Source organism: Triticum urartu, chromosome 1A (genome assembly GCF_056163025.1).
Source record: "Triticum urartu cultivar PI428250 chromosome 1A, HENAU_Tu73, whole genome shotgun sequence".
NCBI classification, from domain to species: Eukaryota; Viridiplantae; Streptophyta; class Magnoliopsida; order Poales; family Poaceae; genus Triticum; species Triticum urartu.
Genome location: NC_141873.1, coordinates 593,289,470 through 593,361,558, shown reverse-complemented (window position 1 = coordinate 593,361,558; position 72,089 = coordinate 593,289,470). Strand labels below are relative to the sequence as shown.

The following is a 72,089-nucleotide window of genomic DNA, read 5'->3' as shown; positions in this document are numbered from 1 at the left end:
GCACTAAGGCAAGCCACATCAACATTTTCATGGTGCCATTTCAATATTTATGATTTTCTTACTTGGATGAAATGATTAATCCATGCATTTTAAATAACTATTATGTGATTTATATTCTGTGAAGTGTTTATTAGTTATTATGGTTGATTTGCAAAATGTTGAAACTAGCTTAGTTGGTAAATCATAGCTAAGATCTGTTTGTGGTGATGATGGAAATAATTTTGTTATGCATGTTAGTAATTACTTAAAGTTATTTTCTTACATAAATAAGATGGTAAAAATTTGCTAGAAAATATTCTGTTAAGTACTTGTTTAGTCATTTTATTTGACTTACAGAATGTTTGAGCCTAACTTGGTTGGTAAAGAAATTTGGAATTGTTTGTGGTATAATCTTTGCTATGCATGTCAGAAATTAACCGGAGTTACATTCTTGCATGAGAAATGATAAAAATTCCTACAAAATATTTTGGTTAAAATGTGATTTATCCTGACCAGCAAAATAAACTAAGTTGTTGAGGTTTATGCTTAGTGTGAACATGCTTGACATCAGTCAGTTTCGTAATATGTGGTGCATGTGTAGTTTTGCATTTCATGGCATGCTATGACACCGGTCATTTTCATTTTAAGTTGAACCTGAATATAACTCAACTTGAATATATCGTTGAATGGGTCATGGTGCCGCTGAATCGAGATTTTCCCAGTGCAACCACATTTGCCTTTGTGGGAAGGCCTTGATTCGTTCCATTGACATTGCCTCTGGTCGGTGCCTCCAACTAGGGAAGGTTACGTCGTGCTTACCCTGGCCCGGTAAGCATGCATAACCTTGTGTGCCCGTTGTTGAGATTATGGTACCGGGTCCCCAAGTGGGTCCGTTTTGGCCACGACGGCGGTCATTGTGTCTTTGGTAGAAACGAGGCCACCCAGGACTAGCCCGTTGGGGAATTGGGTCGGAGTGGCTGGGAGAGTGTCATGGCAATGGAAGGGTTTCATCGGAATGCCGTTGGTCCCCTCGAATGGGAGTGCGAGGACATGGGTTCCGTGGTGTGGGTACAGTGTGCTACCTCTGCAGAGTGTATAATCTATCGATAGCCGAGTCTACGGTCACGCACACCTCGTAGTAGGTCCCACCATGAGTCAACTTTAAATAAAATCTGCACACTAAGTTATGAACTTTGCATTGTTGAGGATGGAAGAAGGGCCATCGAGATGTTCAGGACTAGATATTTGTCATGGTTGTGATCGCCGTAAGGATCATGAATTACTCTTGGCAAGACCACAATGGTGGTTTGTTGGTGATCCCAGAATGATCACGGTTGGTAATTTCGTCCCAAGGGACGTTCGAGCATGGTCACAGCATGTTGGACATATAGTGTTGCATTATTATTAATTGGTTAATTAACAGGATATGGTTTGCCATTATGATTATGCTTGTTGTCAGCTTGCAAGTACATTCAATGTACTGACCTAGCGTGTCATGCCAGATTTCAGGAAAGTCTCGTTGGAAAGGAGCACTGCTCGAGTCTAGATCGTGTCCACATCAGTGTCCCTGTGCTATGGAGTTTCCGCTACGACATTGTTCCGCTGCCACGTAGTTGTTGTGATCGAGGCCCCTTTATGTTTACTAAATAATGTACATATTGTTCAGCCGCACCGGGGGTGCTGCTTGGCCTCGACATCTGTTGTAATATAAACTCTGATCCGCTAGCATCAATAAAATGGTTGCTTTCTATACCAAGATGTTGTGTGTTGCCAGAAGACATGGTCTCTGGGCTGGCAATGCATGGTAAACCGGTCGCTCTGAGCCGGGGTGCCAGAACACTTGGTATAAGAGCCGTGCTGACTGTAGGCCATGCTAGACTACGACGTGTTAACTGGACGTTAGATACGAGTTTAAGTTGAGTGCCGGTAGCAATTGTAGCTGGTTGTTGCATTGCATGCATTTGGTTCATTTATTTCTTTATGCTAACCTGCTAATGGTTATGAGTGTAGATGGCTCCGGTGCCGTATCCGTGCCACTTGCAGCTGATGCCGTACACATCACCGCACCTCCTTTGCAATGTGTGGCGTCGGTTGTACCCTCTTGGAGACGACCCAGTCTATCGTGTGTACCGGGAGCATCTAGCTGATTCAGTGTATGAGTATCACGCAGTGGTCACTCTGCGCACTAGTTCCGATTCCAGCTCTTACACTCGTACTTCTCGGAGCGGTTATGCCTCCACCACTTCTCAGGCTCTCTAGTTTGCTGCATTGGAGGTCCTTGTCGAGCTTCGCTACAACGAGGTCCGAATGCAGAACCACCAAGGTTTCTATTACTACCCTTCTCTACATGACAATGGCCGTGTCCGTTTCCCTATCATTGATCCGAAGTTTGATAGTGTTGCTAGCCACCTTGCTTGTTATGTCAATGCTAGGTATGTTATGATCCACGAGCTGGCCCGAGAGCTGACTCGTGCCCGTACTGCTTTAGCCGCTGCTTTAGTCACTACTAGATCTGCCACTACTCCATTTTCTTTGGGATTCACCCCTTATATTCCAGTCAGTTCTTGTTCCCCTATTTCACCGGTTACTCCTCCGAGTAGCACGGCTCTCAGTGCTCTTGACGAGTGGGCTTCACTTCTCACTACCCCTGTAGCCCAGATGCTTCATCCTACCCCTGTCCCTGAGGGAGAGCCCTCGAGGCAGCGTCGTCGTGTTACCTTTAACCCAGAGGTTGTCACAGCCCTAGAGTTTGCTTGTAACTTGTGGCATTGCATCCATGCATCATGTTTAAATTTCATGAAATTTGAAATCACTAGTAGAAAAAGGGTCAAACGTGAAGCACATTAGTGCCGGTTTAATTTTGGCCCGGTACTAATGGTACCATTACTGCCGGTTCGAACGGATTTGCATTAATGCCGGTTCGTGTTGAACCTTTAGTACCGGTTCGTGCCACGAACCGATACTAAAGGGGTGGTGGCAGGCTGGCGTCAGGCCGGGGCCCCATGAGCCTCTTTAGTCCTGGTTTGTGGCACAAACCGGTACTAAAGGGCCAACCTTTAGTACCGGTTCGTGCGACGAACCGGCACTAAAGGGGTCTAAGCTATAGTCCCGGTTGGAGACACAAACCGGGACTATAGGGCAATTTTCAAACTTGAAAAAATCATAACTAAATCATAATAATTCAGAAAAATACATATAATATATCAAAATTTGTAGAACAAAGAGGTTGATCCGCTGAACCAACCAGTTTTCCGTTTCGACAATTTTTTAAAATCACAAAATTCCGAAGGGAAAATGGAGTTTTTGGGCATTTTAGACGTTTTTTAGACGTTTTTAGCGTTTAGTGCTAGGGTTTAGATTTCAGAGTTTAGCGTTAGGTTTTATGGTTTAAACCCTTAGTTTTTACTGTTTAGCATAGAGTTTCCGACGTTTTAAGTCCCGGGTTTAAGGTTTAGGACAATTTTTGAAATGACAAAATTGTAAAAGGAAAAAAAGATATGCTCTAATTTATGTTTTTTTGAATGTTGGTTAAATCTTGTCAAACCGGTCAAACAACTGATTCAAGAAATATAGAGTGTTACTAAATAATTACGCAATACTATTTGTGTTACTAAATAAGTATCTCAGTTTTTTTGAATTTTGGCCAAATCTGGTCAAACTGTGGTCAAACTATGGCCAAACTACTTATTCAAGAAATATTAGTGTTACTACATAATTATTGTTTTTTAGAACAATAGTTTCAAACTCAAATGATGAAATGTGTGACTTCATGCTCAAGCTAAACTACTGAGGGTTAATAGGATTGACAGCTTACATTTGTCAGGAAAACAACAAGTGCAGACTTGGAATGTAGGGGGAATAGAACTCCGAAGTTAAGCGTGCTCAGGCTGGGGGAGTGAGAGGATGGGTGACCGGCCGGGAAGTCAGGCGATTTGGAATGAGTGATCCACACTCGAGCAGTTAAGAGAGGTGATTAGAGACTAAATTATCAAATAATTCAGGAAAATTGAAAATAAAAAAAATCAATTTTTTTTTCCAAATTCTCAAAAAAAACCTTTAGTACCGGTTGGTAACACCAACCGGTACTAAAGGTCCCCCATACCAGGGCGCGAGCTCACGCAACGTGGTGGCACTTTAGCGCCGGTTCATGCCGAACCGGTACTAAAGGGGGGGGGCCTTTAGTGACCACCCTTTAGTGCCGGTTATGGAACCGGCACTAAAGGCCCTTACGAACCGGTGCTAAAGCTCCGTTTTCTACTAGTGAATGGGGATTGCCTAAACCCACAGCATCAAAGGAATTCACTAGGTTCACCTAAAATATTTTCAGTAAATCCAGATTTCTTTCAAAAATGCTCATCATTTATGGAAAATGCTGTAAACAGTACCAGAGGTGATGCACATTTTTCCATGACACATTTGGGTTCTGAATTAAATCATAGATTTTTCCATGACCCCCCTTTCCTTCTCTTCTCTCCCTCTCCTTCCTTCCCCCTTCCTCCTCCTAGTTGGACTAGGAAAGGGGGAGTCCTACTCCTACTAGGAGGAGGACTCCTCCCCTCCCTGGCACGCCTCCAAGGGCCGGCCGGCCTCCCCCCTTGCTCCTTTATATACGAGGCAAGGGGCACCCTAGAACACACAAGTTGATCATTGATCCCTTAGCCGTGTGCGGTGCCCTCTCCACCATAATCCACCTCGGTCATATCGTCATAGTGCTTAGGCGAAGCCCTGCGCCGGTAGCTTCATCATCACCGTCATCACGCCGTCGTGCTTACGAAACTCTCCCTCGACACTTAGCTAGATCAGGAGTTCGTGGGACATCACCGAGCCGAACGTGTGCAGATCGCGGAGGTGCCATACTTCCGGTACTAGGATCGGTCGGATCGTGAAGACGTACGACTACATCAACCGCGTTGTCATAATGCTTCTGCTTATGGTCTACGTGGGTACGTGTACAACACTCTTCCCCTCTCATTGCTATGCATCACCATGATAGATCTTGCGTGTGCGTAGGATTGTTTTTTGAAATTACTACGTTCCCCAACATGTACAACCCTAGGCCCCTCTGGTGTCTATATAAACTGGAGGGTCTAGTCCGTAGAGGCTATCAGAAGTCATATAAGCTAGAAATCTAGGGTTTAGCCATTACGATTTCGAGGTAGATCGACTCTTGTAACCCCTATACTCATTAAATACAGTCAAGCAGGGCATAGGGTTTTACCTCCATTAAGAGGGCCCCAACCTAGGTAAACGTTGTGTCTCCTGTATCCCTTGTTACCTTCGATCCTCAGACGCACAGTTCGGGACCCCCTACACGAGATCGGCCGGTTTTGACACCGACACTCCTGTCATGTGGTTAGTAGCTCCAGTATCAATTATCCATGACTTTGACTAGGCTTGGTGTGATTCCATACCTTGGGTGATGGCATTAAAGATAGAATCAACTTTGGAGGAACTTAGGGATGAAGATGAGCCTTCGGAGAGTTTGAGCTTGGATTTGAAATCCTCCAGAGCTTGCATGTCTACCACAGGTAGTTCGCCTGCAGATGCATTGTAATTAGCTTGTCTTTTGTTTGAACCCCGAGCTCCCCCTAGCTGAGATCTCCCTTTATCCCACCAAGGTGGATAACCATGCAACTCAAAACACTGTGTCCTTTTCTCTTGCAATGGTCACAAAGCAATTTGCTTTTATCCACCTTACCAAAAGAATTTGTAGCATGGCAAGGTTCTATGGATAATGCAGCACGAGCATCTGCATGCTCCTGACCATCCTCCTTCGGTTGTGCCAAACGAGTCTCCTCCTCAATCATGCTAGAAATAATATCATCAAGACTAGGCCATTCAGGCATTGCAAATATCAATTGACAACGGAGGTTTAGTTCATGGTCTAGGCCATCAAGAAATAGCTTGCTCACAAATGACTCAAACCACACATGATGAATTGCCAAGTCATCCTTGTGAACAGGTTCAAAAGGGTGATGATAATGTATGTCTCTGTATAATTTTTTTACTTCACCTGCATACTCTGTTATAGATCTTGAGCGCTGCTTCAAATTAGTTAACTCATGCATGATATGGGTGGCTTGCATTTTATTTGGTTCCCTACAAATTATTTCTTCAAAGATGACCAGACCTCACAAACAGTGCCCATGCCTTCCACTTGTTCTCTAATTTTGGTTCCATACTTCCCAACATCCATACTAGTACTCTATCATTGATTTGTTTCCTGCATGCACTGCCTTTCTCCAAACTTTCTTCATTGCCAACAAGTAAATAATCGTAGTCATTGGTGCTCAAAATCAATTTGGCATGGCGTGCCCAACTGATGTAGTCACCAGGTCCTGATAGTCAGACTGAATTTGGCTCAAGTGTATTCTTAACTGGCTCAGGAGCAGCCTTTGATTGCTGCTGGTGCTCAAGCAGTTTGCTAAATATTTCATACATCTTATTAACACTAGAATCCCCTATTTTTTCTTTACTTGGATCATCCATGGTTCAGTGAGCAAGAATATATTCCAACACTAGTACTTGGTTCTTCTTCTCAAACACATGCAACACACAGAGGAACCAACTAGTACAGGTCAACAATGTGCCAAAGAGAGGATCCAACCAGTTTTCCGTTTTGACAATTTTTTAAAAGCACAAAATTCCAAAGGGAAAATGGAGTTTTTGGGCGTTTTAGACGTTTTTTAGACGTTTTTAGCGTTTAGTGCTAGGGTTTAGATTTCAGAGTTTAGGGTTAGGTTTTATGGTTTAAACCCTTAGTTTTTACTGTTTAGCATAGAGTTTCCGACGTTTTAAGTACCGGGTTTAGGGTTTAGGACAATTTTTGAAATGACAAAATTGTAAAAGGAAAAAAGATATGCTCTAATTTATGTTTTTTTTGAATTTTGGTTAAATCTTGTCAAACCGGTCAAACAACTGATTCAAGAAATATAGAGTGTTACTAAAATATTACGCAATACTATTAGTGTTACTAAATAAGTATCTCAGTTTTTTTGAATTTTGGCCAAATCTGGTCAAACTGTGGTCAAACTATGGTCAAACTACTTATTCAAGAAATATTAGTGTTACTACATAATTACTGTTTTTTAGAATAATAGTTTCAAACTCAAACGATGAAATGTGTCACTTCATGCTCAAGCTAAACTACTGAGGGTTAATAGGATTGACAGCTTACATTTGTCAGGAAAACAACAAGTGCACACTTGGAATGTAGGGGGAATAGAACTCCGAAGTTAAGCGTGCTCAGGCTAGGGGAGTGAGAGGATGGGTGACCGGCCGGGAAGTCAGGCGATTTGGAATGAGTGATCCACACTTGAGCAGTTATGAGAGGTGATTAGAGACTATATTATCAAATAATTCAGGAAAATTAAAAATAAAAAAAATCAAAAAAAAGTTTCCAAAATTTTCAAAAAAAAAATTCAAAAAAAAACCTTTAGTACCGGTTGGTAACACCAACCGGTACTAAAGGTCCCCCATACCAGGGCGCGAGCTCACGCCACGTGGTGGCACTTTAGCGCCGGTTCATGCCGAACCGGTACTAAAGGGGGGGGGGCTTTAGTGACCACCCTTTAGTGCCGGTTATGGAACCGGCACTAAAGGCCCTTACGAACCGGCGCTAAAGCTTCGTTTTCTACTAGTGAATGGGGATTGCCTAAACCCATAGCATCAAAGGAATTCACTAGGTTCACCTAAAATATTTTGAGTAAATCCAAATTGCTTTCAAAAATGCTCATCATTTATGGAAAATGCTGTAAACAGTACCAGAGGCGATGCACATTTTTCCATGACACATTTGGGTTCTGAAATAAATCATATATTTTTCCATGACCCCCCTTTCCTTCTCTTCTCTCCCTCTCCTTCCTTCCCCCTTCCTCCTCCTAGTTGGACTAGGAAAGGGGGAGTCCTACTCCTACTAGGAGGAGGACTCCTCCCCTCCTTGGCACGCCTCCAAGGGCCGGCCGGCGTCCCCCCTTGCTCCTTTATATACGAGGGCAGGGGCACCCTAGAACACACAAGTTGATCATTGATCTCTTAGCCATGTGCGATGCCCTCTCCACCATAATCCACCTCGGTCATATCGTCATAGTGCTTAGGCGAAGCCCTGCGCGGGTAGCTTCATCATCACCGTCATCACGCCGTCGTGCTTACGAAACTCTCCCTCGACACTTAGCTAGATCAGGAGTTCGTGGGACATCACCGAGCCGAACGTGTGCAGATCGTGGAGGTGCCGTACTTCCGGTACTAGGATCATCGGATCATGAAGACGTACGACTACATCAACCGCGTTGTCATAATGCTTCTGCTTATGGTCTACGTGGGTACGTGTACAACACTCTTCCCCTCTCATTGCTATGCATCACCATGATAGATCTTGCGTGTGCGTAGGATTGTTTTTTGAAATTACCACGTTCCCCAACATGTACAACCCAAGGCCCCTCTGGGGTCAATATAAACTGGAGGGTCTAGTCCGTAGAGGCTATCAGAATTCATATAGGCTAGACATCTAGGGTTCAGCCATTACGATCTCAAGGTAGATCGACTCTTGTAACCCCTATATTCATTAAATAGAATCAAGCAGGACGTACGGTTTTACCTCCATTAAGAGGGCCCGAACCTGGGTAAACGTTGTGTCTCGTGTATCCCTTGTTACCTTCGATCCTCAGACGCACAGATCGGGACCCCTACACGAGATCGGCCGGTTTTGACACCGACAGTCCTGTCATGTGGTTAGTAGCTCCAGTATCAATTATCCATGATTTTGACTAGGCTTGGTGTGATTCCATACCTTGGGTGATGGCATTAAAGATAGAATCAACTTTGGAGGAACCTTGGGATGAAGATGAGCCTTCGAAGAGTTTGAGCTTAGATTTCAAATCCTCAAGAGCTTGCATGTCTACCACAGGTAGTTCCCCTGCAGATGCATTGTAATTAGCTTGTCTTTTGTTTGAACCCCGAGCTCCCCCTAGCTGAGATCTCCCTTTATCCCACCAAGGTGGATAACCATGCAACTCAAAACACTCACCCTTGGTGTGTCCTTTTCTCTTGCAATGGTCAGAAAGCAATTTGCTTTTATCCACCTTACCAAAAGAATTTGTAGCATGACAAAGTTGTATGGATAATGCACCACGAGCATCTGCATGCTCCTGACCATCCTCCTTCGGTTGTGCCAAACGAGTCTCCTCCTCAATCATACTAGAAATAATATCATCAAGACTAGGCCACTCAGGCATTGCAAATATCAATTGACGACAGAGGTTTAGTTCATGGTCTAGGCCATCAAGAAATAGCTTGCTCACAAATGACTCAAACCACACATGACGAATTGCCAAGTCATCCTTGTGAACAGGTTCAAAAGGGTGATGATAATGTAAGTCTCTGTATAATTTTTATACTTCACCTGCATACTCTGTTATAGATCTTGAGCGCTGCTTCAAATTAGTTAACTCATGCATGATATGGGTGGCTTGCATTTTATTTGTTTCCGTACAAATTGCTTCTTCAAAGATGACCAGACCTCACAAACAGTGCCCATGCCTTCCACTTGTTCTCTAATTTTGGTTCCATACTTCCAAACATCCATACTAGTACTTTATCATTGATTTGTTTCCTGCATGCACCGCCTTTCTCCAAACTTTCTTCATTGCCAACAAGTAAATAATCATAGTCATTGGTGCTCAAAATCAATTTGGCATGGCGTGCCCAACTGATGTAGTCACCAGGTCCTGATAGTCGGACTGAATTTGGATCAAGTGTATTCTTAACTGGCTCAGGAGCAGCCTTTGATTGCTGCTGGTGCTCAATCAGTTTGCTAAATATTTCATACATCTTATTAACACTAGAATCCCCTGTTTTTTTCTTTACTTGGATCTCCCATGGTTCAGTGAGCAACAATATATTCCAACACTAGTACTTGGTTCTTCTTCTCAAACACATGCAACACACAGAGGAACCAACTAGTACAGGTCAACAATGTGCCAAAGAGAGGAACCAACCAGTTTTGCGTTTCGACAATTTTTTAAAAGCACAAAATTCCAAAGGGAAAATGGAGTTTTTGGGTGTTTTAGACGTTTTTAGACGTTTTTAGCGTTTAGTGCTACGGTTAGATTTCAGGGTTTAGGGTTAGTTTTTATGGTTTAAACCCTTAGTTTTTACTGTTTAGCATAGAGTTTCCGACGTTTTAAGTCCCGGGTTTAGGGTTTAGGACAATTTTTGAAATGATAAAATTGTAAAAGGAAAAAAAGATATGCTCTAATTTATGTTTTCTTGAATTTTGGTTAAATATTGTCAAACCGGTCAAACAACTGATTGAAGAAATATAGAGTGTTTCTAAATAATTACGCAATACTATTAGTGTTACTAAATAAGTATCTTAGTTTTTTTTGAATTTTGGCCAAATCTGGTCAAACTGTGGTCAAACTATGGTCAAACTACTTATTCAAGAAATATTAGTGTTACTACATAATTACTGTTTTTTAGAATAATAGTTTCAAACTCAAACGATGAAATGTGTGACTTCATGCTCAAGCTAAACTACTGAGGGTTAATAGGATTGACAGCTTACATTTGTAAGGAAAACAACAAGTGCAGACTTGGAATGTAGGGGGAATAGAACTCCGAAGTTAAGCGTGCTCAGGCTGGGGGAGTGAGAGGATGGGTGACCGGCCGGGAAGTCAGGCGATTTGGAATGAGTGATCCACACTCGAGCAGTTAAGAGAGGTGATTAGAGACTAAATTATCAAATAATTCAGGAAAATTGAAAATAAAAAAAATCAATTTTTTTTTCCAAATTCTCAAAAAAAACCTTTAGTACCGGTTGGTAACACCAACCGGTACTAAAGGTCCCCCATACCAGGGCGCGAGCTCACGCAACGTGGTGGCACTTTAGCGCCGGTTCATGCCGAACCGGTACTAAAGGGGGGGGGGCCTTTAGTGACCACCCTTTAGTGCCGGTTATGGAACCGGCACTAAAGGCCCTTACGAACCGGTGCTAAAGCTCCGTTTTCTACTAGTGAATGGGGATTGCCTAAACCCACAGCATCAAAGGAATTCACTAGGTTCACCTAAAATATTTTCAGTAAATCCAGATTTCTTTCAAAAATGCTCATCATTTATGGAAAATGCTGTAAACAGTACCAGAGGCGATGCACATTTTTCCATGACACATTTGCGTTCTGAAATAAACCATACATTTTTCCATGACCCCCCTTTACTTCTCTTCTCTCCCTCTCCTTCCTTCCCCCTTCCTCCTCCTAGTTGGACTAGGAAAGGGGGAGTCCTACTCCTACTAGGAGGAGGACTCCTCCCCTCCTTGGCACGCCTCCAAGGGCCGGCCGGCGTCCCCCCTTGCTCCTTTATATACGAGGGCAGGGGCACCCTAGAACACACAAGTTGATCATTGATCTCTTAGCCATGTGCGGTGCCCTCTCCACCATAATCCACCTCGGTCATATCGTCATAGTGCTTAGGCGAAGCCCTGCGCCGGTAGCTTCATCATCACCGTCATCACGCCGTCGTGCTTACAAAACTCTCCCTCGACACTTAGCTAGATCAGGAGTTCGTGGGACATCACCGAGCCGAACGTGTGCAGATCACGGAGGTGCCGTACTTCCGGTACTAGGATCGGTCGGATCGTGAAGACGTACGACTACATCAACCGCGTTGTCATAATGCTTCTGCTTATGGTCTACGTGGGTACGTGTACAACACTCTTCCCCTCTCATTGCTATGCATCACCATGATAGATCTTGCGTGTGCGTAGGATTGTTTTTTGAAATTACTACGTTCCGCAACATGTACAACCCTAGGCCCCTCTGGTGTCTATATAAACTGGAGGGTCTAGTCCGTAGAGGCTATCAGAATTCATATAGGCTAGACATCTAGGGTTCAGCCATTACGATCTCAATGTAGATCGACTCTTGTAACCCCTATACTCATTAAATACAATCAAGCAGGATGTAGGGTTTTACCTCCATTAAGAGGGCCCGAACCTGGGTAAACGTTGTGTCTCGTGTATCCCTTGTTAGCTTCGATCCTCAGACGCACAGTTCGGGACCCCCTACACGAGATCGGACGGTTTTGACACCGACACTCCTATCATGTGGTTAGTAGCTCCAGTATCAATTATCCATGATTTTGACTAGGCTTGGTGTGATTCCATACCTTGGGTGATGGCATTAAAGATAGAATCAACTTTGGAGGAACCTTGGGATGAAGATGAGCCTTCGAAGAGTTTGAGCATGGATTTGAAATCCTCAAGAGCTTGCATGTCCACCACAGGTTGTTCCTCTGCAGATGCATTGTATTTAGCTTGTCTTTTGTTTGAACCCCGAGCTCCCCCTAGCTGAGATCTCCCTTTATCCCACCAAGGTGGATAACCATGCAACTCAAAACACTCACCCTTGGTGTGTCCTTTTCTCTTGCAATGGTCACAAAGCAATTTGCTTTTATCCACCTTACCAAAAGAATTTGTAGCATGACAAGGTTGTATGGATAATGCACCACGAGCATTAGCATGCTCCTGACCATCCTCCTTCGGTTGTGCCAAACGAGTCTCCTCCTCAATCATGCTAGAAATAATATCATCAAGACTAGGCCACTCAGGCATTGGAAATATCAATTGATGGCAGAGGTTTAGTTCATGGTCTAGGCCATCAAGAAATAGCTTTCTCACAAATGACTCAAACCACACATGACCGAATGGCCAAGTCATCCTTGTGAACAGGTTCAAAAGGGTGATGATAATGTAAGTCTCTGTATAATTTTTTTCCTTCACCTGCATACTCTGTTATAGATCTTGAGCGCTGCCTCAAATTAGTTAACTCACGCATGATATGGGTGGCTTGCATTTTATTTGTTTCCCTACAAATTGCTTCTTCAAAGATGACCAAACGTCACAAACAGTGCCCATGCCTTCCACTTGTTCTCTAATTTTGGTTCCATACTTACCAACATCCATACTAGTACTTTATCATTGATTTGTTTCCTGCATGCACCGCCTTTCTCCAAACTTTCTTCATTGCCAACAAGTAAATAATCATAGTCACTGGTGCTCAAAATCAATTTGGCATGGCATGCCCAACTGATGTAGTCACCAGGTCTTGATAGTCGGACTGAATTTGGCTCAAGTGTATTCTTAACTGGCTCAGGAGCAGCCTTTGATTGCTGCTGGTGCTCAAGCAGTTTGCTAAATATTTCATACATCTTATTAACACTAGAATCCCCTGTTTTTTCTTTACTTGGATCTCCCATGGTTAAGTGAGCAAGAATATATTCCAACACTAGTACTTGGTTCATCTTCTCAAACACATGCAACACACAGAGGAACCAACTAGTACAGGTCAACAATGTGCCAAAGAGAGGAACCAACCAGTTTTCCGATTCGACAATTTTTTAAAAGCACAAAATTCCAAAGGGAAAATGGAGTTTTTGGGCGTTTTAGACGTTTTTAGCGTTTAGTGCTACGGTTTACATTTCAGGGTTTAGGGTTAGGTTTTATGGTTTAAACCCTTACTTTTTACTGTTTAGCATAGAGTTTCCGACGTTTTAAGTCCCGGGTTTAGGGTTTAGGACAATTTTTGAAATGACAAAATTGTAAAAGGAAAAAAAGATATGCTCTAATTTATGTTTTTTTGAATTTTGGTTAAATCTTGTCAAACCGGTCAAACAACTGATTCAAAAAATATAGAGTGTTACTAAATAATTACACAATACTATTAGTGTTACTAAATAAGTATCTCAGTTTTTTTGAATTTTGGCCAAATCTGATCAAACTGGGGTGAAACTATGGTCAAACTACTTATTCAAGAAATATTAGTGTTACTACATAATTACTGTTTTTTAGAATAATAGTTTCAAACTCAAATGATGAAATGTGTGACTTCATGCTCAAGCTAAACTACTAAGGGTTAATAGGATTGACAGCTTACATTTGTCAGGAAAACAACAAGTGCAGACTTGGAATGTAGGGGGAATAGAACTCCGAAGTTAAGCGTGCTCAGGCTGCGGGAGTGAGAGGATGGGTGACCAGCCAGGAAGTCAGGCGATTTGGAATGAGTGATCCACACTTGAGCAGTTAAGAGAGGTGATTAGAGACTAAATTATCAAATAATTCAGGAAAATTGAAAATCGAAAAAAAATCAAAAAAATCCAAATTTTCAAAAAAAAAACCTTTAGTACCGGTTGGTAACACCAACCTGTACTAAAGGTCCCCCATACCAGGGCGCGAGCTCACGCCACGTGGTGGCACTTTAGCGCCGGTTCGTGCCGAACTGGTACTAAAGGGGGGGGGCTTTAGTGACCACCCTTTAGTGTCGGTTATGGAACCGGCACTAAAGGCCCTTACGAACCGGCGCTAAAGCTCCATTTTCTACTAGTGAATGGGGATTGCCTAAACCCATAGCATCAAAGGAATTCACTAGGTTCACCTAAAATATTTTCAGTAAATCCAAATTGCTTTCAAAAATGCTCATCATTTATGGAAAATGCTGCAAACAGTACCAGAGGTGATGCACATTTTTCCATGACACATTTGGGTTCTGAATTAAATCATACATTTTTGCATGACCCCCCTTTCCTTCTCTTCTCTCCCTATCCTTCCTTCCCCCTTCCTCCTCCTAGTTGGACTAGGAAAGGGGGAGTCCTACTCCTACTAGGAGGAGGACTCCTCCCCTCCTTGGCACGCCTCCAAGGGCCGGCCGGCCTCCCCCCTTGCTCCTTTATATACGAGGGCAGGGGCACCCTAGAACTACAAGTTGATCATTGATCCCTTAGCCGTGTGCGGTGCCCTCTCCACCATAATCCACCTCGGTCATATCGTCATACAGCTTAGGCGAAGCCCTGCGCCGGTAGCTTCATCATCACCGTCATCATGCCGTCGTGCTTACGAAACTCTCGCTCGACACTTAGCTAGATCAGGAGTTCGTGGGACATCACCGAGCCGAACGTGTGCAGATCACGGAGGTGCCGTACTTCCGGTACTAGGATCGGTCGGATCGTGAAGACGTACGACTACATCAACCGCGTTGTCATAATGCTTCTGCTTATGGTCTACGTGGGTACGTGTACAACACTCTTCCCCTCTCATTGCTATGCATCACCATGATAGATCTTGCGTGTGCGTAGGATTGTTTTTTGAAATTACTATGTTCCGCAACATGTACAACCCTAGGCCCCTCTGGTGTCTATATAAACTGGAGGGTCTAGTCCGTAGAGGCTATCAGAATTCATATAGGCTAAACATCTAGGGTTCAGCCATTACGATCTCAATGTAGATCGACTCTTGTAACCCCTATACTCATTAAATACAATCAAGCAGGACGTAGGGTTTTAACTCCATTAAGAGGGCCCGAACCTGGGTAAACGTTGTGTCTCGTGTATCCCTTGTTACCTTCGATCCTCAGACGCACAGTTCAGGACCCCCTACACGAGATCGGACGGTTTTGACACCGACACTCCTATCATGTGGTTAGTAGCTCCAGTATCAATTATCCATGATTTTGACTAGGCTTGGTGTGATTCCATACCTTGGGTGATGGCATTAAAGATAGAATCAACTTTGGAGGAACCTTGGGATGAAGATGAGCCTTCGAAGAGTTTGAGCTTGGATTTGAAATCCTCAAGAGCTTGCATGTCCACCACAGGTTGTTCCTCTGCAGATGCATTGTAATTAGCTTGTCTTTTGTTTGAACCCCGAGCTCCCCCTAGCTGAGATCTCCCTTTATCCCACCAAGGTGGATAACCATGCAACTCAAAACACTCACCCTTGGTGTGTCCTTTTCTCTTGCAATGGTCACAAAGCAATTTGCTTTTATCCACCTTACCAAAAGAATTTGTAGCATGACAAGGTTGTATGGATAATGCACCACGAGCATCAGCATGCTCCTGACCATCCTCCTTCGGTTGTGCCAAACGAGTCTCCTCCTCAATCATGCTAGAAATAATATCATCAAGACTAGGCCACTCAGGCATTGGAAATATCAATTGACGACAGAGGTTTAGTTCATGGTCTAGGCCATCAAGAAATAGCTTTCTCACAAATGACTCAAACCACACATGACGAATGGCCAAGTCATCCTTGTGAATAGGTTCAAAAGGGTGATGATAATGTAAGTCTCTGTATAATTTTTTTCCTTCACCTGCATACTCTGTTATAGATCTTGAGCGCTGCTTCAAATTAGTTAACTCACGCATGATATGGGTGGCTTGCATTTTATTTGTTTCCCTACAAATTGCTTCTTCAAAGATGACCAAACGTCACAAACAGTGCCCATGCCTTCCACTTGTTCTCTAATTTTGGTTCCATACTTCCCAACATCCATACTAGTACTTTATCATTGATTTGTTTCCTGCATGCACCGCCTTTCTCCAAACTTTCTTCATTGCCAACAAGTAAATAATCATAGTCACTGGTGCTCAAAATCAATTTGGCATGGCGTGCCCAACTGATGTAGTCACCAGGTCTTGATAGTCGGACTGAATTTGGCTCAAGTGTATTCTTAACTGGCTCAGGAGCAGCCTTTGATTGCTGCTGGTGCTCAAGCAGTTTGCTAAATATTTCATACATCTTATTAACACTAGAATCCCCTGTTTTTTCTTTACTTGGATCTCCCATGGTTCAGTGAGCAACAATATATTCCAACACTAGTACTTGGTTCTTCTTCTCAAACACATGCAACACACAGAGGAACCAACTAGTACAGGTCAACAATGTGCCAAAGAGAGGAACCAACCGGTTTTCCGTTTCGACAATTTTTTAAAAGCACAAAATTCCAAAGGGAAAATGGAGTTTTTGGGTGTTTTAGACGTTTTTAGACGTTTTTAGCGTTTAGTGCTACGGTTTAGATTTCAGGGTTTAGGGTTAGGTTTTATGGTTTAAACCCTTAGTTTTTACTGTTTAGCATAGAGTTTCCGACATTTTAAGTCCCAGGTTTAGGGTTTAGGACAACTTTTGAAATGATAAAATTGTAAAAGGAAAAAAAGATATGCTCTAATTTATGTTTTTTTGAATTTTGGTTAAATCTTGTCAAACCGGTCAAACAACTGATTCAAGAAATATAGAGTGTTACTAAATAATTACGCAATACTATTAGTGTTACTAAATAAGTATCTCAGTTTTTTTGAATTTTGGCCAAATCTGATCAAACTGTGGTCAAACTATGGTCAAACTACTTATTCAAGAAATATTAGTGTTACTACATAATTATTGTTTTTTATAATAATAGTTTCAAACTCAAACGACGAAACGTGTGACTTCATGCTCAAGCTAAACTACTGAGGGTTAATACGATTGATAGCTTACATTTGTCAGGAAAACAACAAGTGCAGACTTGGAATGTAGGGGGAATAGAACTCCGAAGTTAAGCGTGCTCAGGCTGCGGGAGTGAGAGGATGGGTGACCGGCCAGGAAGTCAGGCGATTTGGAACGAGTGATCCACACTTGAGCACTTAAGAGAGGTGATTAGAGACTAAATTATCAAAAAATTCAGGAAAATTAAAAATCGAAAAAAGAATCACAAAAAATTCCAAATTTTCAAAAAAAAACCTTTAGTACCGGTTGGTAACACCAACCGGTACTAAAGGTCCCCCATACCAGGGCGCGAGCTCATGCCACATGGTGGCACTTTAGCGCCGGTTCGTGCCGAACCGGTCCTAAAGGGGGGGGGGCTTTAGTGACCACCCTTTAGTGCCGGTTATGGAACCGGCACTAAAGGCCCTTATGAACCGGCGCTAAAGCTTCGTTTTCTACTAGTGAATGGGGATTGCCTAAACCCATAGCATCAAATGAATTCACTAGGTTCACCTAAAATATTTTCAGTAAATCCAAATTGCTTTCAAAAATGCTCATCATTTATGGAAAATGCTGTAAACAGTACCAGAGGTGATGCACATTTTTCCATGACACATTTGGGTTCTGAATTAAATCATACATTTTTCCATGACCCCCCTTTCCTTCTCTTCTCTCCCTCTCCTTCCTTCCCCCTTCCTCCTCCTAGTTGGACTAGGAAAGGGGGAGTCCTACTCCTACTAGGAGGAGGACTCCTCCCCTCCTTGGCACGCCTCCAAGGGCCGGCCGGCCTCCCCCCTTTATATACGAGGGCAGGGGCACCATAGAACATACAAGTTGATCATTGATCATTTAGCCGTGTGCGGTGCCCTCTCCACCATAATCCACCTCGGTCATATCATCATACAGCTTAGGCGAAGCCCTGCGCCGGTAGCTTCATCATCACCGTCACCACGCCGTCGTGCTTACGAAACGCTCCCTCGACACTTAGCTAGATCAGGAGTTCGTGGGACATCACCGAGCCGAACGTGTGCAGATCGCGGAGGTGCCGTACTTACGGTACTAGGATCGGTCGGATCGTGAAGACGTACGACTACATCAACCGCGTTGTCATAATGCTTCTGCTTATGGTCTATGTGGGTACGTGTACAACACTCTTCCCCTCTCATTGCTATGCATCACCATGATAGATCTTGCGTGTGCGTAGGATTGTTTTTTGAAATTACTACGTTCCCCAACATGTACAACCCTAGGCCCCTCTGGTGTCTATATAAACTGGAGGGTCTAGTCCGTAGAGGCTATCAGAATTCATATAGGCTAGACATCTAGGGTTTAGCCATTACGATCTCGAGGTAGATCGACTCTTGTAACCCCTATACTCGTTAAATACAATCAAGCAGGACGTAGGGTTTTACCTCCATTAAGAGGGCTCGAACCTGGGTAAACGTTGTGTCTCCTGTATCCCTTGTTACCTTCGATCCTCAGACGCACAGTTCTGGACCCCCTACACGAGATCGGCTGGTTTTGACACCCACACTCCTGTCATGTGGGTAGTAGCTCCAGTATCAATTATCCATGATTTTGACTATGCTTGGTGTGATTCCATACCTTGGGTGATGGCATTAAAGATAGAATCAACTTTGGAGGAACCTTCGGATGAAGATGAGCCTTCGAAGAGTTTGAGCTTGGATTTGAAATCCTCAAGAGCTTGCATGTCTACCACAGGTAGTTCCCCTACAGATGCATTGTAATTAGCTTGTCTTTTGTTTGAACCCCGAGCTCCTCCTAGCTGAGATCTCCCTTTATCCCACCAAGGTGGATAACCATGCAACTCAAAACACTCACCCTTGGTGTGTCCTTTTCTCTTGCAATGGTCAGAAAGCAATTTGCTTTTATCCACCTTACCAAAAGAATTTGTAGCATGACAAGGTTGTATGGATAATGCAGCACGAGCATCTGCATGCTCCTGACCATCCTCCTTCGGTTGTGCCAAACGAGTCTCCTCCTCAATCATGCTAGAAATAATATCTTCAAGACTAGGCCACTCAGGCATTGCAAATATCAATTGACGACAGAGGTTTAGTTCATGGTCTAGGCCATCAAGAAATAGCTTGCTCACAAATGACTCAAACCACACATGACGAATTGCCAAGTCATCCTTGTGAACAGGTTCAAAAGGGCGATGATAATGTAAGTCTCTGTATAATTTTTTTACTTCACCTGCATACTCTGTCATAGATCTTGAGCGCTGCTTCAAATTAGTTAACTCATGCATGATATGGGTGGCTTGCATTTTATTTGTTTCCCTACAAATTGCTTCTTCAAAGATGACCAGACCTCACAAACAGTGCCCATGCCTTCCACTTGTTCTCTAATTTTGGTTCCATACTTCCCAACATCCATACTATTACTTTATCATTGATTTGTTTCCTGCATGCACCGCCTTTCTCCAAACTTTCTTCATTGCCAACAAGTAAATAATCATAGTCATTGGTGCTCAAAATCAATTTGGCATGGCGTGCCCAACTGATGTAGTCACCAGGTCCTGATAGTCGGACTGAATTTGGATCAAGTGTATTCTTAACTGGCTCAGGAGCAGCCTTTGATTGCTGCTGGTGCTCAAGCAGTTTGCTAAATATTTCATACATCTTATTAACACTAGAATCCCCTGTTTTTTTCTTTACTTGGATCTCCCATGGTTAAGTGAGCAAGAATATATTCCAACACTAGTACTTGGTTCTTCTTCTCAAACACATGCAACACACAGAGGAACCAACTAGTACAGGTCAACAATGTGCCAAAGAGAGGAACCAACCAGTTTTCCGTTTCGACAATTTTTTAAAAGCACAAAATTCCAAAGGGAAAATGGAGTTTTTGGGCGTTTTAGACGTTTTTAGCGTTTAGTGCTACGGTTTACATTTTAGGGTTTAGGGTTAGGTTTTATGGTTTAAACCCTTAGTTTTTACTGTTTAGAATAGAGTTTCCGACGTTTTAAGTCCCAGGTTTAGGGTTTAGGACAATTTTTGAAATGACAAAATTGTAAAAGGAAAAAAAGATATGCGCTAATTTATGCTTTTTTGAATTTTAGTTAAATCTTGTCAAACCGGTCAAACAACTGATTCAAGAAATATAGAGTGTTACTAAATAATTACGCAATACTATTAGTGTTACTAAATAAGTATCTTAGTTTTTTTGAATTTTGGCCAAATCTGATCAAACGGTGGTCAAACTATGGTCAAACTACTTATTCAAGAAATATTAGTGTTACTACATAATTATTGTTTTTTAGAATAATAGTTTCAAACTCAAACGATAAAATGTGTGACCTCATGCTCAAGCTAAACTACTAAGGGTTAATAGGATTGACAGCTTACATTTGTCAGGAAAACAACAAGTGCAGACTTGGAATGTAGGGGGAATAGAACTCCGAAGTTAAGCGTGCTCGGGCTGGGGGAGTGAGAGGATGGGTGACCGGCCGGGAAGTCAGGCGATTTGGAATGAGTGATCCACACTTGAGCAGTTAAGAGAGGTTATTAGAGACTAAATTATCAAATAATTCAGGAAAAATAAAAATCGAAAAAAAATCAAATTTTTTTTTCCAAATTTTCAAAAAAAAACCTTTAGTACCGGTTGGTAACACCAACCGGTACTAAAGGTCCCCCATACCAGGGCGCGAGCTCACGCCACGTGGTGGCACTTTAGCGCCGGTTCGTGCCGAACCGGTACTAAAGGGGGGGCTTCAGTGACCATCCTTTAGTGCCGGTTATGGAACCGGCACTAAAGGCCCTTACGAACCGGCGCTAAAGCTCCGTTTTCTACTAGTGAATGGGGATTGCCTAAACCCATAGCATCAAATGAATTCACTAGGTTCACCTAAAATATTTTCAGTAAATCCAAATTGCTTTCAAAAATGCTCATCATTTATGGAAAATGCTGTAAACAGTACGAGAGGTGATGCACATTTTTCCATGACACATTTGGGTTCTGAATTAAATCATACATTTTTCCATGACCCCCCTTTCCTTCTCTTCTCTCCCTCTCCTTCCTTCCCCCTTCCTCCTCCTAGTTGGACTAGGAAAGGGGGAGTCCTACTCCTACTAGGAGGAGGACTCCTCCCCTCCTTGGCACGCCTCCAAGGGCCGGCCGGCCTCCCCCCTTGCTCCTTTATATACGAGGGCAGGGGCACCCTAGAACATACAAGTTGATCATTGATCCCTTAGCCGTGTGTGGTGCCCTCTCCACCATAATCCACCTCGGTCATATCGTCATAGTGCTTAGGCGAAGCCCTGCGCCGGTAGCTTCATCATCACCGTCATCACGCCGTCGTGCTTACGAAACTCTCCCTCGACACTTAGCTAGATCAGGAGTTCGTGGGACATCACCGAGCCGAACATGTGTAGATCGCGGAGGTGCCATACTTCCGGTACTAGGATCGGTCAGATCATGAAGACGTACGACTACATGAACCGCGTTGTCATAATGCTTCTGCTTATGGTCTATGTGGGTACGTGTACAACACTCTTCCCCTCTCATTGCTATGCATCACCATGATAGATCTTGCGTGTGCGTAGGATTGTTTTTTGAAATTACTACGTTCCCCAACATGTACAACACTAGGCCCCTCTGGTGTCTATATAAACTGGAGGGTCTAGTCCGTAGAGGCTATCAGAATTCATATAGGCTAGACATCTAGGGTTTAGCCATTACGATCTCGAGGTAGATCGACTCTTGTAACCCCTATACTCATTAAATACAATCAAGCAGGACGTAGGGTTTTACCTCCATTAAGAGGGCCCGAACCTGGGTAAACGTTGTGTCTCCTGTATTCCTTGTTACCTTCGATCCTCAGACGCACAGTTCGGGACCCCCTACACGAGATCGGCCGGTTTTGACACTGACACTCCTGTCATGTGGTTAGTAGCTCCAGTATCAATTATCCATGATTTTGACTATGCTTGGTGTGATTCCATACCTTGGGTGATGGCATTAAAGATAGAATCAACTTTGGAGGAACCTTGGGATGAAGAACAGCCTTCGGAGAGTTTGAGCTTGGATTTGAAATCCTCAAGAGCATGCATGTCTACCACAGGTAGTTCCCCTGCAAATGCATTGTAATTAGCTTGTCTTTTGTTTGAACCCTGAGCTCCCCCTAGCTGAGATCTCCCTTTATCCCACCAAGGTGGATAACCATGCAACTCAAAACACTCACCCTTGGTGTGTCCTTTTCTCTTGCAATGGTCAGAAAGCAATTTGCTTTTATCCACCTTACCAAAATAATTTGTAGCATGACAAGGTTTTATGGATAATGCAGCACGAGCATCTGCATGCTCCTGACCATCCTCCTTCGGTTGTGCCAAACGAGTCTCCTCCTCAATCATGCTAGAAATAATATCATCAAGACTAGGCCAGTTAGGCATTGCAAATATCAATTGACGACAGAGGTTTAGTTCATGGTCTAGGCCATCAAGAAATAGCTTGCTCACAAATGACTCAAACCACACATGACGAATTGCCAAGTCATCCTTGTGAACAGGTTCAAAAGGGTGATGATAATGTAGGTCTCTGTATAATTTTTTTACTTCACCTGCATACTCTATTATAGATCTTGAGCGCTGCTTCAAATTACTTAACTCATGCATGATATGGGTGGCTTGCATTTTATTTGTTTCACTACAAATTGCATCTTCAAAGATGACAAGACCTCACAAACAGTGCCCATGCCTTCCACTTGTTCTCTAATTTTTGTTCCATACTTCCCAACATCCATACTAGTACTTTATCATTGATTTGTTTCCTGCATGCACCGCCTTTCTCCAAACTTTCTTCATTGCCAACAAGTAAATAATCATAGTCATTGGTGCTCAAAATCAATTTGGCATGGCGTGCCCAACTGATGTAGTCACCAGGTCCTGATAGTCGGACTGAATTTGGCTCAAGTGTATTCTTAACTGGCTCAGGAGCAGCCTTTGATTACTGCTGGTGCTCAAGCAGTTTGCTAAATATTTCATACATCTTATTAACACTAGAATCCCCTGTTTTTTCTTTACTTGGATCTCCCATGGTTCAGTGAGCAAGAATATATTCCAACACTAGTACTTGGTTCTTCTTCTCAAACACATGCAACACACAGAGGAACCAACTAGTACAGGTCAACAATGTGCCAAAGAGAGGAACCATCCAGTTTTCCGTTTCGACAATTTTTTAAAAGAACAAAATTCCAAAGGGAAACTGGAGTTTTTGGGCATTTTAGACGTTTTTTAGACATTTTTAGTGTTTAGTGCTAGGGTTTAGATTTCAGGGTTTAGGGTTAGGTTTTATGGTTTAAACCCTTAGTTTTTACTGTTTAGCATAGAGTTTCCGACGTTTTAAGTCCCGGGTTTAGGGTTTAGGACAATTTTTGAAATGACAAAATTGTAAAAGGAAAAAAAGAGATGCTCTAATTTATGTTTTTTTGAATTTTGGTTAAATCTTGTCAAACCGGTCAAACAACAGATTCAAGAAATATAGAGTGTTACTAAATAATTACGCAATACTATTAGTGTTACTAAATAAGTATCTCAGTTTTTTTGAATTTTGGCCAAATCTGGTCAAATTGTGGTCAAACTATGGTCAAACTACTTATTCAAGAAATATTAGTGTTACTACATAATTACTGTTTTTTAGAATAATAGTTTCAAACTCAAACGATGAAATGTGTGACTTCATGCTCAAGCTAAACAACTGAGGGTTAATAGGATTGACAGCTTACATTTGTCAGGAAAACAACAAGTGCAGACTTGGAATGTAGGGGGAATAGAACTCCGAAGTTAAGCGTGCTCAGACTAGGGGAGTGAGAGGATGGGTGACCGGCCGAGAAGTCAGGCGATTTGGAATGAGTGATCCACACTTGAGCAGCTAAGAGAGGTGATTAGAGACTAAATTATCAAATAATTCAGGAAAATTAAAGATCGAAAAAAAATCAAATTTTTTTTTACAAAATTTTCAAAAAAAAATTCAAAAAAAAACTTTAGTACCGGTTGGTAACACCAACCGGTACTAAAGGTCCCCCATACCAGGGCGCGAGCTCACGCCACGTGGTGGCACTTTAGCGCCGGTTCGTGCCGAACCGGTACTAAAGGGGGGGGGCCTTTAGTGACCACCCTTTAGTGCCGGTTATGGAACCGGCACTAAAGGCCCTTACGAACCGGCGCTAAAGCTCCGTTTTCTACTAGTGAATGGGGATTGCCTAAACCCATAGCATCAAAGGAATTCACTAGGTTCACCAAAAATATTTTCAGTAAATCCAAATTGCTTTCAAAAATGCTCATCATTTATGGAAAATGCTGTAAACAGTACCAGAGGTGATGCACATTTTTCCATGACACATTTGGGTTCTGAATTAAATCATACATTTTTCCATGACCCCCCTTTCCTTTTCTGCTCTCCCTCTCCTTCCTTCCCCCATCCTCCTCCTAGTTGGACTAGGAAAGGGGGAGTCCTACTCCTACTAGGAGGAGGACTCCTCCCCTCCTTGGCACGCCTCCAAGGGCCGGCCGGCCTCCCCCTTGCTCCTTTATATACGAGGGCAGGGGCACCCTAGAACACACAAGTTGATCATTGATCCCTTAGCCGTGTGCGGTGCCCTCTCCACCATAATCCACCTCGGTCATATCGTCATAGTGCTTAGGCGAAGCCCTGCGCCGGTAGCTTCATCATCACCGTCATCACGCCGTCGTGCTTACGAAACTCTCGCTCGACACTTAGCTAGATCAGGAGTTCATGGGAGATCACCGAGCCGAACGTGTGCAGATCGCGGAGGTGCCATACTTCCGGTACTAGGATCGGTCGGATCATGAAGACGTACGACTACATCAACCGCATTGTAATAATGCTTCTGCTTATGGTCTACGTGGGTACGTGTACAACACTCTTCCCCTCTCATTGATATGCATCACCATGATAGATCCTGCGTGTGCGTTGGATTGTTTTTTTGAAATTACTACGTTCCCCAACATGTACAACCCTAGGAACCTCTGGTGTCTATATAAACTGGAGGGTCTAGTCCGTAGAGGCTATCAGAATTCATATATGCTAGACATCTAGGGTTTAGCCATTACGATCTCGAGGTAGATCGACTATTGTAACCCCTATACTCATTAAATACAATCAAGCAGGACGTAGGGTTTTACCTCCATTAAGAGGGCCCGAACCTGGGTAAACGTTGTGTCTCCTGTATCCCTTGTTACCTTCGATCCTCAGACGCACAGTTCGGGACCCCTGACACGAGATCGGCCGGTTTTGACACCGACACTCCTGTCATGTGGTTAGTAGCTCCAGTATCAATTATCCATGATTTTGACTAGGCTTGGTGTGATTCCATACCTTGGGTGATGGCATTAAAGATAGAATCAACTTTGGAGGAACCTTGGGATGAAGATGAGCCTTCGGAGAGTTTGAGCTTGGATTTGAAATCCTCAAGAGCTTGCATGTCTACCACAGGTAGTTCCCCTATAGATGCATTGTAATTAGCTTGTCTTTTGTTTTAACCCCGAGCTCCCCCTAGCTGAGATCTCCCTTTATCCCACCAAGGTGGATAACCATGCAACTCAAAACACTCACCCTTGGTGTGTCCTTTTCTCTTGCAATGGTCACAAAGCAATTTGCTTTTATCCACCTTACCAAAAGAATTTGTAGCATGACAAGGTTGTATGGATAATGCAGCACGAGCATCTGCATGCTCCTGACCATCCTCCTTCGGTTGTGCCAAATGAGTCTCCTCCTCAATCATGCTAGAAATAATATCATCAAGACTAGGCCACTCAGGCATTGCAAATATCAATTGATGACAGAGGTTTAGTTCATGGTCTAGGCCATCAAGAAATAGCTTGCTCACAAATGACTCAAACCACACATGACGAATTGCCAAGTCATCCTTGTGAACAGGTTCAAAAGGGTGATGATAATGTAAGTCTCTGTATAATTTTTTTACTTCACCTGCATACTCTGTTATAGATCTTGAGCGCTCCTTCAAATTAGTTAACTCATGCATGATATGGGTGGCTCGCATTTTCTTTGTTTCCCTACAAATTGTTTCTTCAAAGATGACCAGACCTCACAAACAGTGCCCATGCCTTCCACTTGTTCTCTAATTTTGGTTCCATACTTCCCAACATCCATACTTGTACTTTATCATTGATTTGTTTCCTGCATGCACCGCCTTTCTCCAAACTTTCTTCATTGCCAACAAGTAAATAATCATAGTCATTGGTGCTCAAAATCAATTTGGCATGGTGTGCCCAACTGATGTAGTCACCAGGTCCTGATAGTCGGACTGAATTTGGCTCAAGTGTATTCTTAACTGGCTCAGGAGCAGCCTTTGATTGCTGCTGGTGCTCAAGCAGTTTGCTAAATATTTCATACATCTTATTAACACTAGAATCCCCTGTTTTTTCTTCACTTGGATCTCCCATGGTTCAGTGAGCAAGAATATATTCCAACACTAGTACTTGGTTCTTCTTCTCAAACACATGCAACACACAGAGGAACCAACTAGTACAGGTCGACAATGTGCCAAAGAGAGGAACCATCCAGTTTTCCGTCTCGACAATTTTTTAAAAGCAAAAATTCCAAAGGGAAACTTGAGTTTTTGGGCGTTTTAGACGTTTTTTAGACATTTTTAGCGTTTAGTGCTAGGGTTTAGATTTCTGGGTTTAGGGTTAGGTTTTATGGTTTAAACCATAGTTTTTACTGTTTAGCATAGAGTTTCCGACGTTTTAAGTCCCGGGTTTAGGATTTAGGACAATTTTTGAAATGAGAAAATTGTAAAAGGAAAAAAAGAGATGCTCTAATTTATTTATTTTTGAATTTTGGTTAAATCTTGTCAAACCGGTCAAACAACAGATTCAAGAAATATAGAGTGTTACTAAATAATTACGCAATACTATTAGTGTTACTAAATAAGTATCTCAGTTTTTTTGAATTTTGGCCAAATCTGGTCAAATTGTGGTCAAACTATGGTCAAACTACTTATTCAAGAAATATTACTGTTACTACATAATTACTGTTTTTTTAGAATAATAGTTTCAAACTCAAACGATGAAATGTGTGACTTCATGCTCAAGCTAAACTACTGAGGGTTAATAGGATTGACAACTTACATTTGTCAGGAAAACAACAAGTGCAGGCTTGGAATGTAGGGGGAATAGAACTCCGAAGTTAAGCGTGTTCAGGCTGGGGGAGTGAGAGGATGGGTGACCGGCCGGGAAGTCAGGCGATTTGGAATGAGTGATCCACACTTGAGGAGTTAAGAGAGGTGATTAGAGACTAAATTATCAAATAATTCAGGAAAACTAAAAATCGAAAAAATATCAATTTTTTTTTACAAAATTCAAAAAAAAAACTTTAGTACCGGTTGGTAACACCAACCGGTACTAAAGGTCCCCCATACCAGGGCGCGAGCTCACGCCACGTGGTGGCACTTTAGCGCCGGTTCGTGCCGAACCGGTACTAAAGGGGGGGCCTTTAGTGACCACCCTTTAGTGCCGGTTATGGAACCGGCACTAAAGGCCCTTACGAACCGGCGGTAAAGCTCCGTTTTCTACTACTGAATGGGGATTGCCTAAACCCATAGCATCAAAGGAATTCACTAGGTTCACCTAAAATATTTTCAGTAAATCCAAATTGCTTTCAAAAATGCTCATCATTTATGGAAAATGCTGTAAACAGTACCAGAGGTGATGCACATTTTTTCATGTCACATTTGGGTTCTGAATTAAATCATACATTTTTCCATGACCCCCCTTTCCTTCTCTTCTCTCCCTCTCCTTCCTTCCCCCATCCTCCTCCTAGTTGGACTAGGAAAGGGGGAGTCCTACTCCTACTAGGAGGAGGACTCCTCCCCTCTTTGGCACGCCTCCAAGGGCCAGCCGGCCTCCCCCTTGCTCCTTTATATACGAGGGCAGGGGCACCCTAGAACACACAAGTTGATCATTGATCCCTTAGCCGTGTGCGGTGCCCTCTCCACCATAATCCACCTCGGTCATATCGTCATAGTGCTTAGGCGAAGCCCTGCGCCGGTAGCTTCATCATCACCGTCATCACGCCATCGTGCTTACGAAACTCTCCCTCGACACTTAGCTAGATCAGGAGTTCATGGGAGATCACCGAGCCAAACGTGTGCAGATCGCGGAGGTGCCGTACTTCCGGTACTAGGATCGGTCGGATCGTGAAGACGTACGACTACATCAACCGCGTTGTCATAATGCTTCTGCTTATGGTCTACGTGGGTACGTGTACAACACTCTTCCCCTCTCATTGCTATGCATCACCATGATAGATCTTGTGTGTGTGTAGGATTGTTTTTTAAAATTACTACGTCCCCCAACATGTACAACCCTAGGCCCCTCTGGTGTCTATATAAACTGGAGGGTCTAGTCCGTAGAGGCTATCAGAATTCATATAGGCTAGACATCTAGGGTTTAGCCATTACGATCTCGAGGTAGATCGACTCTTGTAACCCCTATACTCATTAAATACAATCAAGGAGGACGTAGGGTTTTACCTCCATTAAGAGGGCCCGAACCTGGGTAAACATTGTGTCTCCTGTATCCCTTGTTACCTTCGATCCTCAGACGCATAGTTCGGGACCCCCTACATGAGATCGGCCGGTTTTGACACCCACACTCCTGTCATGTGGGTAGTAGCTCCAGTATCAATTATCCATGATTTTGACTAGGCTTGGTGTGATTCCATACCTTGGGTGATGGCATTAAAGACAGAATCAAATTTGGAGGAACCTTGGGATGAAGATGAGCCTTCGGAGAGTTTGAGCTTGGATTTGAAATCCTCAAGAGCTTGCATGTCTACCACAGGTAGTTCCCCTGCAGATGCATTGTAATTAGCTTGTCTTTTGTTTTTACCCCGAGCTCCCCCTAGCTGAGATCTCCCTTTATCCCACCAAGGTGGATAACCATGCAACTCAAAACACTCACCCTTGGTGTGTCCTTTTCTCTTGCAATGGTCACAAAGCAATTTGCTTTTATCCACCTTACCAAAAGAATTTTTAGCATGACAAGGTTGTATGGATGATGCACCACGAGCTGCATGCTCCTGACCATCCTCCTTCGGTTGTGCCAAATGAGTCTCCTCCTCAATCATGCTAGAAATAATATCATCAAGACTAGGCCACTCAGGCATTGCAAATATCAATTGACGACAGAGGTTTAGTTCATGGTCTAGGCCATCAAGAAATAGCTTGCTCACAAATGACTCAAACCACACATGACGAATTGCCAAGTCATCCTTGTGAACAGGTTCAAAAGGGTGATGATAATGTAAGTCTCTGTATAATTTTTTTACTTCACCTGCATACTCTGTTATAGATCTTGAGCGCTGCTTCAAATTATTTAACTCATGCATGATATGGGTGGCTTGCATTTTATTTGTTTCCCTACAAATTGCTTCTTCAAAGATGACAAGACCTCACAAACAGTGCCCATGCCTTCCACTTGTTCTCTAATTTTGGTTCCATACTTCCCAACATCCATACTAGTACTTTATCATTGATTTGTTTCCTGCATGCACCGCCTTTCTCCAAACTTTCTTCATTGCCAACAAGTAAATAATCATAGTCATTGGTGCTCAAAATCAATTTGGCATGGCGTGCCCAACTGATGTAGTCACCAGGTCCTGATAGTCGGACTGAATTTGGCTCAAGTGTATTCTTAACTGGCTCAGGAGCAGCCTTTGATTGCTGCTGGTGCTCAAGCAGTTTGCTAAATATTTCATACATCTTATTAACACTAGAATCCCCTGTTTTTTCTTTACTTGGATCTCCCATGGTTCAGTGAGCAAGAATATATTCCAAAACTAGTACTTGGTTCTTCTTCTCAAACACATGCAACACACAGAGGAACCAACTAGTACAGGTCAACAACGTGCCAAAGAGAGGAACCAACCAGTTTTCCGTTTTGACAATTTTTTAAAAGCACAAAATTCCAAAGGGAAAATGGAGTTTTTGGGCGTTTTAGACGTTTTTAGACGTTTTTAGCATTTAGTGCTAGGGTTTAGAATTCAGGGTTTAGGGTTAGGTTTTATGGTTTAAACCCTTAGTTTTTACTGTTTAGCATAGAGTTTCCGACGTTTTATGTCCCGGGTTTAGGGTTTAGGACAATTTTTGAAATGACAAAATTGTAAAAGGAAAAAAAAGAGATGCTCTAATTTATGTTTTTTTTGAATTTTGGTTGAATCTTGTCAAACCGGTCAAACAACTGATTCAAGAAATATAGAGTGTTACTAAATAATTACGCAATACTATTACTGTTACTAAATAAGTATCTCAGTTTTTTTGAATTTTGGCCAAATATGGTCAAACTGTGGTCAAACTATGGTCAAACTACTTATTCAAGAAATATTAGTGTTACTAAATAATTACTGTTTTTTAGAATAATAGTTTCAAACTCAAACGATGAAATGTGTGACTTCATGCTCAAGCTAAACTATTGAGGGTTAATAAGATTGACAGCTTACATTTGTCAGGAAAACAACAAGTGCAGACTTGGAATGTAGGCGGAATAGAACTCCGAAGTTAAGCGTGCTCAGGCTGGGGGAGTGAGAGGATGGGTGACCGGCCGGGAAGTAAGGCGATTGGGAATGAGTGATCCACACTTGAGCAGTTAAGAGAGGTGATTAGAGAATAAATTATCAAATAATTCAGGAAAATTAAAAATCGAAAAAAAAATCAAAAAAAATTTCCAAAATTTTCAAATTTTTTTTTCAAAAAAAGAACCTTTAGTACGGGTTGGTATCCACACTTGAGTAGTTAAGAGAGGTGATTAGAGAATAAATTATCAAATAATTCAGGAAAATTAAAAAACGAAAAAAAAATCAAAAAAAATTTCCAAAATTTTCAAATTTTTTTTTCAAAAAAAGAACCTTTAGTACCGATTGGTAACACCAACTGGTACTAAAGGTCCCCCATACCAGGGCGCGAGCTCACGCCACGTGGTGGCACTATAGCGCCGGTTCTTGCCGAACCGGTACTAAAGGGGGGGGGCCTTTAGTGACCAGAACCGACACTAAAGGCCCTTACGAACCGGCGCTAAAGCTCCGTTTTCTACTAGTGAATGGGGATTGCCTAAACCCATAGCATCAAAGGAATTCACTAGGTTCACCTAAAATATTTTCAGTAAATCCAAATTGCTTTCAAAAATGCTCATCATTTATGGAAAATGCTGTAAACAGTACCAGAGGTGATGCACATTTTTCCATGACACATTTGGGTTCTGAATTAAATCATACATTTTTCCATGACCCCCCTTTCCTTCTCTTCTCTCCCTCTCCTTCCTTCCCCCTTCCTCCTCCTAGTTGGACTAGGAAAGGGGGAGTCCTACTCCTACTAGGAGGAGGACTCCTCCCCTCCTTGGCACGCCTCCAAGGGCCGGTCGGCCTCCCCCCTTGCTCCTTTATATACGAGGGCAGGGGCACCCTAGAACACACAAGTTGATCATTGATCCCTTAGCCGTGTGTGGTGCCCTCTCCACCATAATCCACCTCGGTCATATCGTCATAGTGCTTAGGCGAAGCCCTGCGCCGGTAGCTTCATCATCACCGTCATCACGCCGTCGTTCTTACGAAACTCTCCCTCGACACTTAGCTAGATCAGGAGTTCGTGGGACATCACCGAGCCGAACGTGTGCAGATCGCGGAGGTGCCGTACTTCCGGTACTAGGATCGGTCGGATTGTGAAGACGTACGAGTACATCAACCGCGTTGTCATAATGCTTCTGCTTATGGTCTACGTGGGTACGTGTACAACACTCTTCCCCTCTCATTGCTATGCATCACCATGATAGATCTTGCGTGTGCGTAGGATTGTTTTTTGAAATTACCACGTTCCCCAACATGTACAACCCTAGGCCCCTCTGGTGTCTATATAAACTGGAGGGTCTAGTCCGTAGAGGCTATCAGAATTCGGATTGTTTTTTGAAATTACCACGTTCCCCAACATGTACAACCCTAGGCCCCTCTGGTGTCTATATAAACTGGAGGGTCTAGTCCGTAGAGGCTATCAGAATTCATATAGGCTAGACATCTAGGGTTTAGCCATTACGATCTCGAGGTAGATCGACTCTTGTAACCCCTATACTCATTAAATACAATCAAGCAGGACGTAGGGTTTTACCTCCATTAAGAGGGCCCGAACCTTGGTAAACGCTGTGTCTCCTGTATCCCTTGTTACCTTCGATCCTCAGACGCACAGTTCGGGACCCCCTACACGAGATCGGCCGGTTTTGACACCGACACTCCTGTCATGTGGGTAGTAGCTCCAGTATCAATTATCCATGATTTTGTCTAGGCTTGGTGTGATTCCATACCTTGGGTGATGGCATTAAAGATAGAATCAACTTTGGAGGAACCTTGGGATGAAGATGAGACTTCGGAGAGTTTGAGCTTGGATTTGAAATCCTCAATAGCTTGCATGTCTACCACAGGTAGTTCCCCTGCAGATGCATTGTAATTAGCTTGTCTTTTGTTTTAACCCCGAGCTCCCCTAGCTGAGATCTCCCTTTATCCCACCAAGGTGGATAACCATGCAACTCAAAACACTCACCCTTGGTGTGTCCTTTTCTCTTGCAATGGTCACAAAGCAATTTGCTTTTATCCACCTTACCAAAAGAATTTGTAGCATGACAAGATTGTATGGATAATGCAGTACGAGCATCTGCATGCTCCTGACCATCCTCCTTCGGTTGTGCCAAACGAGTCTCCTCCTCAATCATGCTAGAAATAATATCATCAAGACTAGGCCACTCAGGCATTGCAAATATCAATGGACGACAGAGGTTTAGTTCATGGTCTAGGCCATCAAGAAATAGCTTGCTCACAAATGACTCAAACCACACATGACGAATTGCCAAGTCATCATTGTGAACAGGTTCAAAAGTGTGATGATAATGTAAGTCTCTATATAATTTTTTTACTTCACCTGCATACTCTGTTATAGATCTTGAGCGCTGCTTCAAATTAGTTAACTCATGCATGATATGGGTGGCCTGAATTTTATTTGTTTCCCTACAAATTGCTTCTTCAAAGATGACCAGACCTCACAAACAGTGCCCATGCCTTCCACTTGTTCTCTAATTTTGGTTCCATACTTCCCAACATCCATACTAGTACTTTATCATTGATTTGTTTCCTGCATGCACCGCCTTTCTTCAAACTTTCTTCATTGCCAACAAGTAAATAATCATAGTCATTGGTGCTCAAAATCAATTTGGCATGGCGTGCCCAACTGATGTAGTCACCAGGTCCTGATAGTCGGACTGAATTTGGCTCAAGTGTATTCTTAACTGGCTCGGGAGCAGCCTTTGATTGCTGCTGGTGCTCAAGCAGTTTGCTAAATATTTCATACATCTTATTAACACTAGAATCCCCTGTTTTTTCTTTACTTGGATCTCCCATGGTTCAGTGAGCAACAATATATTCCAACACTAGTACTTGGTTCTTCTTCTCAAACACATGCAACACACAGAGGAACCAACTAGTACATGTCAACAATGTGCCAAAGAGAGGAACCAACCAGTTTTCCGTTTCGACAATTTTTTAAAAGCACAAAATTCCAAAGGGAAAATGGAGTTTTTGGGCGTTTTAGACGTTTTTAGCATTTAGTGCTAGGGTTTAGAATTCAGGGTTTAGGGTTAGGTTTTATGGTTTAAACCCTTAGTTTTTACTGTTTAGCATAGAGTTTCCGACGTTTTAAGTCCCGGGTTTAGGGTTTAGGACAATTTTTGAAATGACAAAATTGTAAAAGGAAAAAAAGAGATTCTCTAATTTATGTTTTTTTGAATTTTGGTTAAATCTTGTCAAACCGGTCAAACAACTGATTCAAGAAATATAGAGTGTTACTAAATAATTACGCAATACTATTACTGTTACTAAATAAGTATCTCAGTTTTTTTGAATTTTGGCCAAATATGGTCAAACTGTGGTCAAACTGTGGTCAAACTACTTATTCAAGAAATATTAGTGTTACCACATAATTACTGTTTTTTAGAATAATAGTTTCAAACTCAAACGATGAAATGTGTGACTTCATGCTCATGCTAAACTACTAAGGGTTAATAGGATTGACAGCTTACATTTGTCAGGAAAACAACAAGTGCAGACTTGGAATGTAGGCGGAATAGAACTCCGAAGTTAAGCGTGCTCAGGCTGGGGGAGTGAGAGGATGGGTGACCGGCCGGGAAATCAGGCGATTTGGAATGAGTGATCCACACTTGAGCAGTTAAGAGAGGTGATTAGAGAATAAATTATCAAATAATTCAGGAAAATTAAAAATCGAAATAAAAATCAAAATTTTTTTCCAAAATTTTCAATTTTTTTTTTCAAAAAAAGAACCTTTAGTACCGGTTGGTAACACCAACTGGTACTAAAGGTCCCCCATACCAGGGCGCGAGCTCACGCCACGTGGTGGCACTATAGCGCCGGTTCTTGCCGAACCGGTACTAAAGGGGGGGGCCTTTAGTGACCACCCTTTAGTGCCGGTTATAGAACCGGCACTAAAGGCCCTTACGAACCGGCGCTAAAGCTCCGTTTTCTACTAGTGAATGGGGATTGCCTAAACCCATAGCATTAAAGGAATTCACTAGGTTGACCTAAAATATATTCAGTAAATCCAAATTGCTTTAAAAAATGCTCATCATTTATGGAAAATGCTGTAAACAGTACCAGAGGTGATGCACATTTTTCCATGAAACATTTGGGTTCTGAAATAAATCATACATTTTTCCATGACCCCCCTTTCCTTCTCTTCTCTCCCTCTCCTTCCTTCCCCCTTCCTCCTCCTAGTTGGACTAGGAAAGGGGGAGTCCTACTCCTACTAGGAGGAGGACTCCTCCCCTCCTTGGCACGCGTCCAAGGGCCGGCCGGCCTCCCCCCTTGCTCCTTTATATACGAGGGCAGGGGCACCCTAGAACACACAAGTTGATCATTGATCCCTTAGCCGTGTGCGGTGCCCTCTCCACCATAATCCACCTCGGTCATATCGTCATAGTGCTTAGGCAAAGCCCTACGCCGGTAGCTTCATCATCACCGTCATCACGCCGTCGTGCTTACGAAACTCTCCCTCGACACTTAGCTAGATCAGGAGTTCATGGGAGATCACCGAGCCGAACGTGTGCAGATCGCAGAGGTGCCGTACTTCCGGTACTAAAAGGGGGGGGGGGCTTTAGTGACCACCCTTTAGTGCCGGTTATGGAACCGGCACTAAAGGCTCTTACGAACCGGCGCTAAAGCTCCGTTTTCTACTAGTGAATGGGGATTGCCTAAACCCATAGCATCAAAGGAATTCACTAGGTTCACCTAAAATTTTTTCAGTAAATCCAAATTGCTTTCAAAAATGCTCATCATTTATGGAAAATGCTGTAAACAGTACCAGAGGTGATGCACATTTTTCCATGACACGTTTGGGTTCTGAATTAAATCATACATTTTTCCATGACCCCCCTTTCCTTCTCTTCTCTCCCTGTCCTTCCTTCCCCCATCCTCCTCCTAGTTGGACTAGGAAAGGGGGAGTCCTACTCCTACTAGGAGGAGGACTCCTCCCCTCTTTGGCACGCCTCCAAGGGCCGGCCGGCCTCCCCCTTGCTCCTTTATATACGAGGGCAGGGGCACCCTAGAACACACAAGTTGATCATTGATCCCTTAGCCGTGTGCGGTGCCCTCTCCACCATAATCCACCTCGGTCATATCGTCATAGTGCTTAGGCGAAGCCCTGCGCCGGTAGCTTCATCATCACCGTCATCACGCCGTCGTGCTTACGAAACTCTCGCTCGACACTTAGCTACATCAGGAGTTCATGGGAGATCACCGAGCCGAACGTGTGCAGATCGCGGAGGTGCCATACTTCCGGTACTAGGATCGGTCGGATCGTGAAGACGTACGACTACATCAACCGCATTGTAATAATGCTTCTGCTTATGGTCTATGTGGGTACATGTACAACACTCTTCCCCTCTCATTGATATGCATCACCATGATAGATCCTGCGTGTGCGTTGGATTGTTTTTTTGAAATTACTACGTTCCCCAACATGTACAACCCTAGGAACCTCTGGTGTCTATATAAACTGGAGGGTCTAGTCCGTAGAGGCTATCAGAATTCATATATGCTAGACATCTAGGGTTTAGCCATTACGATCTCGAGGTAGATCGACTATTGTAACCCCTATACTCATTAAATACAATCAAGCAGGACGTAGGGTTTTACCTCCATTGAGAGGGCCCGAACCTGGGTAAACGTTGTGTCTCCTGTATCCCTTGTTACCTTCGATCCTCAGACGCACAGTTCGGGACCCCTGACACGAGATCGGCCGGTTTTGACACCCACACTCCTGTCATGTGGGTAGTAGCTCCAGTATCAATTATCCATGATTTTGACTATGCTTGTTGTGATTCCATACCTTGGGTGATGGCATTAAAGATAGAATCAACTTTGGAGGAACCTTGGGATGAAGATGAGCCTTCGGAGAGTTTGAGCTTGGATTTGAAATCCTCAAGAGCTTGCATGTCTACCACAGGTAGTTCCCCTGTAGATGCATTGTAATTAGCTTGTCTTTTGTTTTAACCCCGAGCTCCCCCTAGCTGAGATCTCCCTTTATCCCACCAAGGTGGATAACCATGCAACTCAAAACACTCACCCTTGGTGTGTCCTTTTCTCTTGCAATGGTCACAAAGCAATTTGCTTTTATCCACCTTACCAAAAGAATTTGTAGCATGACAAGGTTGTATGGATAATGCAGCACGAGCATCTGCATGCTCCTGACCATCCTCCTTCGGTTGTGCCAAATGAGTCTCCTCCTCAATCATGCTAGAAATAATATCATCAAGGCTAGGCCACTCAGGCATTGCAAATATCAATTGACGACAGAGGTTTAGTTCATGGTCTAGGCCATCAAGAAATAGCTTGCTCACAAATGACTCAAACCACACATGACGAATTGCCAAGTCATCCTTGTGAACAGGTTCAAAAGGGTGATGATAATGTAAGTCTCTGTATAATTTTTTTACTTCACCTGCATACTCTGTTATAGATCTTGAGCGCTCCTTCAAATTAGTTAACTCATGCATGATATGGGTGGCTCGCATTTTATTTGTTTCCCTACAAATTGTTTCTTCAAAGATGACCAGACCTCACAAACAGTGCCCATGCCTTCCACTTGTTCTCTAATTTTGGTTCCATACTTCCCAACATCCATACTTGTACTTTATCATTGATTTGTTTCCTGCATGCACCGCCTTTCTCCAAACTTTCTTCATTGCCAACAAGTAAATAATCATAGTCATTGGTGCTCAAAATCAATTTGGCATGGCGTGCCCAACTGATGTAGTCACTAGGTCCTGATAGTCGGACTGAATTTGGCTCAAGTGTATTCTTAACTGGCTCAGGAGCAGCCTTTGATTGCTGCTGGTGCTCAAGCAGTTTGCTAAATATTTCATACATCTTATTAACACTAGAATCCCCTGTTTTTTCTTCACTTGGATCTCCCATGGTTCAGTGAGCAAGAATATATTCCAACACTAGTACTTGGTTCTTCTTCTCAAACACATGCAACACACAGAGGAACCAACTAGTACAGGTCAACAATGTGCCAAAGAGAGGAACCATCCAGTTTTCCGTTTCGACAATTTTTTAAAAGCACAAAATTCCAAAGGGAAACTGGAGTTTTTGGGCGTTTCAGACGTTTTTTAGACATTTTTAGCGTTTAGTGCTAGGGTTTAGATTTCAGGGTTTAGGGTTATGTTTTATGGTTTAAACCATAGTTTTTACTGTTTAGCATAGAGTTTCCGACGTTTTAAGTCCCGGGTTTAGGATTTAGGACAATTTTTGAAATGAGAAAATTGTAAAAGGAAAAAAAGAGATGCTCTAATTTATTTATTTTTGAATTTTGGTTAAATCTTGTCAAACCGGTCAAACAACAGATTCAAGAAATATAGAGTGTTACCAAATAATTACGCAATACTATTAGTGTTACTAAATAAGTATCTCAGTTTTTTTGAATTTTGGCCAAATCTGGTCAAATTGTGGTCAAACTATGGTCAAACTACTTATTCAAGAAATATTAGTGTTACTACATAATTACTGTTTTTTTAGAATAATAGTTTCAAACTCAAACGATGAAATGTGTGACTTCATGCTCAAGCTAAACTACTGAGGGTTAATAGGATTGACAACTTACATTTGTCAGGAAAACAACAAGTGCAGGCTTGGAATGTAGGGGGAATAGAACTCCGAAGTTAAGCGTGTTCAGGCTCGGGGAGTGAGAGGATGGGTGACCGGCCGGGAAGTCACGCGATTTGGAATGAGTGATCCACACTTGAGGAGTTAAGAGAGGTGATTAGAGACTAAATTATCAAATAATTCAGGAAAACTAAAAATCGAAAAAATATCAAATTTTTTTTTTACAAAATTAAAAAAAAAAATTTAAAAAAAAAACTTTAGTACCGGTTGGTAACACCAACCGGTACTAAAGGTCCCCCATACCAGGGCGCGAGCTCACGCCACGTGGTGGCACTTTAGCGCCGGTTCGTGCCGAACCGGTACTAAAGGGGGGGCCTTTAGTGACCACCCTTTAGTGCCGGTTATGGAACCGGCACTAAAGGCCCTTACGAACCGGCGCTAAAGCTCCGTTTTCTACTACTGAATGGGGATTGCCTAAACCCATAGCATCAAAGGAATTCACTAGGTTCACCTAAAATATTTTCAGTAAATCCAAATTGCTTTCAAAAATGCTCATCATTTATGGAAAATGCTGTAAACAGTACCAGAGGTGATGCACATTTTTTCATGACACATTTGGGTTCTGAATTAAATCATACATTTTTCCATGACCCCCCTTTCCTTCTCTTCTCTCCCTCTCCTTCCTTCCCCCATCTTCCTCCTAGTTGGACTAGGAAAGGGGGAGTCCTACTCCTACTAGGAGGAGGACTCCTCCCCTCTTTGGCACGCCTCCAAGGGCCAGCCGGCCTCCCCCTTGCTCCTTTATATACGAGGGCAGGGGCACCCTAGAACACACAAGTTGATCATTGATCCCTTAGCCGTGTGCGGTGCCCTCTCCACCATAATCCACCTCGGTCATATCGTCATAGTGCTTAGGCGAAGCCCTGCGCCGGTAGCTTCATCATCACCGTCATCACGCCATCGTGCTTACGAAACTCTCCCTCAACACTTAGCTAGATCAGGAGTTCATGGGAGATCACCGAGCCGAACGTGTGCAGATCGCGGAGGTGCCGTACTTCCGGTACTAGGATCGGTCGGATCGTGAAGATGTACGACTACATCAACCGCGTTGTCATAATGCTTCTGCTTATGGTCTACGTGGGTACGTGTACAACACTCTTCCCCTCTCATTGCTATGCATCACCATGATAGATCTTGTGTGTGTGTAGGATTGTTTTTTAAAATTACTACGTCCCCCAACATGTACAACCCTAGGCCCCTCTGGTGTCTATATAAACTGGAGGGTCTATTCCGTAGAGGCTATCAGAATTCATATAGGCTAGACATCTAGGGTTTAGCCATTACGATCTCGAGGTAGATCGACTCTTGTAACCCCTATACTCATTAAATACAATCAAGCAGGACGTAGGGTTTTACCTCCATTAAGAGGGCCCGAACCTGGGTAAACGTTGTGTCTCATGTATCCCTTGTTACCTTCAATCCTCAGACGCATAGTTCGGGACCCCCTACATGAGATCGGCCGGTTTTGACACCCACACTCCTGTCATGTGGGTAGTAGCTCCAGTATCAATTATCCATGATTTTGACTAGGCTTGGTGTGATTCCATACCTTGGGTGATGGCATTAAAGATAGAATCAAATTTGGAGGAACCTTTGGATGAAGATGAGCCTTCGGAGAGTTTGAGCTTGGATTTGAAATCCTCAAGAGCTTGCATGTCTACCACAGGTAGTTCCCCTGCAGATGCATTGTAATTATCTTGTCTTTTGTTTTTACCCCGAGCTCCCCCTAGCTGAGATCTCCCTTTATCCCACCAAGGTGGATAACCATGCAACTCAAAACACTCACCCTTGGTGTGTCCTTTTCTCTTGCAATGGTCACCAAGCAATTTGCTTTTATCCACCTTACCAAAAGAATTTTTAGCATGACAAGGTTGTATGGATGATGCACCACGAGCTGCATGCTCCTGACCATCCTCCTTCGGTTGTGCCAAATGATTCTCCTCCTCAATCATGCTAGAAATAATATCATCAAGACTAGGCCACTCAGGCATTGCAAATATCAATTGACGACAGAGGTTTAGTTCATGGTCTAGGCCATCAAGAAATAGCTTGCTCACAAATGACTCAAACCACACATGACGAATTGCCAAGTCATCCTTGTGAACAGCTTCAAAAGGGTGATGATAATGTAAGTCTCTGTATAATTTTTTTACTTCACCTGCATACTCTGTTATAGATCTTGAGCGCTGCTTCAAATTATTTAACTCATGCATGATATGGGTGGCTTGCATTTTATTTGTTTCCCTACAAATTGCTTCTTCAAAGATGACAAGACCTCACAAACAGTGCCCATGCCTTCCACTTGTTCTCTAATTTTGGTTCCATACTTCCCAACATCCATACTATTACTTTATCATTGATTTGTTTCCTGCATGCACCGCCTTTCTCCAAACTTTCTTCATTGCCAACAAGTAAATAATCATAGTCATTGGTGCTCAAAATCAATTTGGCATGGCGTGCCCAACTGATGTAGTCACTAGGTCCTGATAGTCGGACTGAATTTGGCTCAAGTGTATTCTTAACTGGCTCAGGAGCAGCCTTTGATTGCTGCTGGTGCTCAAGCAGTTTGCTAACTATTTCATACATCTTATTAACACTAGAATCCCCTGTTTTTTCTTTACTTGGATCTCCCATGGTTCAGTGAGCAAGAATATATTCCAACACTAGTACTTGGTTCTTCTTCTCAAACACATGCAACACACAGAGGAACCAACTAGTACAGGTCAACAACGTGCCAAAGAGAGGAACCAACCAGGTTTCCGTTTCGACAATTTTTTAAAAGCACAAAATTCCAAAGGGAAAATGGAGTTTTTGGGCGTTTTAGACGTTTTTAGACGTTTTTAGCATTTAGTGCTAGGGTTTAGAATTCAGGGTAAAGGGTTAGGTTTTATGGTTTAAACCCTTAGTTTTTACTGTTTAGCATAGAGTTTCCGACATTTGAAGTCCCGGGTTTAGGGTTTAGGACAATTTTTGAAATGACAAAATTGTAAAAGGAAAAAAAGAGATGCTCTAATTTATGGTTTTTTGAATTTTGGTTGAATCTTGTCAAACCGGTCAAACAAATGATTCAAGAAATATAGAGTGTTACTAAATAATTACGCAATACTATTACTGTTACTAAATAAGTATCTCAGTTTTTTTGAATTTTGGCCAAATATGGTCAAACTGTGGTCAAACTATGGTCAAACTACTTATTCAAGAAATATTAGTGTTACTAAATAATTACTGTTTTTTAGAATAATAGTTTCAAACTCAAACGATGAAATGTGTGACTTCATGCTCAAGATAAACTATTGAGGGTTAATAAGATTGACAGCTTACATTTGTCAGGAAAACAACAAGTGCAGACTTGGAATGTAGGCGGAATAGAACTCCGAAGTTAAGCGTGCTCAGGCTGGGGGAGTGAGAGGATGGGTGACCGGCCGGGAAGTAAGGCGATTGGGAATGAGTGATCCACACTTGAGCAGTTAAGAGAGGTGATTAGAGAATAAATTATCAAATAATTCAGGAAAATTAAAAATCGAAAAAAAAATCAAAAAAAATTTCCAAAATTTTCAAAAAAAAATTTCAAAAAAAGAACCTTTAGTACCGGTTGGTATTCACACTTGAGCAGTTAAGAGAGGTGATTAGAGAATAAATTATCAAATAATTCAGGAAAATTAAAAATCGAAAAAAAATCAAAAAAAAATTCCAAAATTTTCAAAAAAAAATTTCAAAAAAAGAACCTTTAGTACCGGTTGGTAACACCAACTGGTACTAAAGGTCCCCCATACCAGGGCGCGAGCTCACGCCACGTGGTGGCACTATAGCGCCGGTTCTTGCCGAACCGGTACTAAAGGGGGGGGCCTTTAGTGACCAGAACCGGCACTAAAGGCCCTTACGAACCGGCGCTAAAGCTCCGTTTTCTACTAGTGAATGGGGATTGCCTAAACCCATAGCATCAAAGGAATTCACTAGGTTCACCTAAAATATTTTCAGTAAATCCAAATTGCTTTCAAAAATGCTCATCATTTATGGAAAATGCTGTAAACAGTACCAGAGGTGATGCACATTTTTCCATGACACATTTGGGTTCTGAATTAAATCATACATTTTTCCATGACCCCCCTTTCCTTCTCTTCTCTCCCTCTCCTTCCTTCCCCCTTCCTCCTCCTAGTTGGACTAGGAAAGGGGGAGTCCTACTCCTACTAGGAGGAGGACTCCTCCCCTCCTTGGCACGCCTCCAAGGGCCGGCCGGCCTCCCCCCTTGCTCCTTTATATACGAGGGCAGGGGCACCCTAGAACACACAAGTTGATCATTGATCCCTTAGCCGTGTGTGGTGCCCTCTCCACCATAATCCACCTCGGTCATATCGTCATAGTGCTTAGGCGAAGCCCTGCGCCGGTAGCTTCATCATCACCGTCATCACGCCGTCGTTCTTACAAAACTCTCCCTCGACACTTAGCTAGATCAGGAGTTCGTGGGACATCACCGAGCCGAACGTGTGCAGATCGTGGAGGTGCCGTACTTCCGGTACTAGGATCGGTCGGATTGTGAAGACGTACGAGTACATCAACCGCCTTGTCATAATGCTTCTGCTTATGGTCTACGTGGGTACGTGTACAACACTCTTCCCCTCTCATTGCTATGCATCACCATGATAGATCTTGCGTGTGCGTAGGATTGTTTTTTGAAATTACTACGTTCCCCAACATGTACAACCCTAGGCCCTCTGGTGTCTATATAAACTGGAGGGTCTAGTCCGTAGAGGCTATCAGAATTCATATAGGCTAGACATCTAGGGTTTAGCCATTACGATCTCGAGGTAGATCGACTCTTGTAACCCCTATACTCATTAAATACAATCAAGCAGGACGTAGGGTTTTACCTCCATTAAGAGGGCCCGAACCTTGGTAAACGTTGTGTCTCCTGTATCCCTTGTTACCTTCGATCCTCAGACGCACAGTTCGGGACCCCCTACACGAGATCGGCCGGTTTTGACACCGACACTCCTGTCATGTGGGTAGTAGCTCCAGTATCAATTATCCATGATTTTGACTAGGCTTGGTGTGATTCCATACCTTGGGTGATGGCATTAAAGATAGAATCAACTTTGGAGGAACCTTGGGATGAAGATGAGACTTCGGAGAGTTTGAGCTTGGATTTGAAATCCTCAATAGCTTGCATGTCTACCACAGGTAGTTCCCCTGCAGATGCATTGTAATTAGCTTGTCTTTTGTTTTAACCCCGAGCTCCCCTAGCTGAGATCTCCCTTTATCCCACCAAGGTGGATAACCATGCAACTCAAAACACTCACCCTTGGTGTGTCCTTTTCTCTTGCAATGGTCACAAAGCAATTTGCTTGTATCCACCTTACCAAAAGAATTTGTAGCATGACAAGATTGTATGGATAATGCAGTACGAGCATCTGCATGCTCCTGACCATCCTCCTTCGGTTGTGCCAAACGAGTCTCCTCCTCAATCATGCTAGAAATAATATCATCAAGACTAGGCCACTCAGGCATTGCAAATATCAATGGACGACAGAGGTTTAGTTCATGGTCTAGGCCATCAAGAAATAGCTTGCTCACAAATGACTCAAACCACACATGACGAATTGCCAAGTCATCATTGTGAACAGGTTCAAAAGGGTGATGATAATGTAAGTCTCTATATAATTTTTTTACTTCACCTGCATACTCTGTTATAGATCTTGAGCGCTGCTTCAAATTAGTTAACTCATGCATGATATGGGTGGCTTGCATTTTATTTGTTTCCCTACAAATTGCTTCTTCAAAGATGACCAGACCTCACAAACAGTGCCCATGCCTTCCACTTGTTCTCTAATTTTGGTTCCATACTTCCCAACATCCATACTAGTACTTTATCATTGATTTGTTTCCTGCATGCACCGCCTTTCTCCAAACTTTCTTCATTGCCAACAAGTAAATAATCATAGTCATTGGTGCTCAAAATCAATTTGGCATGGCGTGCCCAACTGATGTAGTCACCAGGTCCTGATAGTCGGACTGAATTTGGCTCAAGTGTATTCTTAACTGGCTCGGGAGCAGCCTTTGATTGCTGCTGGTGCTCAAGCAGTTTGCTAAATATTTCATACATCTTATTAACACTAGAATCCCCTGTTTTTTCTTTACTTGGATCTCCCATGGTTCAGTGAGCAACAATATATTCGAACACTAGTACTTGGTTCTTCTTCTCAAACACATGCAACACACAGAGGAACCAACTAGTACATGTCAACAATGTGCCAAAGAGAGGAACCAACCAGTTTTCCGTTTCGACAATTTTTTAAAAGCACAAAATTCCAAAGGGAAAATGGAGTTTTTGGGCGTTTTAGACGTTTTTAGCATTTAGTGCTAGGGTTTAGAATTCAGGGTTTAGGGTTAGGTTTTATGGTTTAAACCCTTAGTTTTTACTGTTTAGCATAGAGTTTCCGACGTTTTAAGTCCCGGGTTTAGGGTTTAGGACAATTTTTGAAATGAAAAAATTGTAAAAGGAAAAAAAGAGATTCTCTAATTTATGTTTTTTTGAATTTTGGTTAAATCTTGTCAAACCGGTCAAACAACTGATTCAAGAAATATAGAGTGTTACTAAATAATTACGCAATACTATTAGTGTTACTAAATAAGTATCTCAGTTTTTTTTAATTTTGGCCAAATATGGTCAAACTGTGGTCAAACTATGGTCAAACTACTTATTCAAGAAATGTTAGTGTTACTACATAATTACTGTTTTTTAGAATAATAGTTGCAAACTCAAACGATGAAATGTGTGACTTCATGCTCAAGCTAAACTACTGAGGGTTAATAGGATTCACAGCTTACATTTGTCAGGAAAACAAAAAGTGCAGACTTGGAATGTAGGGGGAATAGAACTCTGAAGTTAAGCGTGCTCAGGCTGGGGGAGTGAGAGGATGGGTGACCGGCCGGGAAGTCAGGCGATTTGGAATGAGTGATCCACACTTGAGCAGTTAAGAGAGGTGATTAGAGACTAAATTATCAAATAATTCACGAAAATTAAAAATCGGAAAAAAAATCAAAAAAAATTTCCAAAATTTTCAAAAAAAAATTAAAAAAAAACCTTTAGTACCGGTTGGTAACACCAACTGGTACTAAAGGTCCCCCATACCAGGGCGCGAGCTCACGCCACGTGGTGGCACTTTAGCGCCGGTTCGTGGCGAACCGGTACTAAAGGGGGGGGGGCCTTTAGTGACCACCCTTTAGTGCCGGTTATAGAACCGGCACTAAAGGCCCTTACGAACCGGCGCTAAAGCTCCGTTTTCTACTAGTGAATGGGGATTGCCTAAACCCATAGCATCAAAGGAATTCACTAGGTTCACCTAAAATATTTTCAGTAAATCCAAATTGCTTTCAAAAATGCTCATCATTTATGGAAAATGCTGTAAACTGTACCAGAGGTGATGCACATTTTTCCAAGACACATTTGGGTTCTGAATTAAATCATATATTTTTCCATGACCCCCCTTTCCTTCTCTTCTCTCCCTCTCCTTCCTTCCCCCTTCCTCCTCCTAGTTGGACTAGGAAAGGGGGAGTCCTACTCCTACTAGGAGGAGGACTCCTCCCCTCCTTGGCACGCCTCCAAGGGCCGGCCGGCCCCCCCCCTTGCTCCTTTATATACGAGGGCAGGGGCACCCTAGAGCACACAAGTTGATCATTGATCCCTTAGCCGTGTGCGGTGCCCTCTCCACCACAATCCACCTCGGTCATATCGTCATAGTGCTTAGGCGAAGCCCTGCGCCGGTAGCTTCATCATCACCGTCATCACGCCGTCGTGCTTACGAAACTCTCCCTCGACACTTAGCTAGATCAAGAGTTCGTGGGACATCACCGAGCCGAACATGTGCAGATCACGGTGGTGCCGTACTTCCGGTACTAGGATCGGTCGGATCGTGAAGACGTACGACTACATCAACCGCGTTGTCATAATGCTTCTGCTTATGGTCTACGTGGGTACGTGTACAACACTCGTCCCCTCTCATTACTATGCATAACCATGATAGATCTTGCGTGTGCGTAGGATTGTTTTTTGAAATTACTACGTTCCCCAACATGTACAACCCTAGGCCCCTCTGGTGTCTATATAAACTGGAGGTTCTAGTCCGTAGAGGCTATCAGAATTCATATAGGCTAGACATCTAGGGTTGAGCCATTACGATCTCGAGGTTGATCGACTCTTGTAACCCCTATACTCATTAAATACAATCAAGCGGGACGTAGGGTTTTACCTCCTTTAAGAGGGCCCGAACCTGGGTAAACGTTGTGTCTCCTGTATCCCTTGTTACCTTCGATCCTCAGACGCACAGTTCGGGACCCCCTACACGAGATCGGCCGGTTTTGACACCGACACTCCTGTCATGTGGGTAGTAGCTCCAGTATCAATTATCCATGATTTTGACTAGGCTTGGTGTGATTCCATACCTTGGGTGATGGCATTAAAGATAGAATCAACTTTGGAGGAACCTTGGGATGAAGATGAGACTTCGGAGAGTTTGAGCTTGGATTTGAAATCCTCAAGAGCTTGCATGTCTACCACAGGTAGTTCCCCTGCAGATGCATTGTAATTAGCTTGTCTTTTGTTTTAACCCCGAGCTCCCCATAGCTGAGATCTCCCTTTATCCCACCAAGGTGGATAACCATGCAACTCAAAACACTCACCCTTGGTGTGTCCTTTTCTCTTGCAATGGTCACAAAGCAATTTGCTTTTATCCACCTTACCAAAAGAATTTGTAGCATGACAAGGTTGTATGGATAATGCAGCACTAGCATCTGCATGCTCCTGACCATCCTCCTTCGGTTGTGCCAAACGAGTCTCCTCCTCAATCATGCTAGAAATAATGTCATCAAGACCAGGCCACTCAGGCATTGCAAATATCAATTGACGACAGAGGTTTAGTTCATGGTCTAGGCCATCAAGAAATAGCTTGCTCACAAATGACTCAAACCATACATGATGAATTGCCAAGTCATCCTTGTGAACAGGTTCAAAAGGGTGATGATAATGTAAGTCTCTGTATAATTTTTTTACTTCACCTGCATACTCTGTTATAGATCTTGAGCGCTGCTTCAAATTATTTAACTCATGCATGATATGGGCGGTGTCGGTGTACTAGAGTAGGGGTACCCTAGTATCCCGAACTTGTGCACGGGCAGTCGCAGCATCCCGCGGCAAAGTTTGCCGGGTGACCGCCAAGATCCTCCGCGGCTACTTTGAAGACCATTCAAGAACAAAGTACTCAAACCAAGGCCCCGGCAAGAGGAGCTGGCCGGGAAGAAGACAAGACCCCGGCAAGAGGAGCTTGCCGGGAAGGCCACTCAAGGCATACCAAGAAAGCTTGCCGCGACGCGCCGCGCATCCCGGCAAGGCCCGGTGAGCGACAAGCTCCCGAACACGACAAGACGACGACCGCGGCAAGGAGCTTGCCGCGGGAAACCCCCACTTCGTGCCCGCGCTCCAGCACACCTGCCAACGTGTCTCTCTAGGACTCTCTCAAGCACACGTGGCAGGAGGCCGTGCAGCTAGGGGTGCGCGGTGGCAAGCAGGCGCTGACAAGGTAACCATCGTGGCAAGCAGGCGCTGACAAGATAACCATCATGGCAAACGGTGGCATCCCTAGCGGTCCATTTCGGTACTGTTTAGGCGACACAGACGGGCAATTAATGCCCTTGTCCCCTGCCGCCAGGGTTAGGTATGATAACACTGTAACAGGTAGTTGTACCAACCACCACTCTTCCGTTTTTGCCCTTTACCTCCGTTGCCACCTGTGGGTAACCCCTTGAGCATATAAAAGGAGGCCCGTGTGCAACGGAGAGGGGGGTTAGCCAGTTCGAACCCTCACGCTCGGTCTTGCCAGCCGCCGGTGTGCACTGTAGCACTCCGCGCTCCCGAGCTAGAAATCAATACAAACCACAAAGCAGGAGTAGGGTTTTACGCATCCGTGCGGCCCGAACCTGGGTAAATCGCTCGCGTGCTCCGCCTCGATCTGCTCTTTGCGCGACCTCCGCCCCCGCCGAACCGAAAGGGACCCGGTCCGCCGGTCCCATAGGTGCCCGTGGATCAGCAACCCCGGCATCTCTGGCGCGCCAGGTAGGGGGCGTCGAAGTTGTGTGAACCAGATCCGGCGTTCTCGCGAGCTAGATCTTCATCATCTTCATCAACATGCCGCCGAAGAATAAAGTTTCGGAGGCAGCTGCTCCGTCCGCGCCGAGCCAGCCACCGCCGGAGCAAACGGTTGGTGGGGCAGGCACCGGCGGAAGGGCACGCGTCGACGAGGGAACTCAGGGTGCTGCCAGGTCCCCGGACAAGGCTGCGCTGCCCATCGGCGGCGTAGCCGGCTCCCACAACGACCGGGCACACTCCAAGACCTCGGCGTCCGTGCATGCACCGCGCCCATCTCAGGAGGTGCGGGACCGGCAGCGTCATGGTACTCACGGTACCATGCGTTCGCTAGATAAAGATCGAGCTGGTGGATCTCGGAGCGCTCAGGACCACCGTGCACATCAACCTGCTGGCGCGAGCGAGACACGGTCGCCTGGACGAGATACTGCTCCTTCTAACGTAGTTAGAAGTCCGAGCATATCCCGCTCCTCGCACCGTTCGCCACCGCCACCCGCCACCGCAGCAGAAGCTTTGGCGCGAGCTCAGCTGCTCCTAGACTACCCTCCAGTGCCAGACAAGGTCGACGACTGGAGGGCCACTATCCAGAGTCTCATCGGCTTCGCCAACGGCGACACTCCACGGCAGCCGAGCGTGTCTCAGCCGCGGCAAGCCAGCCAGGCACGAGCCAGAGACGACAAGACTGGTGGGGGTGCAACTACTGTGCACTCTCCACCCCGAAGGCCAAGATCGTCGACTCGCCGGGTCCACCTCGACAGCGACTCCACCGCGTCGTCAGATCTGCGAGCTCGTCGCGATCAACGCCAAGTTCTTCAAGAACGACAACAAGAAGACGCTCGTACTCGCATCGAGCGCCGGAGAGAAGCGCGACGTCAATCAGACCAGCGTGCTGGGCCCTCTGTTGACACGCATGCGCTGGAGGAGCCAGGCGACTTGCCGTACGCGGTAGGTTGCCCTGCGTTCACTCGTGAGCTGCGGAAGTCCAGTGGCGTAGTACGAAGAATTTCAAACCAGATGTACCAGAGAAGTACGACGGCAAGTCGCATCCGTCGGAGTTCCTTAGCATCTACACCATCACGGTGCAGGCTGCTGGGGGACGGGACGATAAGATCCTTGCCAACTACTTTCCGTTGGTGCTCATGCCCAACGTCAGGTCCTGGCTCATGCACTTGCCGGACAACTACATATCCTCCTGGGCTGATCTATGCCATCAGTTTGTCGGCGCCTTCACAGGCGCCCACAAACCTCACGGCCAAGAGAGTGATCTTCATCTGCTCATCCAGAAGGAAGGAGAGCCCCTGCGCAAGTATATCCAGAGGTTCAGCCGTGTACATCACAACATCCCAAACATCCACCCTGCCGCGGTAATCAGCGCGTTCCATCAGAACGTGCGTAACCGCAGGATGCGGGAGGAGATGGCGATGTGCAAGATTCGGGACGTCAGCGAGCTATATGCCCTGGCCGACAAGTGTGCACGCGCTGAGGAAGGGAGGAAATTCCCCGGAGAAAGCACTGGAGAAGGGGGATCTGACAGCGAGGATGCCGCCCTGGCAAAGAAAAACCGGCGGCGCAACAACAGGAAGAAGCAGAACAAAGAGGTTCTGGTTGTTGAGCAGTCCGGCAACGACGGTGGCGCCAATCGAGCCAAGGTCAGTAGCTCCGGCAAGGAGGTTGCCACGTGCACCAACTGCCAGGCTGTGGCGGCCGCCGACAAGCAGGACGGCTCCGACAACCAATACTGCAAGATTCACCGCACCAAGGGCCATGACCTCCGGACCCGCCAAGGAGGACGGCACTGGTGGTACCTTCACCATCAGTGCCACGCTCGGCCCTGAATAGGAAAGCGCGCCCGTTACTTTCCTGCGGGCGAATGTCGACGTGTTTGCATGGTAGCCGTCCGACATCCCCGATGTTCCCAGGAAAGTGATTGAGCACCACCTTGCCGTTTGTCCTCATGCGCGGCCCGTCAAGCAGAAAGTCAGGAAGCAGGCAGTGGAGCGCCAAGAATTCATTGCAGAAGAGATCAAGAAACTGGAAGCAGCAGGCCTTGTCAGAGGAGTGCTCCATCCCACGTGGTTGGCCAATCCTGTAGTCGTGCGCAAGGCAAACGGGAAATGGAGACTTTGCATCGATTTTACCGATGTTAACAAAGCTTGTCCCAAAGACCCATTTCCTTTGTCGCGCATTGACCAGATTGTTGACTCCACAGCCGGATGTGATTTGCTTTCATTTCTTGACGCATACTCAGGATATCATCAGATCTTCATGGCAGAAGAGGATGAGGAGAAGACCGCATTTATTACTCCATGTCGCACGTACTGTTTCGTACGGATGCCTTTCGGATTAAAAAATGCTGGTTCGACATTTGCAAGAGTAGTCCATGTTGCTCTTGAGCCACAAATACACAGAAATGTGGAAGCCTACATGGATGATATAGTGGTCAAGAGCAAGGACAGAGCAACCCTGACTCAAGACTTAGACGAGACCTTTGCAAATCTGCGCAAGATCAGCCTCAAGCTCAACCCAGAGAAGTGTGTGTTTGGAGTCCCCTCCGGCAAACTTCTCGGGTTCTTCGTATCTCAGCGGGGAATTGAAGCCAATCCCGACAAGATCAAGGCCATTGAGCAGACTGAACCACCAAAGCGCGTCAAGGATGTACAGAAACTTGCCGGTTGCGTGGCTGCTCTCAGCAGGTTTATCTCTCGGTCTGCTGAGCGCGCCCTGCCATTTTTCAAATTATTGAAAAAGCAAGGTCCAATGAAATGGACTCCGGAAGCGGAGGCTGCGCTGCAAGACCTGAAGAGATACCTGTCCTCCCCTCCAATACTTGTCGCACCTAGGCCACAAGAGAAGTTGCTGCTGTACATAGCGGCAACCAATCAAGTGGTTAGTGCTGCGTTAGTAGCAGAGAGGGAGGCAGATGATGAGCCAGCAACCACGGCAAGCGCATCCAGCGACAAGCAGGGGGCTTCCCCGGCAATCTCTGGTCCCGACAAAGATGGATCTGCGCAGACGCACGAGGAGACACAGAAGAAAATGGTGCAGCGCCCAGTTTACTTTGTCAGTTCCCTCCTGCAGGGGGCTAGGTCAAGGTACTCTGGTGTGCAGAAATTGCTTTTTGGCCTTCTCATGGCCTCGAGAAAGCTGCGCCATTACTTCCAAGCACATGAGATAAGAGTTGTCACTCGCTTTCCGCTGAAGAGGATACTGCAGAATCCAGAGGCGACAGGCAGGATTGTTGAGTGGGCACTGGAACTGTCAAGCTTTGGCCTCAAGTTTGAAAGCACTTCAACTATCCAGAGCAGAGCATTGGCAGAATTTGTAGGAGAATGGACGCCAACACCAGATGAAGAAATTCCAGAAACGAGCATCCCCGACAAGGAAGCAAGCAAAGAGTGGCTGATGTACTTTGATGGTGCCTTTTCGCTGCAAGGCGCCGGTGCTGGTGTGCTGCTTATCGCACCCACCGGAGAGCACCTCAAGTACGTAGTCCAGATGCACTTTCCCAAGGAGCAAGCAACAAACAATACTGCAGAGTATGAGGGATTGCTTGCCGGTCTCATTATCGCGGCAGACCTTGGGATCAAGAAGCTCATTGTCAGGGGTGACTCACAGCTTGTCGTCCGCCAAGTAACCAAGAGTTATCAGAGTCCGTTGATGGAAGCTTACGTTGACGAAGTGAGAAAGCTAGAAGAGCGCTTTGACGGCCTACAAATGGAGCATGTTCCAAGAGCTCACAACGCCATTGCTGATGGCCTGTCAAAGTGTGCCACACTTAAGTTACCTGTGGAACCAGGGACCTTTGTGCTCAAGCTGACCCAACCGTCCGTAACGCCATCAACTGGACAGAGCAAGAAGAGGAAGTTGATTTCAGGTGACTATTTGCCGGCAGAGCTTCCCGAAGCCGCCGCCAAGAAGGTCCCCAAGATCAACACCAAGAGCGCTGAGGAGCAAGATTCTCCGGCAAGCCCCAGGGTTTGTTCCGTTGAAGCAGAAGCTCCCGACAAGTTTCACCCCGGCAAGCTTGTCGGGGAACGTCAAGCTCCGGCAGAGGTGCAGCTCCTCGCCGTAGAAGCGGATGTTCCCGCAGCAGCTGAGAACAACACCAAGAGCGCTGAGGAGCAAGATGTTCCGACAAGCCCTAGGGTTTGTTCCGTTGAAGCAGAAGCTCCCGACGAGTTTTGCCCCGGCAAGCTTGTCGGGGAACGTCAAGCTCCGGCAGAGCCGCAGGTTCTTGCCGTAGAAGTGGATGTTCCCGCAGCAGCAGAGTTGCCTTTAGTCCTTGTTGTCGAGCCACAAGCTCCAACATGGGCGCAGCAGATTGTCCGTTTCCTTCAGACAGGAGAACTTCCCGAAGAGCAAGAAGAAGCGGAAAGAGTAGCCCGGCAGTCAAGTATGTACCAGTTTGTCGACAAGACACTGTACAGAAGAAGACTCAACGGTATGAAATTGAAGTGTATTCACCGGGAAGACGGACGAAAGCTGTTGGCAGAGATACACGGAGGCATATGTGGTCACCACATCGGCGCGAGAGCACTTGTCGGCAAAGCATTCCGGCAAGGTTTCTTCTGGCCAACAGCCCTCCAGGATGCAACTGCACAAGTAACCAAGTGTGAAGCGTGCCAGTTCCATTCCAAGCAGATACACCAGCCAGCTCAAGCTCTCCAGACGATCCCTTTATCCTGGCCATTTTCGGTCTGGGGGCTCGACATCCTCGGCCCCTTTCCCCGAGCTGTCGGGGGCTTTGAGTACTTGTACGTCGCAATCGACAAGTTCATAAAGTGGCCGGAAGTGGAACCAGTGAGGAAGGTGACCGCACAGTCAGCCGTCAAGTTCTTCAGGTCGATTGTCTGCCGCTTCGGGATCCCTAACAGGATAATCACCGACAACGGAACACAATTCACGAGCCGCACCTTCATGCAGTACGCCCAAGATCTTGGCGCCAAGGTCTGTTTCGCTTCTGTTGCTCACCCGAGAAGCAACGGTCAAGCGGAGAGGGCAAATGCTGAAGTGCTGCGCGGGCTCAAGACCAGAACTTTCGACAGGCTGCACAAGTGCAGAAGGAACTGGATCGAGGAGCTGCCGGTGGCTCTTTGGTCGATCAGAACGATGCCAAATCGAGCCACTGGACAGACACCCTTTGCTCTAGTCTATGGAGCAGAGGCAGTTACCCCCACGGAACTCGTATACGGGTCACCTCGAGTGCTCGCTTACGATGAGCTTGAGCAAGAGCGGCTGCGACAAGATGACGCGCTGCTCCTTGAGGAAGACCGTCTCCAGGCCGCTGTGCGAGCTGCTCGCTACCAGCAAGCTCTGCGCCGCTACCATAGCCGCAGAGTCAATGCCAGGAGTCTCGAGGAAGGCGACCTTGTACTTCGGCGCGTTCAGTCCGCCAAGAATTCCAACAAGTTGACGCCAAAGTGGGAAGGCCCTTACCGGGTGAAGCGAGTCACAAGGCCTGGCGCTGTCCGCCTTGAGACCGAAGATGGCGTACCAGTGAGCAACTCCTGGAACATTGAGCATCTTCGTAAGTTTTACCCGTAAGGCGCGGTTGTCGGACCCTATTCGGCAACCACCCTTCTGTACAAGTCTTGCCGCTGTTGCATGTAATCCTTTGTACAGAGCCAGGCGCAGACCCTGAGCACAAGTAAATGAAGCGCTGACACCCTGGGGTTATAGCATGCATGCTAGGTCGAGTCTCGTCCTTGGTTAGGGTTGATAGTGCCTAACAGCAGCTAACCCCTAGCTTAGAGGTCGAGTATCCGTCCCTTTGCTTTTCTTTTGTTCGCAGGGCTCGCATATCCTGGCCAGACTGCTTGAGGACGAAAAGGAGAAGAAGGGCGCGCTGACACCTGGGCCCCGGCAAGCCAGTATTGCTGGGGGCTGCGAGTGCCAAGATTCGTCCACGGCAAGCCAGAGTTGCCGGGGGCTGCAATATCAGATAAGTCTTTCGTCCCTCATCATGCATCCTCTTATGGACTGGGGAATGCGAAACCGCGTTTCTTCCCGAAAACTGCCGTGCTCCCTCAACTCTAGGCCCTGGGGCCAGTTCCCGGGGCCAAGTTTGGTCGTAGTCGCGACAACAACGGGATGAAACGAGGAGGCCGCACCCACCTCGTTCCCGCCTCCGTCAAAGGCGTGAGAAAGGTCGTGCGACGTGGGAAGGCGGCAGGGCCTGTTGCCGGGAGCCGAACTGTCTGTCCGAGGGATACCAAGGATTTGCTCCTTGGCATGGGTTCAACCCACGAGACAAATAACCCGGCAAACATCCCCTTTTCATTAAAAAACATCCCACTCAGGTACAGTCCATAGAGGATGAAAAACAGAAAGAGAGGATTACAAGTTTTAGATGCAGCTAAGGCCCGAAGGCTTACAAATTAAAAAGATAAGATGCCCGTAATCCCTTTCCTGTCCCTCTCTTCAGGAGTTAGGTCAAGGAGGCGAAAAGGGCAAAAGGGGCGCCTAGGCGAGCTACGGGTGCCAGAAGACACAAAGAGAACATCCCGGGGGCCTTCCGAAGGCTGGACGGTGACGGCGGCGCCAGAAGCGGGGCTCAAAGATGGGGCGGCAGGACGTCAGCATGCTGTCGAGGGCACCACGCTCTCGTACTCCGACCTGACGGCCTTGTCGCCAGCCCTCTTCCCCTTCCGCAGCCTCCCTACGCCAGCCGCCCAAGGAGACGGCCCCGGGGAGTTCAAGGAGCCGGCGACACGGATGATGGGGTCACCGGTGCCGCATGAAGCGGCGCCTGACGCCTAGTCGGACCCGCCATCCCGCCGCCCGCTACCCTCATCGTCGCTGTCGCTCTCGCTCAAGGAGGAGCCTTCGCTATCGGAGGAGCTGTCCACACAGCACTTCGCCCGAGTGCCGAAGCACCCGAAGACCTTGATGGAGAGGAGATCGCCCTCCATCAACTTAAAATGGAGGGTAAACCGCTCCATCAGGCTGTGGATACGGGCAAACGTCTTCCACCCTCGATCAAGATACATCACGTTAGGGGCTGGGAATACGACGCGGACTCGCGTGCCGCTGATCCCACAGCCCCTCATGTGCAGTGTCAGTGTCTCGGGCGGGTCAAACTCCATCGCGCTCGCAAACAGAGCTGGAAGCTGGAGGCGACGACGAGGCGCCCGACGCAGCCTGACGAAGAACTCACAAGGGTCGTCCCCTATATGGACCGCCGTCAGGGGAGGAACCGCCGGCGGAGGCGAAGCTGGCGTGCCGCCCCGACCGCCTCTTCCCCGAGCGCCTCTACCTCCTCCTCGGCCTCGTCCACGACCTCGCCCCCTCCCTCTTCCCCTTATGGCTGGCTCTGCCACCACGGGCGCGGGAGAGGGAGAGGTGCGCTGTCTGGCGGCGACCCTCGCCGCCACCGATGAAGGGCCAGGGTTCCCTTTCTCCATGGCGAATGGGAGAAAGGGGAGCAGAAGCTGAAGAAAGAAGGAGATGGGAGAGTGCGGGTTTCTGTGCTCCCCTCCCGCTCTTTATAAAGGAGCGAGGTGGGGGTTCGGCCGGCCCGCTCAGCGAATCAAGGCACAGGAAGAGCAGGGAGTCGGGGCCGACCCGCTGCCTCTGCTCGCGACGGCCCAGATTCCCACTTCCACCGTCCGCGACCCCAAGCGCATGGGAGCCGCGTGGCGGGGATGCAGAACCGAGGCGACGGATGAGGCGGCCTCGCCCCACCCCGTGACCGCGGGGAGTGGACGCCTCGAAAAACCGCGCACCGGGCCCGTCCAGTAAATGCACCACGCCCCCACGCCTACCTCCGTTTAGGTAGAAGGGCGTGAACCGTCCCCTTCATCATGGCTTGACGCATGCTCGCGGGGCTTAGCCCTGCGCGCGCGCGCCGCCCACGTCACCCACGACGCCGCGTTTGACGCGTGCCGTTCTGGGCGTGCGCGGTGGAAGCGGACAGATATGCGGCGTGACCTAGGCCGCGCGTGCCCATGCACTGTTTTGGGCCTGGCCGAACAGCGCTCGGCACCATCTTTGGCCCAGGCCCGGGGGCTCCTGTCGGTGTACTAGAGTAGGGGTACCCTAGTATCCCGAACTTGTGCACGGGCAATCGCAGCATCCCGCGGCAAAGTTTGCCGGGTGACCGCCAAGATCCTCCGCGGCTACTTTGAAGACCATTCAAGAACAAAGTACTCAAACCAAGGCCCCGGCAAGAGGAGCTTGCCGGGAAGGCCAACCAAGGCCCCGGCAAGAGAAGCTGGCCGGGAACAAGACAAGACCCCGGCAAGAGGAGCTTGCCGGGAAGGCCACTCAAGGCATACCAAGAAAGCTTGCCGCGACGCGCCGTGCGTCCCGGCAAGGCCCGGTGAGTGACAAGCTCCCAAACACGACAAGACGACAACCGCGGCAAGGATCTTGCCGCGGGAAACCCCCACTTCGTGCCCGCGCTCCAGCACACCTGCCAACGTGTCGCTCTAGGACTCTCTCAAGCACACGTGGCAGGAGGCCGTGCAGCTAGGGGTGTGCGGTGGCAAGCAGGCGCTGACAAGGTAACCATCGTGGCAAGCAGGCGCTGACAAGATAACCATCGTGGCAAACGGTGGCGTCCCTAGCGGTCAATTTCGGTACTGTTTAAGCGACACAGACGGGCAATTAATGCCCTTGTCCCCTGCCGCCAGGGTTAGGTATGATAACACTGTAACAGGTAGTTGTACCAACCACCACTCTTCCGTTTTTGCCCTTTACCTCCGTTGCCACCTGTGGGTAACCCCTTGAGCATATAAAAGGAGGCCCGTGTGCAACGGAGAGGGGGGTTAGCTAGTTCGAACCCTCACGCTCGGTCTTGCCAGCCGCCGGTGTGCACTGTAGCACTCCGCGCTCCCGAGCTAGAAATCAATACAAACCACAAAGCAGGAGTAGGGTTTTACGCATCCGTGCGGCCCGAACCTGGGTAAATCGCTCGCGTGCTCCGCCTCGATCTGCTCTTTGCGCGACCTCCGCCCCCACCGAACCGAAAGGGACCCGGTCCGCCGGTCCCATAGGTGCCCGTGGATCAGCAACCCCGGCAGGTGGCTTGCATTTTATTTGTTTCCCTACAAATTGCTTCTTCAAAGATGACCAGACCGCACAAACAGTGCCCATGCCTTCCACTTGTTCTCTAATTTTGGTTCCATACTTCCCAACATCCATACTAGTACTTCATCATTGATTTGTTTCCTGCATGCACCGCCTTTCTCCAAACTTTCTTCATTGCCAACAAGTAAATAATCATAGTCATTGTTGCTCAAAATCAATTTGGCATGGCATGCCCAACTGATGTAGTCACCAGGTCCTGATAGTCGGACTGAATTTGGCTCAAGTGTATTCTTAACTGGCTCAGGAGTAGCCTTTGATTGCTGCTGGTGCACAAGCAGTTTGCTAAATATTTCATACATCTTATTAACACTAGAATCCCCTGTTTTTTCTTTACTTGGATCTCCCATGGTTCAGTGAGCAAGAATATATTCCAACACTAGTACTTGGTTCTTCTTCTCAAACACATGCAACACACAGAGGAACCAACTAGTACAGGTCAACAATGTGCCAAAGAGAGGAACCAACCAGTTTTCCGTTTCGACAATTTTTTAAAAGCACAAAATTCCAAAGGGAAATGGAGTTTTTGGGCGTTTTAGACGTTTTTTAGACGTTTTTAGCGTTTAGTGCTAGGGTTTAGATTTCAGGGTTTAGGGTTTGGTTTTATGGTTTAAACCCTTAGTTTTTACTGTTTAGCATAGAGTTTCCGACGTTTTAAGTTTCGGGTTTAGGGTTTAGGACAATTTTTGAAATGACAAAATTGTAAAAGGAAACAAAGAGATGCTCTAATTTATGTTTTTTTGAATTTTGGTTAAATCTTGTCAAACCGGTCAAACAACTGATTCAAGAAATATAGAGTGTTACTAAATAATTACGCAATACTATTAGCGTTACTAAATAAATATCTCAGTTTTTTTGAATTTTGGCCAAATCTGGTCAAACTGTGGTCAAACTATGGTCAAACTACTTATTCAAGAAATGTTAGTGTTACTACATATTTACGATGAAATGTGTGACTTCATGCTCAAGCTAAACTACTGAGGGTTAATAGGATTCACAGCTTACTTTTGTCAGGAAAACAAAAAGTGCAGACTTGGAATGTAGGGGGAATAGAACTCCGAAGTTAAGCGTGCTCAGGCTGGGGGAGTGAGAGGATGGGTGACCGGCCGGGAAGTCAGGCGATTTGGAATGAGTGATCCACACTTGAGCAGTTAAGAGAGGTGATTAGAGACTAAATTATCAAATAATTCAGGGAAATTAAAAATCGAAAAAAAAATCGAAAAAAATTTCCAAAATTTTCAAAAAAAAATTCAAAAAAAACATTTAGTACCGGTTGGTAACACCAACCGGTACTAAAGGTCCCCCATACCAGGGCGCGAGCTCATGCCACGTGGTGGCACTTTAGCGCCGGTTCGTGCCGAACCGGTACTAAAGGGGGGGGCCTTTAGTGACCACCCTTTAGTGCCGGTTATAGAACTGGCACTAAAGGCCCTTACGAACCAGCGCTAAAGCTCCGTTTTCTACTAGTGAATGGGGATTGCCTAAACCCATAGCATCAAAGGAATTCACTAGGTTCACCTAAAATATTTTCAGTAAATCCAAATTGCTTTCAAAAATGCTCATCATTTATGGAAAATGCTGTAAACTGTACCAGAGGTGATGCACATATTTCCATGACACATTTGGGTTCTGAATTAAATCATACATTTTTCCATGACCCCCCTTTCCTTCTCTTCTCTCCCTCTCCTTCCTTCCCCCTTCCTCCTCCTAGTTGGACTAGGAAAGGGGGAGTCCTACTCCTACTTGGAGGAGGACTCCTCCCCTCCTTGGCACGCCTCCAAGGGCCGGCCGGACTCCCCCCTTGCTCCTTTATATACGAGGGCAGGGGCACCCTAGAACACACAAGTTGATCATTGATCCCTTAGCCGTGTGCGGTGCCCTCTCCACCATAGTCCTCCTCGGTCATATCGTCATAGTGCTTAGGCGAAGCCCTGCGCCGGTAGCTTCATCATCACCGTCATCACGCCGTCGTGCTTACGAAACTCTCCCTCGACACTTAGCTAGATCAAGAGTTCGTGGGACATCACCGAGCTGAACATGTGCAGATCACGGAGGTGCCGTACTTCGGGTACTAGGATCGGTCGGATCGTGAAGATGTACGACTACATCAACCGCGTTGTCATAATGCTTCTGCTTATGGTCTACGTGGGTACGTGTACAACACTCGTCCCCTCTCATTACTATGCATCACCATGATAGATCTTGCGTGTGCGTAGGATTCTTTTTTGAAATTACTACGTTCCCCAACATGTACAACCCTAGGCCCCTCTGGTGTCTATATAAACTGGAGGTTCTAGTCCGTAGAGGCTATCAGAATTCATATAGGCTAGACATCTAGGGTTTAGCCATTACGATCTCGAGGTAGATCGACTCTTGTAACCCCTATACTCATTAAATACAATCAAGCGGGACGTAGGGTTTTACCTCCATTAAGACGGCCCGAACCTGGCTAAACGTTGTGTCTCCTGTATCCCTTGTTACCTTCGATCCTCAGACGCACAGTTCGGGACCCCCTACACGAGATCGGCCAGTTTTGACACCGACACTCCTGTCATGTGGGTAGTAGCTCCAGTATCAATTATCCATGATTTTGACTAGGCTTGGTGTGATTCCATACCTTGGGTGATGGCATTAAAGATAGAATCAACTTTGGAGGAACCTTGGGATGACGATGAGCCTTCGGAGAGTTTGAGCTTGGATTTGAAATCCTCAAGAGCTTGCATGTCTACCACAGGTAGTTCCCCTGCAGATGCATTATAATTAGCTTGTCTTTTGTTTTAACCCCGAGCTCCACCTAGCTGAGATCTCCCTTTATCCCACCAAGGTGGATAACCATGCAACTCAAAGCACTCACCCTTGGTGTGTCCTTTTCTCTTGCAATGGTCACACAGCAATTTGCTTTTATCCACCTTACCAAAAGAATTTGTAGCATGACAAGGTTGTATGGATAATGCAACACGAGCATCTGCATGCTCCTGACCATCCTCCTTCTGTTTTGCCAAACGAGTCTCCTCCTCATTCATGCTAGAAATAATATCATCAAGACTAGGCCACTCAGGCATTGCAAATATCAAATGACGACCGAGGTTTAGTTCATGGTCTAGGCCATCAAGAAATAGCTTGCTCACAAATGACTCAAACCACACATGACGAATTGCCAAGTCATCCTTGTGAACAGGTTCAAAAGGGTGATGATAATGTAAGTCTCTGTATAATTTTTTTACTTCACCTACATACTCTGTTAAAGATCTTGAGCGCTGCTTCAAATTATTTAACTCATGCATGATATGGGTGGCTTGCATTTTATTTGTTTCCCTACAAATTGCTTCTTCAAAGATGAACAGACCTCACAAACAGTGCCCATGCCTTCCACTTGTTCTCTAATTTTGGTTCCATACTTCCCAACATCCATACTAGTACTTTATCATTGATTTGTTTCCTGCATGCACTGCCTTTCTCCAAATTTTCTTCATTGCCAACAAGTAAATAATCATAGTCATTGGTGCTCAAAATCAATTTGGCATGGCGTGCCCAACTGATGTAGTCACCAGGTCCTGATAGTCGTACTGAATTTGGCTCAAGTGTATTCTTAACTGGCTCAGGAGCAGCCTTTGATTGCTGCTGGTGCTCAAGCAGTTTGCTAAATATTTCATACATCTTATTAACACTAGAATCCCTTGGTTTTTCTTTACTTGGATCTCCCATGGTTCAGTGAGCAAGAATATATTCCAACACTAGTACTTGGTTCTTCTTCTCAAACACATGCAACACAAAGAGGAACCAACTAGTACAGGTCAACAATGTGCCAAAGAGAGGAACCAACCAGTTTTCTGTTTCGACAATTTTTTAAAAGCACAAAATTCCAAAGGGAAAATGGAGTTTTTGGGCGTTTTAGACGCTTTTTAGACGTTTTTAGCGTTTAGTGCTAGGGTTTAGGGTTAGGTTTTATGGTTTAAACCCTTAGTTTTTACTGTTTACCATAGTGTCTCCGACGTTTTATGTCCCGGGTTTAGGGTTTAGGACAATTTTTGAAATGACAAAATTGTAAAAGGAAAAAAAGAGATGCTCTAATTTATGTTTTTTTTGAATTTTGGTTAAATCTTGTCAAACCGGTCAAACAACTGATTCAAGAAATATAGAATGTTACTAAATAATTACGCAATACTATTAGTGTTACTAAATAAGTATCTCAGTTTTTTTGAATTTTGGCCAAATCTGGTCAAACTGTGGTCAAACTATGGTCAAACTACTTATTCAAGAAATATTAGTGTTACTACATAATTACTGTTTTTTAGAATAATAGTTTCAAACTCAAACTATGAAATGTGTGATAGCTTACATTTGTCAGGAAAACAACAAGTGTAGACTTGGAATGTAGGGGGAATAGAACTCCGAAGCTAAGCGTGCTCAGGCTGGGGGAGTGAGAGGATGGGTGACCGGCCGGGAAGTCAGGCGATTTGGAATGAGTGATCCACACTTGAGCAGTTAAGAGAGGTGATTAGAGACTAAATTATCAAATAATTCAGGAAAATTAAAAATAAAAAAAATAAAAAAAATTCCCAAAATTTTCAAAAAAAATTCAAAAAAAAGAACCTTTAGTACCGGTTGGTAATACCAACCGGTACTAAAGGTCCGCCGTACCAGGGCGCGAGCTCACGCCACGTGGTGGCACTTTAGCGCCGGTTCATGCCGAACCGGTACTAAAGGGGAGGGCCTTAGTGACCACCCTTTAGTGCCAGTTATAGAACCGGCACTAAAGGCCCTTACGAACCGGCGCCAAAGCTCCGTTTTCTACTAGTGAATGGGGATTGCCTAAACCCATAGCATCAAAGGAATTCACTAGGTTCTCCTAAAATATTTTCAGTAAATCCAAATTGCTTTCAAAAATGCTCATCATTTATGGAAAATGCTGTAAACATTATCAGAGCTGATGCACATTTTTCCATGACACATTTGGGTTCTGAATAAAATCATACATTTTTCCATGACCCCCCTTTCCTTCTCTTCTCTCCCTCTCCTTCCTTCCCCTTCCTCCTCCTAGTTGGACTAGGAAAGGGGGAGTCCTACTCCTACTAGGAGGAGGACTCCTCCCCTCCTTGGCACGCCTCCAAGGGCCGGCCAGCCTCCCCCCTTGCTCCTTTATATACGAGGGCAGGGGCACCCTAGAACACACATGTTGATCATTGATCCCTTAGCCGTGTGCGGTGCCCTCTCCACCATAATCCACCTCGGTCATATCGTCATAGTGCTTAGGCGAAGCCCTGCGCTGGTAGCTTCATCATCACCGTCATCACGCTGTCGTGCTTACGAAACTCTCCCTCGACATTTAGCTAGATCAGGAGTTCGTGGGACATCACCGAGCTGAATGTGTGCAGATCGCGGAGGTGCCGTACATCCGTACTAGGATCGGTCGGATCATGAAGACGTACGACTACATCAACCGCGTTGTCATAATGCTTCTGCTTATGGTCTACGTGGGTACGTGTACAACACTCTTCCCCTCTCATTGCTATGCATCACCATGATAGATCTTGCTTGTGCGTAGGATTGTTTTTTGAAATTACTACGTTCCCCAACAAGTACAACCCTAGGCCCCTCTGGTGTCTATATAAACTGGAGGGTCTAGTCCGTAGAGGCTATCAGAATTCATATAGGCTAGACATCTAGGGTTTAGCCATTACGATCTCGAGGTAGATCGAGTCTTATAACCCCTATACTCATTAAATACAATCAAGCAGGGCATAGGGTTTTTCCTCCATTAAGAGGGCCCGAACCTAGGTAAACATTGTGTCTCATGTATCCCTTGTTACCTTCGATCCTCAGACGCACAGTTCGGGACCCCCTACACGAGATCGGCCGGTTTTGACACGGACACTCCTGTCATGTGGTTAGTAGCTCCAGTATCAATTATCCATTATTTTGACTAGGCTTGGTGTGATTCCATACCTTGGGTGATGGCATTAAAGATAGAATCAACTTTGGAGGAACCTTGGGATGAAGATGAGCCTTCGGAGAGTTTGAGCTTGGATTTGAAATCCTCAAGAGCTTGCGTGTCTACCACAGGTAGTTCCCCTGCAGATGCATTGTAATTAGCTTGTCTTTTGTATGAACCCCGAGCTCCACCTAGCTGAGATCTCCCTTTATCCCACCAAGGTGGATAACCATGCAACTCAAAACACTCACCCTTGGTGTGTCCTTTTCTCTTGCAATGGTCACAAAGCAATTTGCTTTTACCACCTTACCAAAAGAATTTGTAGCATGACAAGGTTGTATGGATAATGCAGCACGAGCATCTGCATGCTCCTGACCATCCTCCTTTGGTTGTGCCAAACAAGTATCCTCCTCAATCATGCTAGAAATAATATCATCAAGACTAGGCCACTCAGGCATTGTAAATATCAATTGACGACAGAGGTTTAGTTCATGGTCTAGGCCATCAAGAAATAGCTTGCTCACAAATGACTCAAACCACACATGATGAATTGCCAAGTCATCCTTGTGAACAGGTTCAAAAGGGTGATGATAATGTAAGTCTCTGTATAATTTTTTTACTTCACCTGCATACTCTATTATAGATCTTGAGCGCTGCTTCAAATTAGTTAACTCATGCATGATATGGGTGGCTTGCATTTTATTTGTTTCCCTAAAAATTGTTTCTTCAAAGATGACCTGACCTCACAAACAGTGCCCATGCCTTCCACTTGTTCTCTAATTTTGGTTCCATACTTCCCAACATCCATACTAGTACTTTATCATTGATTTGTTTCCTGCATGCACCGCCTTTCTCCAAACTTTCTTCATTGCCAACAAGTAAATAATCATAGTCATTGGTGCTCAAAATCAATTTGGCATGGCGTGCCCAACTGATGTAGTCACCAGGTCCTGATAGTCGGACTGAATTTGGCTCAAGTGTATTCTTAACTGGCTCATGAGCAGCCTTTGATTGCTACTGCTGCTCAAGCAATTTGCTAAATATTTCATACATCTTATTAACACTAGAATCCCCTGTTTTTTCTTTACTTGGATCTCCCATGGTTCAGTGAGCAAGAATATATGCCAACACTAGTACTTGGTTCTTCTTCTCAAACACATGCAACACAAAGAGGAACCAACTAGTACAGGTCAACAATGTGCCAAAGAGAGGAACCAACCAGTTTTCTGTTTCGACAATTTTTTAAAATCACAAAATTCCAAAGGGAAAATGGAGTTTTTGGGCGTTTTACACGTTTTTAGACGTTTTTAGCATTTAGTGCTAGGGTTTAGATTTCAGAGTTTAGGGTTAGGTTTTATGGTTTAAACCCTTAGTGTTTACTGCTTAGCATAGAGTTTCCGACGTTTTAAGTCTCGGGTTTAGGGTTTAGGACAATTTTTGAAATGACAAAATTGTAAAAGGAAAAAAAGATATGCTCTAATTTATGTTTTTTTGAATTTTGGTTAAATCTTGTCAAACCGGTCAAACAACTGATTCAAGAAATATAGAGTGTTACTAAATAATTACGCAATACTATTAGTGTTACTAAATAAGTATCTCAGTTTTTTTGAATTTTGGCCAAATCTGCTCAAACTTTGGTCAAACTACTTATTCAAGAAATATTAGTGTTACTACATAATTACTGTTTTTTAGAATAATATTTTCAAACTCAAACGATGAAATGTGTGACTTCATGGTCAAGCTAAACTACTGAGGGTTAATAGGATTGACAGCTTACATTTGTCAGGAAAACAACAAGTGCAGACTTGGAATGTAGGGGGAATAGAACTCTGAAGTTAAGCGTGCTCAGGCTGGGGGAGTGAGAGGATGGGTGACCGGCCGGGAAGTCAGGCGATTTGGATTGAGTGATCCACACTTGAGCAGTTAAGAGAGCTGATTAGATACTAAATATCAAATAATTCAGGAAAATTAAAAATCGAAAAAAAATCAAAATTTTTTTTTCAAAATTTTCAAAAAAACCCTTTAGTACCGGTTGGTAACACCAACCGGTACTAAAGGTCCCCCATACCAGGGCGTGAGCTCAAGCCACGTGGTGGCACTTTAGCGCCGGTTCGTGCCGAACCGGAACTAAAGGGGGGGGGGCTTTAGTGACCACCCTTTAGTGCCGGTTATGGAACCGGCACTAAAGGCCCTTACGAACCGGCGCTAAAGCTCCGTTTTCTACTAGTGAATGGGGATTGCCTAAACCGATAGCATCAAAGGAATTCACTAGGTTCACCTAAAATATTTTCAATAAATCCAAATGGCTTTCAAAAATGCACATCATTTATGGAAAATGTTGTAAACAGTACCAGAGGTGATGCACATTTTTCCATGACACATTTGGGTTCTGAATTTGTCGGTGTACTAGAGTAGGGGTACCCTAGTATCCCGAACTTGTGCACGGGCAGTCGCAGCATCCCGCGGCAAGGCTTGCCGAGTGACCGCCAATGTCCTCCGTGGTTCCTTTGGAGTCATTCAAGAACAAAGTATCCAAGTCAAGACCCCGGCAAGAGGAGCTTGCCGGGAAGGCCAACCAAGGCACCTCAAGACCCCGGCGAGAGGAGCTTGCCGGGAAGGCCACCCAAGGCACTTCAAGGAACTTGCCGCGACGCGCCACGCGTCCCGGCAAGGCCCGGTGAGCGACAAGCTCCCGGACGCGACAAGACAACAACCGCGGCAAGGCGCTTGCCGCGGCAAGCCACCACTCTGTGCCCGCGCTCCAGCACATCCACCAACGTGTCGCTCTGGGACCCTTCCAGGCGTGCGTGGCGGGCGGCTGTGCAGGCGAGCGGCGCTGACAAGATTGCCATCGTGGCGAGCGGTGGCGTCCCTGACGGTCCCTTTTGCACTGTTTAGGCGACACAGTCGGGCATTTAATGCCCTCGTCCCCTACCGTCAGGGTTAGGTATGATACACTGTAGCAGGTAGCTGTTCCTACCGCAGCACCTTTCCATTTTTACCCTTTGTCTCTGTTGCCACCTGTCGGTGACCCCTTGAGCATATAAAAGGAGGCCCATGCGCAACGTAGGGGGGGAGGAGAACACGCACGCTCGGTCTCGTTAGCTGCTGGTGTGTACTGTAGCACTCCACGCTCCCGAGCAAGAACTCAATACAAACCACAAAGCAGGAGTAGGGTTTTACGCATCCGTGCGGCCCGAACCTGGGTAAACTGCTCGTGTGCCTCGCCTCGATCCGCTCTTTGCATGACCTTCGCCCCCGCCGAACCGAAAGGGACTCGGTCCGCCGGTCCCATAGGTGTTCGTGGATCAGTCCCCCGACATCTTTGGCGCGCCAGGTAGGGGGCGTCGAGGTTTTGTGAACCAGATCCGGCGTTCACGCGAGCTAGATCTTCATCATCTTCATTGACATGCCGCCGAAGAAGAAGGCTTCGGAGGCAGCTGCTCCGTCCGCCCCACTAACACCAGAGCAAACGGCTGATGGGGCGGACGCCGGCGGAAGAACGGGCGTCGACGAGGGAGCTCACGGTGCTGCCAGGTCCAAGGACAAGGCTGCGCTACCCATCAGCGGCGTAGCCGGCTCCCACAACGACCGGGCGCACTCCAGGACCTCGGCCTCCGTACATGCACCGCGCCCATCTCATGAGGCGCGGGACCGGCAGCGTCATGGTGCTCATAGTACCATGCGTTTGCTGGACCAAGATCCAGCTGGTGGATCTCGGAGTGCTCAAGACCACCATGCACGCCAACCTGCTGGCGCGAGCGAGACACGGTCGCCTGGACGGGATACCGCTCCTTCTAGCATAGTTAGAAGTCCGAGCATATCCCGCTCCTCCCACCGTTTGCCACCACCACCCGCCACTGCAGCAGAAGCTTTGGCGCGAGGTCAACTGCTCCTAGACTACCCTCCGACGGCAGACAAGATCGACGACTAGAGGGCCACCATTCAGAATCTCATCGGCTTCGCCAACGGCGACACTCAGCGGCAGCCGAGCACGTCGCAGCCGCGGCAAGTCAGCCAGGCACGAGCCGATGGCGACAAGACCGGTGGGGGTACAACCACTGTGCACTCTCCGCCCCGAAGGCCAAGATCGCCGACTCACCGGATCCACCTCGACAGCGACTCCACCGCGTCATCAGATCCACGAGCTCGTCGTGATCAGCGCCAAGTTCTTCACGAAGGACAGCAAGAAGATGCTCGTACTCGCACGGAGCGCCAAAGAGAAGCGCGACGTCAATCAGACCAGCGCGCTGGGCCCTCTGTCGACATGCATGCGCCAGGGGAACCAGGCGACTTGCCGTACGCGGTAGGTTGCCCTGCGTTTACTCGTGAGCTGCGGCAAGTCCGGTGGCCCAGCATGAAGAATTTCAAGCCAGACGTACCAGAGAATTACGACGACAAGTCGCATCCGTCGGAGTTCCTCAGCATCTACACCATCGCGGTGCAGGCTACCGGGGGGCGGGACGACAAGATCCTTGCCAACTACTTCCCGCTGGTGCTCAAGCCCAATGTCAGGTCCTGGCTCATGCACTTGCCGGACAACTCCATATCCTCCTGGGCAGACCTATGCCATTAGTTTGTCGGCGCCTTTACAGGCGGCCACAAACCTCATGGCCAAGAGAGTGACCTTCATCTGCTCGCCCAGAAGGAAGGAGAGCCCCTGCGCAAGTACATTCAGAGATTCAGCCGTGTACAGCACAACATCCCAGATGTCCACCCTGCCGCGGTCATCAGCGCGTTTCATCAGAACGTGCGTAACCGCAGGATGCGGGAGGAGATGGCGATGTGCAAGATCAGAGACGTCAGTGAGCTGTATGCCCTGGCCGACAAGTGTGCACATGCTGAAGAAGGGAGGAAACTCCCCGGAGAGAATATAGGAGCAGGAGGATCTGAGAGTGAGGATGCTGCCCCGGCAAAGAAAAACCGGCGGCAGAACAGGAAGAAGAAAGGCAAAGATGTGCTAGTCGTTGAGCAGTCCAGCAACGAAGGTGGCGCCAAGAAAGCCAAAGTTGGTAGCTCCGGCAAGGAAATTGCCGCATGCACCAACTGCCAGGCTGTGGCGGTCGCCGACAAGCAGGACGGCACCGACAAGCAGTACTGCAAGATCCACCGCACCAAGGGTCATGACCTCCAGAGCTGCAAGAAGGTCGAGCAGCTTGTCCAGCACCAAAAGGCTAAGTACGAGCGACGAGACAAGGAGAGGGCCCAAGGAGGCGCTGGAGAATCTGGCAAGAAGCGCGCGGGCCGGGGAGGGCGCCGCGGCAAGGCCAAGCAGCGGCAACGAGACAGACCTCCCCGCGGCCGCGACAAGGATGAAGACGACGACGACGAAGACATGGATGATGTTGAGACTAGTGAGCAGGTGTTCCAGAAAGCCACAGAGGTCTTGTGCGTTGACAGCGGTGCTTCTCTGCATACTTCGCACCGCCAACTCAAGCAGTGGGTGCGGGAAGTCAATACGGCAGAACCACCTGTCGAGTCACGCAAGCTTCTAAAATGGTCCAGCACGCCTATCATCTTTGATATTGAGGACCACCCTGACCGCACAACTGCGGTCGGGTGTTTGCCGATGTTGGTTTCACCAACTATCCGCAACCTCAAGGTCACTAAGATGCTAGTTGACGGCGGGGCCGGCTTGAACCTGATCTCCTCCGCTGTACTCCAGAAACTCCAGGTCCCTGACAGCGAGCTTGAAGAGACCGGCACATTCCAAGGAATCAACCCGGGAAGGAGCAAGCCGAAGGGGAAGGTCACGTTGCCAGTAACATTCGGCAGCGAGCTGAACTTCAGGACTGAGATGGTCACTTTTGACGTTGCCGATATTCCATTGCGTTACAATGGGATACTTGGCTGTCCAGCACTCGCCAAGTTCATGGCAGGCTCTCACTACGCATACAACATGCTGAAGATGCCAGGCCCGATAAGCGTCATCTCTGTCCCCGGTGACAAGAAGGATGCCCTTATCTGCGCCGACAAGATCTACCGGGAAGCGGCAGCCGCAATAGACCGCAAGTCACTTGCCGTTGAAGCTCCCAGGGGGAAGAAGAAGACCAAGTCCGGCAAGAGTTCTAATGCCCACTCCGGCAAGCGCACCTCTTCGGAGTGCTGCGCCGCTGTCGAGGACGCACCATCGAGCTCCACTGGCAAGTGTAAGAAGACAATGGCAGCTCCGCCAGAGACCAAAAAGGTGTCTGCCAAGGAGGACGGCACTGGTGGTACCTTCACCATCAGTGCCACTTTCGACCCTAGATAGGAAAGCGCGCTCATTGCTTTCCTATGGGCGAATGTCGACGTGTTTGCGTGGCAACCGTCTGACATCCCCGGTGTTCCTAGGAAAGTAATTGAGCACCATCTTGCCGTTTGTCCTCATGCGCGACCCGTCAAGCAGAAGGTCAGGAAGCAAGCAGTGCAGCGCCAAGAATTCATTGCAAAAGAGATCAAGAAGTTGGAAGCAGCAGGCCTTGTCAGAGGAGTGCTCCATCCTACGTGGTTGGCCAATCCTGTAGTCGTGCGCAAGCCGAACGGGAAATGGAGACTTTGTATCGATTTTACCGATGTTAACAAAGCTTGTCCCAAAGACCCATTTCCTTTGCCGCGCATTGACCAGATTGTTGACTCCACGGCCGGATGTGACTTGCTTTCATTTCTTGACGCATAATCAGGATACCATCAGATCTTCATGGCAGAAGAGGATGAGGAGAAGACCGCATTTATTACTCCATGTGGCACGTACTGTTTCATACGGATGCCTTTCGGATTAAAAAATGTTGGTTCAACATTTGCAAGAGTAGTCCATGTCGTTCTCGAGCCACAAATACACAGAAATGTGGAAGCCTACATGGATGACATAGTGGTCAAGAGCAAGGACAAGGCAACTCTGATCCAAGATTTAGACGAGACCTTTGCAAATCTGCACAAGATCAGCCTCAAGCTCAACCCCGAGAAGTGTGTGTTTGGAGTCCGAAGCTTCTCGGGTTCTTCGTGTCTCAGCGGGGAATCGAAGCCAATCCCGACAAGATCAAGGCCATTGAGCAGATTGAAGCACCAAAGCGCGTCAAGGATGTACAAAGACTTGCCGGTTGCGTGGCTGCTCTTAGCAGGTTTATCTCTAGGTCTGCTGAGCGCGCCCTGCCGTTTTTCAAATTATTGAAAAAGGTAGGTCCAATGAAATGGACTCCAGAAGCGGAGGCTGCGCTGCAAGACTTAAAGAGATACCTGTCCTCCCCTCCAATACTTGTCGCACCTAAGCCACAAGAGAAGTTGCTGTTGTATAAAGCGGCAACCAATCAAGTGGTTAGTGCTGCGTTAGTAGCGGAGAGGGAGGCAGATGACGAGCCAGCAACCACGGCAGACGCATCCAGCGACAAGCAGGGGGCTTCCCCGGCAAGCTCTGGTCCCGACAAGGATGGTTCAGTTCCCTTCTGCAGGGGGCTAGGTCAAGGTACTCTGGTGTGTAGAAATTGCTTTTCGGCCTTCTCATGGCCTTGAGAAAGCTGCGCCATTACTTCCAAGCACATGAGATCACAGTTGTCACTCACTTTCCGCTGAAGAGGATACTACAGTATCCAGAAGCGACAGGCAGGTTTGTTGAGTGGGCACTGGAAGTGTCAAGCTTTGGCCTCAAGTTTGAAAGTACTTCAACTATCCAAAGAAGAGAATTGGCAGAATTCATAGCAGAATGGACACCAACACCAGATGAAGAAATTCCAGAAATGAGCATCCCCGTCAAGGAAGCGAGCAAAGAGTGGCTGATGTACTTTGATGGTGCTTTTTCACTGCAAGGCGCCGGCGCTGGCGTGCTGCTTGTCGCACCCACCGGAGAGCACCTCAAGTACGTAGTCCAGATGCACTTTCCCAAGGAGCAAGCAACAAACAATACTACAGAGTATGAAGGCTTGCTTGCCGGTCTCAGGATCGCGGTAGACCTTGGGATCAAGAAGCTCATTGTCAGGGGTGACTCGCAGCTTGTCGTCCGCCAAGTGAACAAGAGCTATCAGAGTCCGTTGATGGAAGCCTACGTCGACGAAGTGAGAAAGCTAGAAGAGTACTTTGACGGCCTACAGATGGAGCATGTTCCAAGAGCTCAGAACGCCGTTGCCGATGGCCTATCAAAGTGCGCCGCACTGAAGTTACCTGTGGAACCAGGGATCTTTGTGCTCAAGCTGACTCAACCGTCCGTAACACCATCAACTAGACAGAGCAAGAAGAGGAAGTTGATTTCTGGTGACTATTTGCCGGCAGAGCTTCCCGAAGCCGCCACCAAGAAGGTCCCCAAGATCAACGCCAAGAGTGCTGAGGAGCAGTCTGCTCCGGCAAGCCCTAGGGTTTGTTCCGTCGAAGCACAAGCCCCCAACAAGTTTTGCTCCAGCAAGCTTGCCGGGGAACGTCAAGCTCCG

The 72,089-nt window shown here is 46.0% G+C and overlaps 9 pseudogenes; all 9 read right to left on the bottom strand.

The window, feature by feature from the left end:
* Window positions 1–5,367: 5,367 nt before the first annotated feature.
* Window positions 5,368–6,468, bottom strand: LOC147993265 (uncharacterized; annotated as a pseudogene).
* An 8,931-nt stretch (window positions 6,469–15,399) lies between these two features.
* Window positions 15,400–16,591, bottom strand: LOC147993264 (uncharacterized; annotated as a pseudogene).
* Window positions 16,592–18,767: 2,176 nt separating this feature from the next.
* LOC147993263 (uncharacterized) lies at window positions 18,768–19,316 on the bottom strand (annotated as a pseudogene).
* Window positions 19,317–25,484: 6,168 nt separating this feature from the next.
* On the bottom strand, window positions 25,485–26,712 carry LOC147993262 (uncharacterized; annotated as a pseudogene).
* Window positions 26,713–28,891: 2,179 nt separating this feature from the next.
* On the bottom strand, window positions 28,892–30,080 carry LOC147993261 (uncharacterized; annotated as a pseudogene).
* Window positions 30,081–32,724: 2,644 nt separating this feature from the next.
* LOC147993260 (uncharacterized) lies at window positions 32,725–33,703 on the bottom strand (annotated as a pseudogene).
* Window positions 33,704–36,561: 2,858 nt separating this feature from the next.
* Window positions 36,562–37,789, bottom strand: LOC147993259 (uncharacterized; annotated as a pseudogene).
* A 5,919-nt stretch (window positions 37,790–43,708) lies between these two features.
* On the bottom strand, window positions 43,709–44,687 carry LOC147993258 (uncharacterized; annotated as a pseudogene).
* An 18,997-nt stretch (window positions 44,688–63,684) lies between these two features.
* Window positions 63,685–64,794, bottom strand: LOC147993257 (uncharacterized; annotated as a pseudogene).
* Window positions 64,795–72,089: the final 7,295 nt, after the last annotated feature.